The 72,089-nt window shown below is 35.4% G+C and overlaps 3 protein-coding genes and 1 non-coding gene across 8 annotated transcripts; 1 reads left to right on the top strand and 3 right to left on the bottom strand.

Annotated features, from left to right (window-relative positions):
- Positions 1-29,593: 29,593 nt before the first annotated feature.
- Positions 29,594-32,531, top strand: LOC130969779 (ras-related protein Rab5-like). 5 transcript variants are annotated; one of them, XM_057895666.1, is made up of 8 exons: positions 29,594-29,672; positions 29,940-30,013; positions 30,376-30,428; positions 30,516-30,683; positions 31,673-31,721; positions 31,802-31,875; positions 31,978-32,071; positions 32,159-32,531. In XM_057895666.1, exons 1-8 carry the CDS (start codon positions 29,665-29,667, stop codon positions 32,257-32,259), a joined length of 621 nt encoding a protein of 206 aa, XP_057751649.1. In that variant the 5' UTR covers positions 29,594-29,664; the 3' UTR covers positions 32,260-32,531. The 5 variants fall into 5 exon arrangements, with proteins under 5 accessions (XP_057751649.1, XP_057751648.1, XP_057751650.1 ...); XM_057895665.1 differs by having other exon boundaries at positions 29,940-29,991; positions 30,351-30,428; positions 32,159-32,529; XM_057895667.1 differs by having other exon boundaries at positions 29,940-29,987; positions 30,351-30,428; positions 32,159-32,528.
- Positions 32,532-33,097: 566 nt separating this feature from the next.
- LOC130965950 (uncharacterized) lies at positions 33,098-33,925 on the bottom strand. Its single transcript, XM_057890707.1, has one exon. It carries the CDS (start codon positions 33,923-33,925, stop codon positions 33,098-33,100), a length of 828 nt encoding a protein of 275 aa, XP_057746690.1.
- A 523-nt stretch (positions 33,926-34,448) lies between these two features.
- LOC130967380 (uncharacterized) lies at positions 34,449-38,154 on the bottom strand. Its single transcript, XM_057892204.1, has 6 exons — positions 37,993-38,154; positions 37,711-37,843; positions 37,413-37,516; positions 36,676-36,820; positions 36,426-36,566; positions 34,449-36,302 (listed from the first exon to the last, which is right to left on the bottom strand). The coding sequence occupies exons 1-6, from the start codon at positions 38,031-38,033 to the stop codon at positions 34,764-34,766; spliced, it is 2,103 nt and encodes a 700-aa protein (XP_057748187.1). The 5' UTR covers positions 38,034-38,154; the 3' UTR covers positions 34,449-34,763.
- Positions 38,155-65,285: 27,131 nt separating this feature from the next.
- LOC130971832 (small nucleolar RNA R71) lies at positions 65,286-65,393 on the bottom strand. The gene has a single exon (XR_009083039.1). It is a non-coding gene; the product is annotated as a small nucleolar RNA R71 (small nucleolar RNA).
- Positions 65,394-72,089: the final 6,696 nt, after the last annotated feature.

Here is a 72,089-nt window from a genome sequence, read left to right as displayed (position 1 = left end):
CCAACATCTTCAAGGCTAATTTTTCAAAAGTTCCTTGTCTGAATTGTCCACAATCAGCTTTCAAACTAACAACAACACACTCTTCCATGAAACCAACAAATGCTTCAGTTTCTTCATCAGTCCACATGCGTTTGTCCATTGTCATCTAAGAAGAAATATAACATGCAATAAGTTGTACAATCCATTAAAATCAAACATCACCTATGATAATAGAAATCTAACAACGCAATAATTAGTCATATTAATAATTATGAATATTACAAACAAGGCTTACAATAACCATTTAAAAATTTCAATGACAAAAAGTCCAACAAAACAATGGAAAGTCTTTCGCACACAAATTTAGCTATTACATCACAAGTTTCATGCCAAATTAAACAAAGAGATTCAAGTTGGGCCTATAAGCTTCCCTATTCCGTACGACTAGTTCGTCACTCTTCGTACATCTCAATTGCAATGTTATTACGCCATTGTGTTCACTCATTCGTATTTTCAACCACATCGATCAACTCATCTGGTGCTTCCTCTCCGACGGGCAGAAATTCATCTAAGAAGCTAGTTTGCTCTTCCGGATCCATATCCATGTTCTTTCGAATAAAATTTTGCAACAGAGAACAAGCAATATGATCTGATTTTGTGTTTTTATAGGGTAAAAGCTAGGACTTCTTAAAATTGACCATCTCTTCTTAAGTAATCCAAAGCATCGCTCTATGACATTCCTAGCAGAAGAATGCTTTCTATTAAAATACTCCTGGTAGTTGCAAGGTGCACGTGTTCCTTGAGCCCACTCTCTAACATGATAGCGAGTGCCTCTATATGGTGCTAGGAACCTAGGACCATTTGTGTAACCCGCATCCATTAAATAGTAATTACCTATAAATATTACATACAAACAAAATAAGCTCTACAACTGTGCAGTCAAGCTTAATGTCAAAATCTAACTTATGACTTATAAATTAGATATTACCATGAGGTATCTTGAGACTATTACCACGAGTGATTGCATCTCGAAGTATTATTGAATCAGATTCCGATCCCTCCCATCCATTAAGTACATAAACAAAGCTCATATCTCGGTTACACACTCCTAGGACATTAGTACATATTTTACTCTTCCTTGTTCGATATCTTGACTTATTAGACTTGGGGACTGTCACCTCTATATAAGTGCCATCTAATGCTCCCAAGCAACCCTATAATTCACAAAAACTTACAACTTTTAGATAGACAATCCTTCCAGGCTTAAAACAAATTACATACATAATCTATTTAGGTTTACCTCAAACTTTCTCCATGTTGGGTCTATGCAATCCTCTTCAACTAGTGAGGCCTTGGCGAATAACAAGTTTTGCATACATATAATAGCCTTTAAAACCTTATTGAAATACTTACTAATTGTTTCCCCAGACCTACAAAATCTAACTTGTAGACTACGATTTTTCTTGTGATGAGCTAAGATAATTAAAAAAGTTGCAACTTGTTCCGGCAAGCTTACTTGACCATCATCACAAAGTCCTCCTTGGACTTGAAGCAACTCGCACAAATTAGCAAAGGCATTTGTGTTCATTCTTAACTCCCAAATACAATTTCTATCACCCTCACCAATAATACGTTCTAAAGTATCACGTCTAATTCTACTATTCATTCTTCCGCCTAATGACACTTCCCCACTACTTCTATTCCTAAAGTACATAAATAATGTAAGAACAAAGTTCAACATCAAATTATCATGCTTTGATCTCATCATTTCATAAAAAGAAACACATCGTTTAATAATCTCCGACCGCTCCATTCCTTACTAACAAAATTATTTCATACAAAATAAGCATAAACATTTAATTTACTCAAATCAAAATCTAAATTAGATATAAGTAGGATAAGAGAACAAAAAATTGCCAGGCTATATGTATAAATCATGTGTAAACTTAGGCATGGTTAAGGAAAAGTGTAAGCCATCAAAGTACAATCACACGCTTAATCTTTTTCAGCATTTCAAATTCTAATTCCTATGTAACAACTATGGCCCTAAATAGCCCAAAGTAGTACAATTTATAGCAATGGAATTAGTTACTGAAGGAATTAGTATAAATAGGATAATAGAAAGTGCATTAGAGGATAGTTGAACTCTCTTCTCCTGGTTAATCTTCTTTCAATTTGCATAATTCTCCCCCAAATTCCCCAATCATCTTACCTTAAATCTTATTACTCATTACTATGGTGCTCCCCTTGAGCATCAAAACATTGTCCCCCGCAAAAAAAAGCCAGCTTTATTAGCAAAAAGGGTCAAAAGGGGAAAAATAAAAATAAAAAAAAAACAAAATCAGAAGCAACACAGCTTAGAAAAATTCATGCATTTGTAGTTTGCATAGACCATGAATTAATTAGATACTCTGTGCATTGCAATTCTAGATCTGAAATAAAAAAGTTAGCTTAAAAAATTTTCGTTGGTTATTACAAAAAAGTTTTCAACTTGCAAATAAATGCAGAATAATTTGTGAGATGTAAATCGAGTACCATACGAGCTAGATATTAAAAATTGAAAAAATAAGAACGAAACTGTGGGCAGAGACGAATGGTAGGTGTGAAGATGAACTCATCGGAAGGGAGCTAGGGATTCGTCTCAGAAAAGTGCATAACAAAAACACGACAACAATTTCCACGCAAGCAATTCCGAGTACAAATTTAAATTATGCAAGAAACAAAAATAGAAAATACCGAAATAGAAGATAATCTGCAGAAGGCGCTAAAATTTACCAAAAATTTCAACAAGCAGAGCAGTAGAAATTTTGAATAAAAAATCATATAACTCCATACAATTTCTATAAAACTACAATAAAAAGCAACACAAATGCGAAAGAAACACGAAGAGACGACAAGCAAAATGCAAATATGGAGGAGAAAAGAAGAGAACTAGAAGCTTCACGAGGATACCATGAATTGAAAAATATGCCTACGAAGATGAAGGTGTAACGGCGATTAACCTTGCTCACGGTGGTTCAACGATTTCGATGACGAGGTAGTGGTCTTGCAGGCGGCGATGGGCAGTGGCAGCAGCTTCAGGGTTAGCTCCAAGGTCTGATTGACATTATATTAGAAGAACTCAACCCTGATTATTTGATTTGGTCAAAAGTGCAAATTAGGAATTAGATAATTAGAATGAGGGTATTTTGGACATAAATTGTTATTTAAATTTCTGTCTCCGTCTCAGTCTCTGTGTCCCTACTTTTTGAAAGTACTAAAATACTAAAATTTTTAAGACAGAGACTGAAATTTTAGTACTAGTCTCTAAGCCAACAAACATAATACTGAGACGGAGTCCCCCAGTCTCTGTCTCAATACCTCAAAACAAACGCTACCTTATTTTATATGAGTATTGGTGAGTTTGAGAGATAAAAAATATGATAGCATCATTTATATGAATGAGTGATCCTAGGGCCAAGTAAGTTGTGGGTATTATACTTTCATTTGGTATCAGAGCTGGTTAATCCAGCGCCTGGTGTGTGAGAGTTTGTGAGGTGTGGGAGAGTTCTCACATAGTTGTTGATTCATAGAGTCGGTATGGCAAACACTTTTAATATTGTGTGGTCCGGTCCCAAGTTAGATGGGAAACTCGATTATAGTTATTGGGAGACTTTGATGTCTACCCATTTGAAGGCCCAGAACTTGTGAAATTTCATTGAACCAGGTTTGCAAGAAGGAGCAGATGCTGCCCAACAGAGGAGAGATCAATTGGCGCTATCTCAAATTTATCAAGGAGTAGATTATACGGTGTTTGGCAAAATAGCAAATGCCAAAAGTGCAAAAGAAGCATTAAGCACGTTGAAGCTGTCATACAAAGGCGTAGATAAAGCTCAGAAAGAAAAGCTACAGTCTTTGAGAAGAGAATATGAAAGGTACGAGATGTCTAGCTCAGAAACTGTTGAGAAATATTTTACTCGTGTTACAGACCTTGTCAATAAGATGAGAGTCTTTGGAGAAGATATGTGATGCATTTGCATCTTTGCTATATTAGCTAGTTAGTTTAATTAGTTTTAGCTTAATTTCATTCATTATCTTTGAAATAAACAAACACTTTGATGAGTTTTACCTCCATGCATTAAAACACCAAGAACTAGGTAAATGTTGGCCAAATTCATGCAAATGATTCAAGGAGCTTATAAATGAGTTAATGTGGATGAATCTCTTGAAATTGATTGCATAGAATGGTAAGACTTTGAGAAAGTTTCTTTGGTTAATGATAGGTAATGAAGCAAGAAGGCATTGGAGCAAGAATTGGAGCAAGAATTGGAGCAAGAAAGCTTGGGAATACAGCAAGCTTGGCAACTTAGGAAGCCCTGGATGGTAAGATTGAAGCTATTTGCACGTTGCCAACTCAAGGTATCATTGGCGTGTTTGGCAACAACGCCAAGAAGCCGTGGATGGTAAGAATGAAGCCATTTGCACGTTGCCAACTCAAGGTATCATTGGCGTGTTCAGCAATAATGCTAGGAAGCTTTGGATGATGAAGAATGAAGGTGACGTTGCCCACTTGAAAGAGCATAGGCGTGTTCATTAGCAATGCCAGCAAGCTAGGAGCTACGAAGCAGAGGAAGCACGTTGCCAACTTAGACTTTCAAGGGCGTGTTCATTAGCAACGCCAGCAATCTTGGAGCTAGGAAGCAGAGGGAGCACATTGCCAACTTAGACTTGCAAGGGCGTGTCCACCAACAACGCCAGCAAGCTAGGCAACCCTGGAGAGCAACCCACGTTGCCAATGTGAGGGAACGAAGGCGTGTGAGCCAGCAATGCCTGCGACAGAAGTTCTAGCCCTGGAAGGAAGCAATCAACGTTGCCAACTTGGAAGAACAAAGGCGTGTTTGTCAATAACGCCGGCAACCCTGGCAGCCTGACCTTGCCCTCTTCCATGGAGTATATCTTGAGTTGTAGAGCTTCAAATGATTCACTCTCAATGGCATTGGAAAGTAGACATTCATAGCTTTCTAACCATATATCATAGTATGGGGTTGACATTAATTTAAAATTTCAAAAGCTGGCTTCATTTAGAGCTTCAAAATCTGAAGGCGTTGGCAACTTGGAAGAACAAATGCGTGTTTGCCAACAACACCCGCGATTTTGGCAGCCTGACCTTGCTCTCTTCAATGGAGAATAACTTGAGCTACAGAGATTCAATTGAGGTGATTTTAGTTGCGTTAGAAAGTTGACATTCAGAGCTTTCCAACCATGTATAATACTCTATAGTGGAGCACAAAAGTAAAGCTCAAACCATAGGAAACTTTAAGCTCCAAAAACAAGCACAAGAATTGAATCCAAGGAGCAGGAAGCACATTGGCAACTTGGAAACCAAGTTGGCAACGCCCTCACCAAGCTACAGCCCAGGAAACTTACATGCACGTTGCTAACTTGCAATTGCATAGGCGTGTTTTCCAGCAACGTGTTCAATGGGCCAGAATTGATGTGAACAAGCTCCTGTTTTCTCTGTTTTCTTTAAGGGGCAGCAACTCCACTCATGAGCTAGCTAATCCAACAAGAACAAAGCCCAATTGCTAACCCAACAAACATGATTGAGGGCCTCTCAAAGAGCTTAAGGACTAATATAAATAGGAGAAAGCTTTGTACTTAAGGGGACTTTTAGACATTTTTTACTTTTACATTACACTTTTACCTTTACTTTTGTACTGCATTTTTGGGAGGAATATCCGTCGGCTATTTTGTTTTCTTCGAGCTTGAATTTTAAGAACTCTTCCTCTTCACTCTTTGCTCCACTCTACACTTAGTTTAATTTCCATTTGTAATTGTAGTTAATTTTGGAGCCATGATTCACTAAACCCCAATTTCACTAGGGGGAGGAGCTCTATTTGTTCAAATGAATTGGTAGCTTTTCTTTTTTTCTCAATTTAAGTGGTTGCTTCAAGAGGAAACTCTTGCTCTTCACAGATTCAATCACTACCGAGAGGGGGATTGGATCTACTTAAATTTTGTGATGAACTTGAGAAAGAAGTCATAGAATTCAAATTAGAGTTCATCCTTTCACAATTCTCTTGATTAATATAGTTTGGGTTGGTATGTGAGATGTAACCACCCTTGGTTGAGATCCTGAGAGTTGTGTGGTATGAAGGATTAGCTATTGAGCTCCATCTCTTCTCATGAACAATTAGTTCACGAGTATAGCAATTGATTGTGTTGAGAGAAATTGAGTCACCAAGAGATTGGGACTCAATTATTCACAATCCGCCATGGATCTATCCCCATGATTGAGAAGGAATTGATCACCATCAATTCATGAGAATTTACACCTCTGATCCCTAGTGATCTCCTCCATCAATTCTCATTTCTATTGATCAGTAGTTATTTTGAATACCCACTATCCAATTCCCTTTTATCTTTTAGCAATTTAACATTCTTGCCATTTACATTTTGCTCTCAATTACTTGTAATTTACTTTTCTGCACTTTATAATTCTGCACTTCTACCTTCTTGCAATTTACTTTTGATGTCATTTACGTTTCTTGCCATTTAAGCTTCAAGCAATTTACATTCAGTCATTTAATTTGTTTTTCCTACTTTAATTCTTTAAATTCCTTGTCATTAAATTCTCTGCAATTGTTTTCAAGAATTGAAATCTCATGAAATCAAAAACAATGTTTGCCTAACTAAAATACCATTTAACTAAAGTTGCTTAATCTACCAATCTCCGTGGGATCGACCTCACTCCGGTGAGTTTTACTACTTGATACGATCGATATACTTGCCAGTTTCACGTGAAATTTTGATTTTTATGTATCAATATGTTCGATAGCAAAATGGTGGAGAAAATTCTTCGCACCATACCGATGAAGTATGACCATGTGGTGACTACGATACTAGAGTCCCACGATATGGATACCATGACGATTGCAGAGTTGCAAGGAACCATAGAAAGTCACATCAGTAGAATACTGGAGAAATCAGAAAAATCAACCGAGAAAGCCCTGAAAAGCCGAGTGAATTTAAACAATGTTGCAGCATCAAGTCATACAAAAGAAGGACGAGGTCGTGGTTTTAATTTTCAAAGTAGAGGTAGAGGAAGCTTCAGAGGTAGAGGTCGTGGCAATTACAACCAAGGAAGTTACAATAATTTTACACCACCTAATCAAGGAAGAGGTGGAACGAATTTCAGGCCTGTCAATCGAGGAAGAGGTTGAGGCAATTTTTATCAAGAAAGAACCAATTTCAATTGCTTTCATTGTGGAAAGTATGGACACAAAGCAGCAGATTGCAGATTCAAAATGGTGAATAACAATCAAGCACACGTTGTAGAAAATCAGCATCGAAATACTGATGATAATCCGGGTACTCAAACTTTATTTTTTACAAGTAATTCATGTGCTGAAGATGCAAATATATGGTACTTGGATAATACTTGCAGTAATCATATGTCTGGTAGAAAGGAGTTATTTTCTTCTCTAAATGATTCAGTTAAACCATTATTAAAGTTTGGTAATAGTACAAAGATCCCTATTGAAGGAAAAGGGCACATACCAATTAGATTGAAAGATGGTTCTCTGAGTTATATTTCTGATGTTTTCTATGCTCCTGAACTTGATTACAATTTACTGTGTATGGGGCAATTATCTGAGAAAGGATATAAGATGATAACTTATCATGGATATTGCACTATGTTTGACAACAACGGAAGGTTCATAGATAAAGCAAAGATGACTTCAAACAGAATATTTCCTTTAAAAATTCAACATGTTAATCCCTCTTGCATGAGTTCTGTGATACTTGATGATAATTGGTTGTGGCATATGCGGTTTGAGCATTTTCATTTTTTTTGGCCTAAACTACCTGTCAAGAAAAAGGATTTGTTTCTGGCCTACCACGGATTCATATTCCCAATTGTGTTTGTGAGATTTGTCAACTGGAAAAGAAGCACAGAGATCCATTCCCTACAGAAAAGTCATGAAAAGCCAGAAGATTACCTGAAATTGTGCATTCAGATCTCTTTTTTGTAGAAGTTTCAAGTAATGGTGGTAGCAGGTACTTTATCACTTTTATTGATGATTTTAGTAGATATACATGGGTATACTTTTTGAAGCAGAAATCAGAAGCATGTGATGTCTTTAAGACATTCAAGGCGTTTGTCGAAAAATAAAGTGGCTATAAAATCAAAATTCTCAGAACAGACAGAGGAACAAAATATCTTGTATGTTCAGAATACTTTAAGCAACACGGAATTCAACATCAACTAACAACTAGATATACTCCTCAACAAAATGGAGTCGCTGAAAGAAAGAATAGAACCATCATGGATATGGTCAGATGCATGCTCAAGTCAAAACAAATGCATAACGAGTTTTGGGCAGAAGCAGTTGCAACAGCAATTCATATTTTAAACAGATGTCCAACAAAGAGTGTTCGTGATAAAATACCAGAGGAAGCTTGGAGTGGAAAGCGGCCTTCCATCCATTATTTCAGAGTCTTTGGGTGTATTGCTTATGCCCACGTATCAGATCAATTAAGGAAGAAGTTAGATGACAAAGGTGAGAAGTGTATCTTTATTGGCTATAGCACAGACTCAAAAGCATACAAGTTGTACAATCCAGTATCAAAGAAAGTGATCATCAGCAGAGATGTGACGTTCGACGAGAAAGATATGTGGGACTGGAACACAAAGACAGAAAAGCAGCTGATCATAATTCCAAATACATGTGATGAAGTAGAAGAAAGGCAACCTGACACAACTGAACAACCAGAATCATCTAGAAGATCACAAAGAGAACAGAGACTACCTGCTAGATTAGCAGATTATGAAGTTGGCAATAACAACGATCCGTCCGATAAATAAATCATAAACTTTGCTCTATTTTCAGATTGTGAGCCATTGAACTTTGAAGAAGCCTCTAAAAATAACAATTGAAAGAAAGCAATGGATGAGGAGATTCATGCCATTGAAAAGAATGACACATGGGAGCTGACAGATTTACCAGGAGATAAGAAGCCGATTGGAGTAAAGTGGGTTTACAAGACTAAGTACAAACCCAATGGTGAAGTTGATCGTTTCAAAGCAATATTAGTTGCTAAGGGATACAAACAAAAGCCGGGTATCGATTATTTTGAAGTATTTGCTCCTGTTGCTAGTTTATACATTATTCGTATGATTATTTCACTCTCGGCCCAAAATAAGTGGAAGATACATCAAATGGATGTTAAGTCTACATTTCTAAATGGCACTTTAGAAGAAGAAATGTATGTTGAGAAACCTGCAGGATATGAAGTTCTTGGAAAAGAAGATAAAGTTTACAAATTGAAGAAAGCTTTGTACGGGTTAAATCAAGCACTAAGAGCGTGGTACAAGAAGATTGATTCTTATTTCATTGAGAATGGTTTCAAAAGATGTCTGTTTGAACATACTCTTTATATCAAGTTCGTTGAACCTGGAGATATCTTGATCGTGTGTCTTTATATTGACGATTTGATCTTTACTGGCAACAATTTGAAGATAATTACAAAATTCAGGGAGACTGATAAAGCACTTTGAAATGACAAATATGGGCTCTATGTCTTACTTTCTTGGCATTGAAGTGGTTCAAAAAGATGATAGAATTTTCATTTCTTAGAAGAAATATGCAAATGATATTTTGAAGAAATTTCAGATAGAGCATTCAAAGCCAGTTTCTACTCCAATCGAAGAGAAGTTCAAATTGCTGAGAGAAGATAAAGGAAGAACAGTAAATCTTACATATTACAAAAGCTTGATTGGAAGTCTAAGGTACTTGACTGCGACTAGACTAGATATTGTATTTGGAGTTGGTTTGCTTAGCAGATTTATGAAGGAGCCTTGTACAAACCATTTGCAAGCGACAAAAAGAATTCTTTGATATATTAAAGGTACTTTAAATGATGGAATTTATTATGCAAATACTAATGAAATAAACCTTGTTGGTTACATTGATAGTGATTGGGCTGGAGATATAGAAACAAGAAAAAGTACTTCAGGATTTATATTTCATCTTGGTTCTGGTGCAATTTCATGGTCATAAAAAAAGCAACCAGTAGTAGCACTCTCTACAGCAGAAGCAGAATATATAGCAGCAGCAAGTTGTACAACACAAGCAGTTTGGCTAAGAAGAATTCTTGAGGAAATGAACGAGAAACAAAGTACTCCAACAACAATATTTTGCGATAACAAGTCAGCTATTGCACTTTGCAAAAAACCAGTATTCCATGGAAGATCGAACCATATTGATATTCGATTTCACAAAATCAGAGAGTTGGTAAATGAGAAAGAAGTTGTGATCGAGTATTGTCCAACTGAAGAACAAGTTGCAGATATATTTACAAAGCCATTGAAGACTGAGTTATTTTACAAGTTGAAGAAGATGCTTGGAATGATAAACTCTACAAGCTTGATTTAAGGGAGGGAATGTTAGAAAATTAAATAAAGAATATTCAAGAAAGTAGTACAACTACAATATACTAGAACATTGAAGAAGTTCAAAATCAAATTGAATTGGAATTGAATGGAAGTTGCACTCATCACCTCCATACTAAAAGAATCATGAAGTGCATTGGAAGCTTCAAGATTGATGACTAAGCTTAATAAAGAATTTTCAAGATGTGCTAGAAATTACAAGAAGTTACTTATTTGAATAGTCAAAGTAAGAAGTAAAGTTGGATAATTATGTGTATTAAGAAGCTAGTAGAATCATGAACTTTTAGTATGAAACTTTGCCTATATAAAGGCACATATGCCTTATGTATTTTGTATGTTCCATGTAATGAAAAAAGATATGATTATATGAAGTCCTTCTTTGTTCTATTATTTCATATGAGTATTGGTGAGTTTGAGAGATGAAAAATATGATAGCGTCATTTATATGAATGAGTGATCCTAGGGCCAAGTAAGTTGTGAGTATTATATTTTCAGACCTTGATCTTAAATCTAAAGATGATGGTAAATTCAATTAAAAGTAAGAAATTTTTGATAATGGAAAGTAGGCATGAAATAAAATTTTATTTACAAAGCATAAGAGTTTTTAATAACGATGAGAAGGAATGATCTAGTGGAATTTAAATAGGGTGAGTGAAAAACTAAACTACACAAGCGCTAGAAACAACGTTGGCGGTCGAGAAGACAAATAATAACAGGAGACATTGTTTTGTCGCCGAACTTGTTCACCGTCAGTCTAATCGGAGTCCGAGGAAATAGGATCCGGGTTCATAGACATCCGCAAGTTAGTGTAGCTCTCTTTGGTATCCCGATAGTTTTTCCGCAGGTCTATCTTGAATTGGAGTTCGTACATCATAGCTCTGCACATCCTCTAGCTGATTGTAGTTGTAGTCACCCATTTCTTTCTTGATAACTCAAGCACCATCGTAATCATGCTTTCTGCGGCATCCTCGCGTGCCAGGTGTTCATCGATGATTATCTTCCAAGCTTCCAGCCATACTGAGGGCAGCAGACTCGATTCCTGCTGGGATGGTGACAAGAAATCTGTGCACCACATCCATAGAGATGCGCTCTCCTTAGTCTTTTTGTGGTACACTCGAGCGGGGTATTGAATGACATTACACAGTTGTCGAAGGGAGGACTAGCAGCTTTTCCAGAAGACCACCTTGGATCAGACATGGTTTAGTATGAAAGTTATCCCTGCAATGATAATTAGACACGAAAGGCACATTAGTGTAACTTTTTAGGAGGCTTAAAAGATTTTTTGGTTCTCATAGCACAAAAGAGTAAAAGAATAGAGGTAGAAGTGATGAACAATGGCGTAACCAGTGTACTTTCGACCCGCCTATCTCCAAGGGTTACGGAAGAGGTCTTATGGGTCGTGACAAAACAAGATGGGAGTTTTCGCCGGCATCGACATGGGCCAGAGACATTTATGATCTTGAACAAATGTCTTCATACTCCACTTCTCTCTCTGTTTGTCTAAGAAAATAACAAACTTTGCATTGCATTTGGTCCTAGTCTTTACCTTATACGCCTCCTTCCTATATGCCCTCTTATAATGCTTCTTCTCCCGCAAAACTTATCGATTATAGTAGAAAAATTTCCTCACAACACTGCCTTCATCGTCTTTAATAGAATCCCCTTTTCAAACAGCAAAACCAGTGGCCTTTGCATACTCTGTGTATCTTGCCTAAGTCTTTTCAACGACATCAAATTCAACTTCAGCCAACGCAGCCGCAGTTGACGGCATAGAACCATCCACATCATCACTTGTAGGATTGTCTGAACCAGCTGGCGACTCTAATGAAAGCACCGTGCCACCCTCCTCCCTTCACCAGATACATTCACTCTCTCTGCTACCTCACTCTCCCTGCCCATTTCTGACAGTGACTTTGACCCCATAGAGACCTCTTCCTCACCAGAACTACTATTCCATCCATAAGTCCGTTGACCGAAAAATTCCAAGCTCCCTTCGTTGCCAGTATCCATTCCAAGGAGTTTTCAAGTACCTGCAATACAAACCATTTACGACCTGAAATATCAACACCAAAGATAACACAAAACCCCAACATCTGGTTCACAATATTAATGCCAATTCAAGCACCCATACAACTCTTTATTAACACATCAAACTTCTTGGAAACGTCTCCTACCATCACTTCTACACTACAAACCTCCTATACATTCATAATCATATTTCATAATACACCAAGTAAATTCGCTTTTTAATCGATACAGTTACCATTACACTTTAATTCAATTAATTCTTACCATATCATTTAGGGGGAGGGTGGGGAAAAATGTACCATACTTATCGAAGATACTAACAACCAAAAGAGAGATCTCAACAACAATGACGAGGACAAAAAAAGGAGTCATGATAATATGTTGGTGAATGTAGCACTTGTCAACGTCGCTGATGATATACCCCTTCCTCAAAACGACTTCTGACACCTTGATAGTCGAATCCACGTGCACTACCTTCTTCGATCCACGCCCAACTAGTGTGCCGCCAATGACTGACGACACTTGTCTCCGGTTTCACCTCCAACGACGGTCCCCAAGAACAACGTGAAATCAAGATCCTTCAACAACCACTCGATCTGACTCACTACACCACCATTCGACTTAATTCCTTGTTCGAGCCCTAATTGTATTTTTTGAATTTCTCTTATTTTTTCTAATAAAATTTTCTCCAAATCCAAATTTCAATTCCCTGATCTTGTCGTCCACTAATGTTATCAACGGTTATTACTTTTATCCTAATTAGTGAATCCAGTGTGTCATAATAAAAGGTCAACTACAAGATTTCACTGCAGGTGTCCACAAGTCATGCTTGATATCTCACGTGGTCACCTTAGCCATCTTAAACCCTTGGCCACCAAAAATGTTCCCAAATTAGTAAACATGGTTGAGTAATAATGTAGGATTCAAATTCTAGGATTAAATTAGTTTCTTACTATTTATTTATTTATTATCCTTAAAGGAAAAAACTTTATCAAGTCTAATAGAATACAATATAGAAACAAGACTGAAAATAGTATAAGACATCAAGAAAATATAATGACATAAAAAAAGAATCTATGAACTATTACATCTTTATCCATCACAAGCTATTGCAATTTTTTTTTCAAACTCATTCTTGATATAGTTCACAAAAAGTGTCACATATTTCAGAATTCATTGTTATTATTCCCTCTTTTTATTTCACAAATCATAAAATCCATTTACTTATTTAATATCATTTGAGAAAATCTTAGAAACTAACTCTTTATGTGGCCAAGAAATTAACTTTACAAAAAAACCTAATTTTTTAAAAAGTCTAAAAAACTAGTTTTATGCTAAAAAAATACGCATCCTCCCACTCCAGTTTATCTCTCTTCTTCTCAACACACCTCCGTGTCTCTTATTCTTCTTCTTTTTCTTTCCTTCTGCACCTCTCCCTCTGCGTCTCTCTTTCCACGTCTCTTTCACCTCTCCATAATCAAGAAGTGAGAGGATTCTTTTTAATATTGTTAGATGTTTCTTGTTTTCAGGTCTTGGATAATTCTTTTTAATAATTTTAAATGTTTCTTTTTCTTGAATTTCGAATGTGTCTTTTTTATAGGTTTTAGATGTTTCTTTTTCTAGGAATTTGAAAAATAATATCTAAAACTTAACAAAAAAAACATATAAATTCATAGAAAAAAATATCAAAAATTAGACAAACATAAACATCAAAAATCAATTGAAAAAATCCAAAATCTAACAAAACAAAACATCCAAAATCATAAAAAAAAGAAACATCTGAAACATCTAACATTTAAACATCCAAAATCCAAAGATATTATTTATTTTCATTTATTTTTTAATGTACATTCACAGAAAAAAGTATGAAACCTCTGAAATTTAAATATCTAAAACCTAGGTATAAAATATATCTAAAATGATGCCTTTGTTTTTAATACTTAGAAAAATATCCAAAATTTCTAAAATTTAAACATCTGAAATATAGGAATAAGAAACATTCAAAATTATATATTTTTTAAAGTTTGTTTTTATTTACTTTTAATTGTACATTTCTAAAAAATCATTCGAAACTTCTAAAATTTAAACGTTCAAAATTTAAGTATAAGAAACATTAAAAATTAATGCGTTTTTTTTACCATAATTAAGAGAATTTTTAAATTGTGTTCAAATTTTGAATATTTTTTTGGTTAGGTTTTGAAAGTTGTTGTATAATGATTTTAAATGTTTCTTTTTATTATGTTTCGAATGTTTTTTTTGTTAAGTTTTAGATATTCTTTTTACAATGATTTTGGATATTTTTTATTTAGTTTTAGAATTTTTTGGTTATATTTTAGATTTTCTTTTTTTATTTTGATTTTTTTAGATTTTAAATATTTTTTTAATTGATTTTAGATGATTTTTTTATTTGTTTGTAGCTCATATTCCAATTTGTTATCTAGCACGATTGTTATTATTTATCTCTCAATTCTGAGACCAACTTTTGGCATTGCAATAAGACCATCTCTAATATGAAACTCATTTCAGTTTCTATTTATGGCCTACTTGTCATAAAATGTAATGTGTTAGAATTGAAAACATCTCTTTTTTCTCCATTAGAAGGAACTAACTTTAGTTCCTATTATGATCTCACTTAATTAATTAATTAAAATTAATATAGTTACCATTTTTTAAATAATATTATTAAAATTTATAAATTCAAAAATAATTCACTATTAAAAATATTAATATTACAAAAAATTAATAACTTCATATATAACAATAGTGCACAATATATAATTCAAGATTAAACTAATTTGTAAAATACGCAATATAAAAAACAAACATAGTAAAATTCTATAGTTAACAACAAGTATCATAACATTGCCATATGTATTTAGTTAAGTCTTCTTCAACTGTCAATGTTGCCGCATATTCTATAGTTAGGCATTTTTTTTAAGAAAAATTGATAGTATAGTACAAAATTTTTCTTTTCTAATTGAGATAATTTACATGAATTATTAATAAGTTAAATACAATTTAATTATTTAATATATTTAATTAATTATTATTTAAATAATTTTATTAGATAATTAAAATAAATTAATTAAATAAAAATATAATTATTTATTAATTATAAATTTATATAATTATTTATTTTTATAATAACTTAGCACATGATAAATTATTATTGGATGATAAAAATTTTTGCTCAAAAAAACTCTCTTCTCTTGAAAAGCACACTCCAACTTTTTTTTTTTCTAATGGTTGACCTCTACTTTTTTCAGAGGGAAACAGAACTCATATTTTGGCTATTAGAATTGCTCTAAGTTGATCTGGGAACCATTCAACACCCTCAACCAATCAATCCAATGCCAATATTTCAGCCTCAACAATATTTCAGTCTCAGAGGTAATCTGTTCTCAACTTTTCTTTTTTTTTTTTATAATTTCGAGGTAAAGCTTTAGTTGGTAATATTTTCCATCATATTTTTTTCAATTGAATTATTAGATGTGAATTATCTAAAAGTAATCTAAAATATGTGTTATACATTATTCTAGGTCTTTATAGTTCAATTTTTTTTTTTTTATCAAAACGTCAATAATATTATAATTTTTATAGTTAAATTTTTCATTACAAAACATCGGTAATATTTTGTATTATTATCACCATAACAATATAAAATACAAAATATTGATATATATATTCTCATAGTTTATACTAAAATCATTCATATGAAAAATTTAGCCTTCCCTTGTCTGTTTACTTTGCAACATCTGCACTGACGAATTAATAAAAAAAAATACCAGATTTTGTCTTATTTTCATATTAATTTATCATTACTGTCACATCCCAAGTTCTTAGGTAATCCATTCCAATACCCACATTCCGCTATAAGAGAATTTTTTATTTATTTGAAATCTAGAACAATCTAGAAAACAGATAAATTAAACGATCATTTTGAAGCCACAAGTCTTTTCAGAATTCTGTTCTTCTTTCATCTCCTGCTTGCCTCCATCATCGTTTCATTTTTCATATTCTCCTTAAAAACTTTATCTTGGAACTTCAAATTACATATAGTAGCCAATAGAATTAATCCCTTTGGACGCTCTTGGAAAGTTATCATCTCATTCGATTTCATCTCATTCGATTTCATTTTATTGCAGGAGCACACTATTTTGAGTATTTTGTTCCATAAAGGACACTAATTTATGACTAAATTGAATGTCAAAATTAGTTTATACGGAGTGTAAATATTTTAAAACAAGTACTAGCTACTATGTAGAGCTCCAAAACAGAACCAAACACCAAAATGTAGCTCTTGTGAAAGCTGCTGTGTTCTGCGACTGCATGGTGAAAATGCAGAAAATTAATAATGAATGTGTAGGTTCAAGCATTATAAATCAGAATATGAAGCTATAGCCAGTGACCCGGATCCAGAAAATTTTGATAGTGGGACAAAAATATATATATATATATATATATATATTTTTATAATAAAAATATTATGTGTATATAAAAATTAATTATCAAATTATTTATTAATCATTATGTATTCGTATATAAATATATGTATTTATTTAATTTATTTTTAATGTGTATTTTTTATTTCAATATATATATATATATATATATATATATATATATAGAGGTAGTTATTTTCGACGTAAATATAACATGATTAGTTTTTATAATATCTAATTTTACAAATTAAAACACTAAAATAATAATTTATAAATAGGATAAAGTATATTTTTTATCCTTAAAGTTTGACAAAAATTTTAAAAAATATCCCTAAATTTTATTTTGTTTCAATTTCATCCCAAAATTTTTTGATTTGCATCAAATATACCCCTGACGGCTAATTTTTCAAAAAATTTAAGATCAATTAAACAATAATTTTATAAGAACAACCCCTCAACACAAGCAAATCAAGCATAATTTTCACGCATTATTGTTATATTGATCTTAAATTTTTTGAAAATTTAACCCATGAAGGTATATCTGATGCAAATAAAAAACTTCTGGGACAAAATTGAAATAAAATAAAACTTACGGGTACTTTTAAAACTTTTGCTAAACTTTGGGGATAAAAATATACATTATCCTTATAAATATCTGTCTTTTTATATAGGATAATGCTACATATTCTTATTGTTTTGTTAACAAAGTCCAATCAAATTTATCTAAGATAACAAAAATTAGTTATGATTAATATTATTTTAAGTTTTATTGTTTAACTTGGTTAGATTTAGTTCATAAAAAGACTTGGATGTGTAGTATTTCTTTTACATATATATAAGTAAATACTTATTTAGAAATTTACTTCTTATACAATTAGAAGTCAATTCTTATTCATATTCATAGTTAAAAAAGTTCTTTTAATTAATGTAGTTGTTACAAATAAAACTAATATAAAAAAAGATAAATAACACTCTTTCGAGTTGATTTCTAAGAAAAAAACACAAATTTCATTTAAATTGAGAATTGATCGTTCTAATGACATCTAATATGAAATTTTTAAATTAACTATGGAGTACCAAAAGTTGAGTAAAAAATTATTGTGGGGTCAAATTTAATAATTTAGTGGGGGCAAATAAATATTATTATCATATACTACTAAAAAAAATTTCAAATCGTAGTGGGGGCGATTGCTCCCACACTCATATGCATACATCCGCCCTTGGCTATAGTAATTAGAGGGTATCTCTTATTTTTAAATTGAAATGATGAATTTGTTTTAGGGGTGGCAACGGGGCGGGTAGGGGCGAGTTTTTGCTCTACCCGACTCTGTCCTGTCGTACAACAACTTGCATAGAACCCGCTCCACTTTTACTTGCGAATAGTAAAACGTTGAACCCTAACCCATCCCTGCGGGTATCCGCCTCGCTCCTATCCGTCTCTATAATTATTAAAATCTAATAAATAAAATAAAATTTTAAAATTTATATAACTATCATCACATACATGATATAAATTAAAGTAAAAATTTAAATATAATAAAATATTATTAATCATTTACTAATTATTTTACATATATTATACATATTATATATTAAACTATATATATTATATATACAGTGAGGCAGGTATTACCTAAATTCGATTTCGCCCCACTCCTTCCAAGAACCCATCCCATTAAAAATTCGCTTCGAATGAGTAAGGAATAAAATAAATACCCACAAATTCGAACGATATTACTATCCTAGTTAGTTTATCCGATAATATGAGTAATAGGAATAGGATAAATGAAAACAAAGAAAGTACATACAAAGGAAAGTACATACAAAGAACAAGACACTCACATTGGATATTAGTTGATTTGTGATCTGCGAAGCACCAATATTATTTTGTTGTCATGTGCGTGTTTAATACGCGTAAACTTTTGTGTCCAAAGTATATCATAACAAAATATAATATTTCTCTTAACACATCTAAATGAAAAATATTGAAAAGTCAATAGAATTTATTATTTTTTGTTATTATTTTTAAATATTAACTTAATTTTTTTAATTTAATAAATTTACTAATATATTTTTATTTTATATTTTTAAATATTGATGACTAATTATAAACAAAAAATAATAAATTCTATTAGTCTTTTAACAATTCTCTACCTAAATAGTATTACATATTAACTTGTCCAACATATTCTAAATACTTTATGTAATTAAAAATATTAAAGACACTTAAAAAATATTAGTTTGTATTTTAGGGTAATTTAAATAAATAAATTAAAAGAGAAAAAATTACACTCATATCCTAAATTGAATTTAATTACATGCATGTTTCGTTTGACTTTATGTAAATTAAATTAAATAAAATCGATTTATACTTTTTCAATGTAAATCGAATCAATTGGATTCGATTTAACATGAGACATAATAAATTGATACAACTAAATTCGATTTACTAGCCATAAACTTTTGATAACACGCAATAATAGTAGATCAAAGCAATTAAGTTCGATTTATAGGAAAAGGAATGCAGTAGTAAATCGATACGACATGTTTTGATTTACTACACATGTTGATCCAAGGTAAATCAAATCTAATTGATTTGAATTACAAGCTAGGATTTAGAAATCAGTATTTCAAATTTATTTAATTCGATTTAGCTATGAGTATGTCCCATATAAATACAACCAGAAAGTTTGCTCTTTCTTAGAGTGCCACTTACAAGAGCTAGTGATGATAGATTTTTAGTTATTGTGCACTATAGAGAAACGATTAAGAAAAAATACCAGAGAAAATAAAATTTAATGATAAGGATCCATTGAGTGTCTTTATCAATTCTTCTATGAGTTTTGCTCAGTTTTAGAATACTATAATCAAGAAATTGGAAGTTGATATCATGAAACAGGTGGAGAAATTATTTTATAGGATTCCGATTTCTGTTGTTCGAGATGGTGATAAAAATTTACAAATTTTGTTTCACTATTTTCACCAATTTTCTGAGGTTAGAACCCATGAACTATCGGCCAAGTTTGGAGATATGGTCTCTAGTTCAAGAGGATTGAATCGAAATTCTAAATCTATAACAATGACAGGAGCCTCTAGTTCAATGTCGATTATTGCCTATTTATCTATTCCTATATTTTTACCCAAAACAGTTTTAATAGCATCTCCATCCTTCGCAGTTGACCTAAACTGTGTTAATGATGAAGAATTTGGTGATAATAGATCTTTAGGTGAGCTTGCGATTGCGATGACAAATATTCCTATTATGATCCTAGTTCTAGGAAAAGGTAGAGAACCGACCATCTGCAAGTATGGTATGATTCGATCATCCAAGGGCATACATGCTACCTTCTCATGCTGGTAATACATGGAGTCGGCTGTATAGTGATAAAAAAATTTACTAAGAACCATAATAAACTTTAAGTAATTAAAAAAACCTACATTAAAGGAATTTTAAATTATGCATATCCTTTTCAAAAAAATACCAATAGTCAAAATTATAATCCTGCATTATACTAACCTTATTCATAAAAATCAAATCCCCGCTAAATCTAAATTCATCTAATACGAGCATTTTAAAAAAAAAACTCTAATATAAAATAATTTTAAATTACTGTTATCACTGACATTTCTAATTTAACAATTCTAACAACACGTTTAATACTACTCTAACTAATATTTATAATTTAAAAATTCTAACAAAACTTCTAATCACTACTACTTTAACTAACATTTCTAATCAAATATTCTCACAACTAGAAAATGGATTAATACAGACAGATTTACAGATGGATTTAGTCTTTATTACAGACGGATTTTTGGTTACCGACGAAATTACCGACGGATTTTGTCCCTCTGTAAAAGCCCCGTCGGAAATTATTTACCGACGAATTTTTTTTCCGTCGAAAAATTACAGACGGATTTTTAGCAGTTACCGACGGATTTTCCCTCTGTAAATTTTCTATCCATTTCCCAAAGGCGATGAACTTTCCGACGGATTTTCCGTCTATAATTACAGACGGATTTTCTGACGGATTTTCTGTCTGTAATTACAGATGGATTTTCAAACGGATTTTTTGTCTGTAATTACAGACGAATTTTTCGACAGATTTTCCGTCTGTAATTACAGACAAATTTTCCGACAGATTTTCCGTCTGTAATTTGAACTTTGGAAAATCATCCCACATTCTGATTACAGACAGAAAATCCGTCTGTAAATCTGTCAGTAAGATAAAATAGATTTTTTTTTTAGATTTTTCCATTGCAAAATGAATACTTTAGATTTGTTTTCTAATTTTACTCCATCAAACACTGTAAATTGAAAAAAGAATGCCAAAAATCACATAAATAAACATAATATTCATTACATGATACCTATAAAATTGGATGTTATTTTTCAACATCATTGGCCAATATCTCATTGTCTTAATAAAAAGATACCAAAAAAAAATAAGATGACCATCCCAATGTTACATGAATGTCACAAATTACACTTAACACTTAAAGATAGGATAATCTAAAATATTAATAGATAACTAAGTTGCATTGGCAGCATCAAGCTCCATATTGAAAGTTAATTTTGACATCTCCTGACTGAAATAGAATTAAAATCCAAATTAGAATTGGAGTGAATTGGAATGCTTGAATAAAAATAAAGCATATTATTTAAAGCATTTTGCACTCAGGAAGTAGTCTCTTTTGCATGAACAAATTTCTATAAAAGAATCGGTACATAAAGAATCACATCTCTTCTTAGAAAGCAAGAACCATGAGCTTCTTAAAGGAGGGTAAAAGAGGAACTGTAGTAAAATTTGGAGACATAATACCTCCACATAGTAGCTGAATGCTTGCTAAGTAGTAGCATTATCCAAAATAAAGTATACCTGCCATAACAAAGTACAATCATATACTTTAATACCAAAATATACGAAGAGCTAAACAAAAACTCTCAATTGAACCATTATCAAATAGTGGTTGTATACTTTAATGCCCCATTATCACTGCCAACTTCACTTCTCTATATTAAATGTACACATGACAAATTTTGCTTCACTCATAAAGGTACCTCTAGAACAATCTATGCCAAAGAATCAAAACAGAAAAAAACAGAGAGAACAACAAAAATAAACAGAGATCAAAACAACTTAATTGGTACCTCTCTCCTTTCCATTCCCAGTTTCAATTGGTACTGCATAAGCCAAAATAATTGAAACATTTAAAGGGTTCTTAACAGAGTGAGGAATGAAAAAGAACATTTGAAAGAACTCACATGGACCAGGCAAAGTCAAACCAGCAGGAAGCCTAGGCACAACAATAGCAGGATGATTCTACACATGCGCCAGAAAACCCTCAGATGGTTCAGAAAATACAATCTCATCGTAAGATTCAACTAGGAACATCTAAATAACTAATATTCAACCAGTCACCATGATAACACAAAAGCACCAAAAGACAACAATTAAAACTCACAGGTGGTAGGAGCTGCTCATTTAATCACCTCAATTGGTGACTGGATATGGTACAAGTCTCATGCCTTTACACCCATGTCAGATTAACAAGGTCTTGCATTGTAGGTGCATTTTCATTCCATGAATACATTTTTAATAAGGATCGTTAGCCTCAAACTAGTTGTGCTTGTACCTGAAAAAGAATTTGAATGAGATATTGAAAGCAAGTATAAATCAGGATGCAAAAAAACTACCAACGTTAGAAAGAAGTTAATACTTTATGTTGCTTATCTCATCCCTCTCTCAATACAACATATAAATAAGAGTCTTTTTATCGGTATATTGATACCAAAACTAAAGTCTGAGATAAGAAGGGAGTCTTTTATCGGTATATTGAATAGACAAACATGGCTCTTTCATTTGACAAAATGCAATCAATTGAAAAAGAAAATACCGAAGGGAGTGCCAATCTAATATTTTAAAACTTCAAATCTATAAAAAAAATTCTCTCCCGTTTTAACAAAAGAAGCAACATTAAAACACAAACTTATGGATACAGCATGGAGATACAGTTAGCTCATTGTATAGTAACAGAGCAAGAGAAGAATTACAGAAAAATTTAATGATTCAAACCAAATCTTTTTTTTTTCAAAAAAAAAAAAGGTTTAATACATTCCTATAAAATATTAAACTTTAATTATGATAGAATAAGATATATGACTGAATATGTTTAGTGTACTATCACGATTTCGCTTGAAAATGTAGAAGTGTACTTATTCCTATTGCAGTATATATATATAGTGCTCAATGCTAAAAGGCTTCTATCCTAAAGCAAGTATTGAAGCTAAGTTCTAAGCAATGTGTCTCATAGATATAGTTTCTCCGAGATTATATTCTTCCAATGAATTCAGTATATGACAATAGTAAATCCTACACCTCAAATTGCCTAGATGATTTTGCTACCCTAATAAAGCAGAAATTAATAGATATAAACTTAGATGTATCAGTTTGGTAAAAAAGAACATACCAATCCAATTCCTATACCATAAACAAATCTCCCTATCACCAATATAGGAAGATTTGGAGCTAGTGCTATTACGAGTGCTCCGACAAGATATAACAATGCTGAAACCAGCTCCCTTCTTCTACCTAAAATTGAAGTTTGTCATAAACTTCCCCAGGAAAGGGGATATATAAAATGATAACCAGTTAGAGGGATAATTACCTAAGTAGTCAGCAACATTGAAGGCCAAAACAGAACCAATTAAGGCACCATATAATGATCCACTAGTCTGCAAAAGACATCAAAATCAAATACCTAACGTTATGTTCAAGATAAATAATAATAAAAATGTACCAAAAACAAGGATCAAATTATAATTATAATAGAAACAAATTGTAGCCATAACCTAAGAAACAAGTTAAAGAGTTAGCCTAAACAAGCAATAATAGATACTATCTTTAATTTCTTCTATAAAATGACAAATTACACCAACAGTTGATAGCTTGATTTAGTTGCAATTTAATTTCTACCAGAAATAATGTATACATATAACAAAATTAGATCAAGCTAGCCATATACATTTTAGGCCCTAGTTAAGCTAATAATTGGTTTCAATTAGCTTTATGGTTTCAGAAAGGTTCATCAACTCATTGCACATGCAATCAATATTCCTTTTAACCACCCTACTAATTTGGATTGCTAGCAAAAACAACAACTAGTATTGGCAACGTAAGTGACTTGTAGCCATGTGTTAAAATTTGAAAAGAAGTAAATAAAGAGGTAATCTTGTCTTTATCTGCATCAAAATTGACTAAGTTCTTTGAAGCACGGTGGCATCCATCAAAATTGATTTGTTCATGCTGTTCAAAGATTTGGAGGACAAGAGAGTAAGTTACTTTATTCATTAACATAGATCTATTTTCTTTTCCAATTTTATTTAATCTTGCTCGGGTAATGATTAATTAAATTCATAGTTTAGTTAATTTATATGTTATTATTACATATATTTGTTTCACTAGTATTTCTAAAAAAGCATATTAGACAGTAAGGTAAGAAAACAAAAATGTCGAAAGACTGAAAATAGTCACGAAGCTAAGCACATAGAACTAAATAACAGATGCAGTTATATAGCACAAAGAATTTCTTTGAAGCATACTTACATGGACTATAAGAACAGGACAATTAACTAGTGGAATTTTGTCGATATTCTGCAGAACACAACTCAAAGAGCTCAAATTAGATCAAGGAGTATGAATGAGAAAATGATTAGAAATAGAAAAATATATACTACCTTATATATGTCGAACCAGTATGTGTGCTTGACCGGATACATGACCCTTAAGCCAGAAAGTATGGGACTATGCAGAACAACGGCTCTTAATTGAGGCAACCTAGCTGCAAACTCTGACAAGCTTTATTTTCAATGTATGTTTCAAATTATCCAGTATCACTAGAAAGAGTTTTATCCAACTAATATCATTAACTAAAGTTTGTCTGGACAATTCATAGAAATAAAAAATAAAAAGATAATATTAATAGTTAAAAGAAGCAGAGATGAATGAAAGAGTTAGAAGTACCTTCCAACATCACCAGGCTTGACCAAACCAGAATTAACCCTAAGACATGGAACAGAAGCAGCAGTCTTGATCAAAAGTCTTAATCTTTACTTTATTTATAATTGGAACACATTAAAAGGGAAAAATAATAATCCAATATTTTAGAGAAATCTAGTGCAAGGTTGTTCTAACTTACAGGGAGGATCCCAATAGTATGATGTATAAATAAATGATAAGAGAAATATCTGAGAAATTCAAATTATAACCATATTCTCATGTTACTGTCTTGACTGAAAAAGATTCTTAAAGAACAGTTGTAACACTGTCATGACATAAACATATTTAACTACCTGGGTTCTTGAAGGAACTAAATAATCCCGGGCACCTTCTGGCGTGGATTTAGACAGTATTGGAGTTTCAATCTACCTTATGACCAGAAAAGGGTAAAGATCAACACTGGAATACCAACCGCCAAGTATCAACAACCGAAGTAAAGTAGCAAGGGAAGGTGGAAACATGATAAATCATTAAAGAGAGAAAATAGCCGAAATGATGAACTAACAATCAGAGAACAGTACCTCAACAAAACCATGGATGTCTTCTAGATATCTCCGAATGAGTTTAACAACTTTATGTCGCAGCAATATGTTGAAACTCATTTGTTGCCGCCGTAGATCAAGGCATCGATACCTTCCAACAAGTAATCATAAACAATAGATCTCCAACAAGTAATTAGAAAAATACAAAATACGAACGAATAGAAAAGTTAGGGTTTGCGATCTACCAGCTGGCGAAGGGAATCTGACAAAGAAATCGCTGATCTGGAATGAAAAGAAGCTCAGAATCCGACGGCGACAGATCTTCTACGGTGGCGGTGGAGGCTGTGTCTGTGTAGGGGCTGCGGTGGCTGCGCCGCTTAGGGGCTGCGAGGCTGTGGGGGTTGCGGGGAGCTGCGAGGGCTGATGCGGGGGCTGCGTGGCTGCCGTGGCGGCAGAGACTGCGGTAGCTGTTGGCGGCGGGGTGCAGGGCGAAGAGTTGGAGGGATGAGCCTTCTACAGCATTTGAAAACTAGGTGTGAATGGAGCGTGATAAAACTAGGGTTTTCAATATTTCCGACGGATTTCATTTAAATTAGAGACAGATTTTCTGTCTGTAATAATTTAATAAAATGCGCGTTTTGTCTACTTAATTACAGACGGAAAATCCGTCTGTAATCATTCTACGAAAGAAAAAATTAATTTTTTCGACGGAATTATCGACAGATTCTCTTTTCCGTCTGTAATTTATGCTAATTCATTTTTTTTGTTTTCCGACAAAAAATCCCTCTGAAATTCCCTCTGTATTTCCGTGGGATAAAATCCGTCGGAAATATCCGTCTGTAATAACTAGTTTTCTAGTAGTGTCTATGTCACTCAGTATTGCTAACATTTCTACTCTAACTTGAAGAACAGAAATTTTATCTAATAACCTCTTTATTGATTTTACCAGCAATATGGACAATTCCATCCAACCGATAGATATGATTTGAGTCATCATCCATATCTGCAATTTTGAACCTTATCTGCAATTTTGAACCTTATCATTTTGTGGTTTGAGAATTCTCTCTCGTATAGGATATGGTGGAAGGGATATCTGCAGTTTTGAACCTTATCATTTTGTGGTCTGAGAATTCTCTCTCGCATGGGATATGGTGGAAGGGATGAAATGTAGCTATAAATCGTATCAACTTAATTCAAATTCTTATATAGAAAATACCAACACTAAATCAAATCAATTGATTTTGATTTATATTGATGGCGTCTCCTTGTAATTCGAATATATTTGATTCGATTTACTTTGCATGTCTTTCTTATAAATCGAATTCAATATATTCGATTTACTATGGGTTATATATCTAGGGTAAATCGAATTACCATGTGCTACCACCAATATCGTATAAATCGAGTTTAATGATTTTGATTTATCATGTACTTCCAACATAGTGTAAATCGAATCTAATTGATTTGATTTATATTGAAAAAGAATATAAATCGAATTTATTTGATTCAATTTACATAAAAAGTCAAATAAAATATGCATGTAATTAAATTTAGTTTAAGATATTTGTGTAATTTTAATCTTTATTTAAATTATATGCGTAAATTATCCTATATTTTAATATTAACTTTAGATCCTAGCCCGTGGGTACAATGCACGACTCGTGGAGAACTTAAGACTTTTTGCAGGTAGACTCTTCTCTTTCTTGGAATCTCTAGTGAATGGCAGTGACTTGTGGAGTCTTCTAGAAAAAGAAAAAAGGGAAGAAGAGACTAGGAGAGAAGGGAGGGTCTTGGGTGGTAACAGGAGAATAAAAGGGGAGTGAAATTGAACTGTATAGAAATAAAATTCAGGAAGAGATCAGAAAATTTTAATGAAGTGAAAAGGGTAGGATGATCTAAGAAGAAGTGATTTGGGTGGCGGAACTTGAAATTTGAGAATAGAGAAGTGAAGTTGATGGAAAAGAATGAGTGGAGATGAAAGAGACAGGAAAAAGTAGGAGACAGAAAATGTATGTGAATTTGAATCGAAGAACAAAACTTGCAAAATAATTTAGCGAAAAAAAAAAAAAAGAGACAAAGCGCCTTGGCTTCAATCGAGTGAATATGCGCACATTACTTTAATCTTTGTTATAAAGGGCTAATCAGACTTTGTATATTAGCGTATATGTACGTATCGTAGTTGGCAGTTGACAAACTGCGTATTTTGTTGATGAATTGACTTTTCTCTAAATGATAACTAATAAAATCATCATCATCATCCTCATTAAGACTATTTTTATTCCTAGTTCGATAACATTAGAATTCCGAAAGAATATATGCTTTTTTACTTCATATGGTGATGTTACCATTGAAATATACACTTATATATTAATTTTAGCATTGAAGGACCTTTTACAAAAATCTGCACCTCTATATTTTTTTATTACCAAAATATACATCATCCGCTAAGAAAGAAGCAAATTTGACTTCGTCCAGAACAAGTTATACAATAACGAAGAATTTATCATCACAAGAACAAGTTGTATTTATTATGTCATCTTAAAATTTAAAATTTGAAAGACTTAACAATTAAGGCCCAGTTTGGGTAAATAACTTAAATAAGTTCTTTTGGAAAAGGAGTTTAAAATATAAGGACTTTTATTAATAACAGCTTATAAATAAGTTATTTTGTGTTTGAATTTTTAGTTATAAAAGTACTTATTTTAAAGTTGTAGCGTTTGGATAAATAACTCAAAAGATAAATTTTTTTTTACAAAAGAGAATGAATATTAAAATAACGATGATAACAAATACTTTTCAATATTAAATGTTGATTTTACATAACCTAATCACTAATATTGTGTATGATATGGTAGGTGAAAATAAAAAATAAATATAAAATGTATGTCAATGTATATTTTATTGCTGTTTTTTATTTTTTATTTTTATTCCTATTAGAACTCTCTTTTCCTTTATTGATGTCAAGAACTTGTTATAATTAACTATGAAAATAATAATAAGCTATAAAATTACATATGAAAAAAATAAAATTAAAACTGAAATTTCATACCACACTTGAATACAAATTTAATAATAAAAAATAGTGATAAAATGATAAAAAAATATTTAGAAGGAATATATGCAGTAAGTTGTTCAGATGTAATATTATCTGAAAATGTGGTGGAGGATTAATACTTCCATCAGATGTTTCATTACGTAAAAATGGTGAGACGAAATATTGTATGAGAATGATGGTGGAAGGCCAGTGCTTCTAGCAGACCTTGTGTGAAAATGGTGATGAAGAGTCAGTATTTTTCATAGAGTCAAGAAGAAAAGTAAATTTTTTTGTTTTAAAATTAATTTTTTTTAAGTAAGTGGTAGAATGACTTCTCAAGAAGGAAGAAGTCATATATTTCTACTTCTTCAAAAAGTTGCAAATTAATTTTTCGAAAAGTTAAAAGCTTTTTTTAAAACAGTGTCAAACATATAGATTATGACTTTTCATAATCTAAAAGTTAAAATAAGTAGCTTCTGCTACTTCCCAAACGGGCTCTAAGTAATTAACCTATAGTAGCTAATTAGACTTGTGATTAATGTGATTCTAGTTAAGAAGAAAAAAAAGTTATATCGTTCCTAGATTATAATCTTGGGCCTAATAGTAAAGATATTCTTGGTAGTGGTCTAATAATAAAGACTTAATTTGATCCAACATGGTACTAATTTGCCGAGTCTTATTTAGAGTTGCCCCAAAGAGCTTAAAAAATTCATAAGATTCTAAGAGAAAAACTCAAGAATTAGCAAATTTAGGATTTTTGATCAACACTTTTAACCCTTAGTCCAATTTTTTAGTTTTGCAATCGAGTAACATACTTTTAAATATTGGTGATTAACTTTTGAGTAATAAATTCTACTGGCTCTTTAGCATTTCTAATTCTAAAATACCATAATCCTAAATTCATAATGCAAGTACGATATACTCGCTAGATGCTTTTTTCGCTCTAGTGAATCCAGGCAGCACTAACCTTTATTAATTATTGACAAACATATGTCCTTAAAATATTTTCTTATGTGTGCTAAGCTTAAAGACGAAAATCCTAATTTTCAAACCTCTTTGCTCTCAAGTATTTTTTTGATCACTTATGTGTGTGTGGTTGAATAATATTATGGAGGAGAAAAGACGATGATAGTTGCCAAAAGTAATAATTTGAATGGATTATGACTCATGAAGAAAAGGGATTGCATTTTGGTGTGTTGATAAGATGTCAAGGTAATGGAACAACTCATTAGTGAGTCATACATTTCTCATTACATAAATAGAGAAGAAATCAGCATAACAACCAGTCCAACTAAATCTACCATTCTTTTCAATTTGTCTTTGCTTCGGTTGCCCCTTTATTTGTTTCTCTTTGGCATTAGCACTAATCATCCTCTCTTATTCTTCCCTAGCTCTTTTTCTGGAACATATCATTGCCTTTTTCTAGGTTCGCTTTTCAATAATCTGTGGAAATTTTGTCCACCTTTTTTCATTGATTAGCTCTAAGCCATGGCAAGGACTGGAAACAAGCGTTTACAAGCCAAACTGGTGGGTATGTCTTCAATTAAATAAGGGTAACTCCTTTCAATAAATAGATCTATATTTGTTTTGCATATTATTATTAATTAAGTAATTATAGTGGATTGATAGAAGCAGATAGCTTGTAATATAAATAATTTGAATTCCACTAATTCCTTGTGCAAAATCTATCACAAGTTTTGATGTGCAACCATAGTAATATTTGATCATGTGACACACGTTGGCTTTGATCTATTCATTTGCAATGTCCTCTAGTAGCTCCTTGTATACATATATCTTGGACCATTTATGTTATATACTTTCATCAATATCATTAGAAAAAGAGGCAAGCCTGAATAATCAGGCGATGAATAATGATTAATGATCTGGCAGGTACTTCTTGGGGACATGGGAGCAGGGAAGACAAGTTTGGTTCTTAGATTTGTGAAAGGCCAATTTTCTGAGTACCAGGTTACTCTTAGTTATTGTATTTTCTTATATTTATATGGCTATTAGTGTTGGGAATGGATTAACCTTATTCTATGTGGAAGGGTGCAGGAATCAACAATTGGGGCAGCGTTCTTCACTCAGGTTTTGTCTTTGAACGAAGCCACTGTCAAATTTGATATATGGGACACAGCAGGGCAGGAACGTTACCATAGTTTGGCCCCTATGTACTATCGTGGTGCTGCTGCTGCCATTGTTGTCTATGACATTACAAGCATGGTACTAACTACTAACTTTATTAATCATCTCATCACTAATCACTTGTTTCAATATTCGCTTATATCATTTCATTGTTTCTTACCCAAATGATCCTTAAATGAACCTCTTGAATTCATATCTATATAAGTAAACTTCACAGTTGTTTCAAGGATAAAAGCCTATAAGGCTATAAGTCTCAAAATTTTTTTTTGGATCAGAAATTCTCATAATTTCCAAGTGTTTTTATATGTTAGAATAAAAATAAAACATTTTTGTAGAAAACTAGTCTTCACATGTAAAAGCTGAGGTCCATACATGAGGAGCAGTGCACGAAAAATAAAACAAACATGATGATGCAGTCGATGGCAACTTTGTTTACCTCACATATAGGGATAGCAACATCACCCGAATCCGCGGGTACCCACCCCGTCTCTATCCGCTCGGGGCGGAGTCGGGTTTAGGTACTATCCGCCCTTACCCGCCCCGGTACATATATAATATATAATTTTAATATATAATATGTATAATATATATGAAATAATTAGTAAAATGATTGATAATATTGTATCATATATAAAATTTTATTTTAATTTATGTTATGTATGTGATGACGGTTATATAAATTTTAAAGTTTAATTTTATTTATTAGATTTTAATAATTATAGGGGCGGGACGGGTACGCGCGGAAACGGGTTAGGGTTTAACTTTTTACTACCCGTGGGTAAGAGCGGGACGGGTTTTATGCGGGTTACTGTGGCACGGGGCGAGGTCGGGTAGAGCAAAAACCCTCCCCTACCCGCCTCATTGCCACCCCTACTCACATAGAGCTGCACCGGGTTCAAATCCTCTTGGAGGAATATAGAACCATGCTAATAGTGTGTACTCATATAGTGTGTGTGAGTGTGTAGTACATAGGTGTAATGCCTAAGATTGGGACTCTCTAATCCCCTTGACCAAAAAAAAAAAGAAAAAAGAAGTGATGATTTGTAAGTGATGCATTGTGTAACCAGGAATCTTTTGCGCGAGCAAAGAAGTGGGTTCAACAAGTACAACGACATGGTAAGTTTGTCTATATCTAATAAATGAGTAGCGAGTAACTAGGATTCTAACTCAATTTATCTGATAAACCATGTGATCAGCAAATCCGAGTTTGATAATGTTTTTGGTGGCTAACAAGGCTGATTTGGAAGCGGAGAGAAAGGTTGCAAATGAGGTATTTCTTTTTTATCTATATGCTTACATTACATGTGCAAATTTAATGAAAGAATTAGGTTTTTGGTGGTGAAACGGTGATGTTTGTTTCATGTCTATGCAGGAGGGTGAAGAATATGCGAAAGAAAATGGATTGTCTTTTCTTGAAACTTCAGCAAAAACTGCACAGAATGTGAACGAGCTCTTCTATGAAATAGGTAGGCGGTGTTAATCTCTAACTCTACCATCAAATAAACCTGAATGAGTGATCGAATGTGTGTGTTTCTTTCCTTTTCTTTTTGCAGCAAAGAGATTGGCAAAAGCAAACCCTTCACGCCAAACCGGAATCAAGCTGCATAGCATACCTCAAGAAACCAGAAGAAGAAGTTTGTTTTGCTGTGTTTAGTTAATGCTATTATCAATATAAGTTGAATCTGCATTTCATTTGTATTCCAGAAGCTTCTAACTTGGTATTTTCCTACTTTTAAGATGGATGAATAAAGAAACAAACCTACAAAGTAACGCCCAAACCGCATGCAATAATTTATTTTTCTTTATCTAAAGCACATAGGATAGCTGATTAACTGTGTTTAATAATAAGACCGTGAGGCTGTTAAATGAAACTTCTTGCCTAATGGAGTTCCAGCACCAACAAGCATTCTTGTCCTTATTGCACAGGAGTAAGAACTAAGGCTGTCCCTGCGTTGTCCCTGTTTATTCTAATTATTTATTTGTCCATGCCCACAAAATTGCCAAACTCATTTATCATATCAAAAAGCAAGAAACAGTACTTTTTTTCTCCAAATAAAAAAGAGGAAATTATGGTTTTCTCCTTTTGTTGTAGTAAATTGCCAAAACAGTTCTTATAAGTGGACTTTAATAGTCCTAAACTCCTAATATATAGTAGCACTCTTTTCCATTAGCATTTATTTAGCGGAGTCAGTCTAATTTTACAAAGTATAAAAATATGGAATGAAATATTAACTAAGAATGCAAAAGTAGGAGGAGTAATAATGGGAAAGCAACAAACCGTCCATTTCCAATGGTAAGAAGCAAGAAAGCAATCAATTATGAGTGGCAGTTATGAAACAAAATTACTCGTAGCTTCTTCTCTCACTCGCTAATTAGGACAAAAGACCCTGCCTGCCTGCTCAGTGCTCACTAATAACATTAATTAATATACATGCATTCACAACATTAACAAGAGAATGAAGCTTTCTACGGCATTGATGGAGGAGAGTTGATTACCAAGATGGGGAAGTGCAAGGGGAAGCGGAGGATGACGAAGAGGGATCATTGTTAATGCTGCGAGAATCGCTGCCTGAAGTGTCCAATGACCTTGCATCTCTCAGAGATAGAGATACAGAAGCAGACCCAGCTTCAGCAGGAGGGAGCTTCTTCATTGGGGTCAAAGGTGGTGTATATGGAGGAGCTGCTTCATCGTCTTCCTCAGAAGAACCGGTTCCATTTCTCTCTAAATGCGATGGTGAGCTCTCTGGTGTCTCAAATGGGGTGTCTGCCCCGCTTGTCTCATAAATGGGATTTGAAATGTACACAAGGTGGTGTTCCCCATCTTCAAGTGGGTCTTCTTGGTTTGCCTTTTGTGGTGGTTTCGATATGAATGAAGAAGATGAAGAGAGAGCTCCAACTTGAGGAGGGCTCGCATTGGGTTCTTGGGTTTGGATTTGAAGCACAGAATGAAGCTTCTTTGGTCCAACTATGTCTTGATCATCGCAACCAACAACAACTGCTGGTAAAAGGAAGCTACTTGGGGCTTGGAGAACTCCCTGAGCATAAATGCTCCTGAAATGAGGAGCTGGAGGCGGAGGTGGAGGTGGTGGAGGAAGGTGGTGTTGTGGGTGTGAAGCTGAAGCAGCATTGTCTGTGGTGGTGGTTGTTTGGGTGGCGGCGATGGGGATGGCGTTGGAGTCGGTTTTTCTGTGGTGGCGCCGGCGGAGTAAGAGAGAACAATAGAGCTCAGCAAGGAGGACAAGTATAAGGGCAAGCACAACGGCGAGGATAACAACCATAACCAAGGTTGCACCCATTATCATTTTGGATGTGCCCTTCATCTCTTTGGGTTCTGTCTCTTTGCTTAGAATGCGGCGGCAAAGGAGGGCACGCTAATAAGGACAAGGTAAAGGTTGGGAAGAAGCAAGCACCTTTGTTTTGGCGGGAAACAGTACTTTACCCACCTTGACATAGAGATGAATAGAGATTGGACATGGACATGCGCAAGCGAATCTTAGAAAGGGTAAATGGTCCCTAGGGAACACAACAGCTTGGGTAAGAGAGTTCTGAGTTGGGTTCTGAGTTCTGACACTCAACAAGGTCAGATTTGTCCGTCGTCAATTTGCTGTTAACTCCTCTAACAGCTATGCTATAAAGTTAACACCTTTGCATAGTTGCATTCATCCAGAGTGAACACCATCCCTCGTTCAGTCGTTCTCAACTCTCGAGAGAAATTCAGCATTTTTGCAAAGGTATTCCTTATTAGAATTGATAAAATAAATTTGACCTTTGTAAGATTCAATAGCATTTTATGGTCTGAGGTGTGGGGAAAAAGAGTAAAGAGATGTAAGAGCCCTCTGCCAATGCATCATATTCAACTTCTTTTATTGTACCAGATGTCAACCCGAAGAAAATAGGAAGACCATCAATTTTTGTTAGACACTAATACAATCATAAATGGCAAAACTTGAAGTAACGTCGCGTGCAACCTATACAATATTACGTCAACCGATACAAATGGGACCATCAGTAGACAATTCTAAGGAAGATATTAAAGCGCGACCGTGCAATCTTGAATCATGCCAAGTACAAACACTATGAGATTAAAGCGTGACGATCTCCAATTAGTTTAGGAAAGATGGAGCATTCATTCATTGATCGTTACTATAATTTCATTCTTCATCTTCCTCTCAAGGCTGCAAACCTAGCTGATAAATCATCATAGTCCGGTAACTTGGGATGTACATGCCGAGTTCCTTCAGATCTATCTGGCTGAAATGTAGCAGCTCGAGTATATACTTTCTTAATTTCCACCTCTCTAGTTTGTTCACGAGGAAGGGAAACTGATCGTGGAGGATAAGTAGCCATCTCTTGTGACTTATTAGATCCATCCTGCCTTTCATTCTGTAGAAATTCCCTGGTTGTGTGATCCATTTCGGGCGGATGACTGTTTTTAGAATTTCTTCTTAGTTTCTCAGGTACAATGATCGATGGTTTTTTGCTATAATGGATCAATAATTTGTCTATTAACCTTTCCTCTTCAGCATTTTGATATCGCTCATCATCCAACAAAGTTTGCAGGCCATGCCTTGATTCACCTCGTCTCCTGCTTCTGCTCCTCGATTTTCTCCTTGGTCCAGTATCTTCATTTTTAGCATCAGTGTGACTGGATCGAGATCTTAAGTGCTTCCGCCTCGTGGATTTTGGTTTCAACACAGAGGCTTCATTAGCATCTTCACAAACATAATACCCTTCTTCATGACTCTGTTTACTTGGTCTCTTGTGCCTATTGGCCTGCCAATGCTGGTCAGGATCATCATCCTCCCAACCTATTTGAATCCTCTCTGATGTAGAGGCAGTGTCAGGCCTATCATGCGCTGAAAGATATATAGAGGTACCATCACTGTCAATATTTGAAGACATATTTACTCCAAATATGCTGTTCTGCTGTTTGGATTTAGGTTTGACATATGGTGGTGGAATGGCATTACTGTAGTAGCGCTTCTGCTTAGGAGTTTCATCCTTTTGAACTTCTCTGTACAAGTTATCAGTATCAGGCATGGTAACATCATTAGCAGCAAATGGCTCATCCGCATTACTCTTAAATCGCATTCCTAGACGACTAGGTGATTTTCTAGCAGTTGTAGAGTCATGGTTTTCTCTAAGATGGGTGGTATCCCCACAACTGTCATGCAGCTTAGAAGCATCTTCAAATTGTCTCACTGTTTTCTCTTGTAATGAATCCCCAATAGATTTTGGCATGCTACCCTCCTTCCGATAACCTCCTCTATCACTTCTCTTAGTAGTATCCTGTCTTGTGGCGAATGAATTGTCTTGCAGCATGGAACCGCCTTCAAATTGTTCCACTGTTTTCTTCTGTGATGAATGCTGATTTGGTTTTAGCATACTATTCTCCTTCCAATTATTATTATGCCTTCCTGTTAATGGATTATCATGGACGTCCCTTTTTTGAATTACTTCAACAGCATTTAGTGGCTTGAATCCATTTTCAGGGTGTGTGGATCTGAACTGAAGACCACCATCATCTCTGTTTAGGACAACAGCTTCCTTACCATTCTGAAATCTGTACGCCTTGTTTGGATGGTCAGGACTTTTGTCGAACAGAGTATCACGCTTGACTCCTGTTGTGGTAGCACACTTGGCATGTGATGGTATATTGTTATCAGTCAAAGGGTTAGACGTACGAGTATCATGACCCTGTGCAAGTAATTTATATAAGAAAAATATAAGAATTTTAGAGACATTCTAAAAAATTTAAGAATTCGCAAAGCATTCAATTTGATAATGAGGCTATGATGAAGGAAATTTTGAAGACAGCACCTGCTGAAAAGCAGACGACTTTGACATCCTCTGCTCAAAATCCTTGGAGTCCCACTTTATTGAAAACTCAGATGCAATCCGTTGCATCAAGCAGACCTTCTTCTCCAATGTTGAAGACTTAAAATTCAAATTTGCAGCAAACTAATAATGAGAAATTTAGTGAGTCAGTGCAGACTGCAGAAAACTAGGAACGACTGAATGAGTCATTCATAAATAATGTTCTAATAAGGATAAAATTATGAATGGTCACCTCCTGATTGACATAACATTCTATGGAATTCCCATATCTCTCCTGAAACATTTGCCTAAGGTCCCGTAACTCTGGTAAATCGGAAAATCTAGCAGCAGCAAACATCAGAGATGCTACCGCATCCCTACATTCCTCAGGGCACCCACTGAAAGAAATGGAAGCAGTTATCTAGACTATCAAGTTCTGAAGTTAATGATAATTTTGAAACACCTACTGAACCATAAGAATTCAGGGATATATGTGGCACTGTAACTATCCAAGCAATTCATCTCAGTCGGTAACTATAATAGATAGACAAATAAAAGAAAACATTAAATTCAACATCAGCATTGCCGAGAAACTATTTCCAACAACACCACCTTCCCAAGGCAATAATGCGTAAGTTGATTGTAATCAGTATTCACCACATGTATTGTTAAGCAACACACCAACTTATATGATTACATTCGTGTCCAACACAGAAAAACTGCATGCACAAAGGCCAGAGTTATATTCGGTTGATGCAGTCACAGATACTTATGGTTTAGAGTCGAGTTTTTTGTGTTGATGACAATTAAAGCGACTTTTTTCTTTTCAGAATGGCATGGACAGAACTTGAAATATTTCCATAAAAATAATGCAATTCCTACATTTATGTTTGTTGAGATATGATGAAGCAAAGAGAAATCATTGATGCAGCTGAAATCCGATGAATCAACATTAACAGCGAGAAGAAATCATTAAGAGAAAGATCATACCTCAGTTTGTGCATGACTGAGAGGTGCTTCAATACAAACTCGCAGGATTGCTCAACAAAATCATAACAAGATGACAGTGTTAGCTCAACCAACAGTCCCTCAGCCTGTAACCACCTCGCAAGCGAGACAATACTTAAATTGAGAAAACTTCATGATGATGCAAGAGAACAAAACAAAGGCCATCCTTGACACAATTGCAAACAGGTTATCACATCGATCCACAGGATAACCTACTCAAAGAATCCAAAATAAACGAGACCTAAGATTGCTCTAAAATACAGAACAAAGGAAGCATTACTCTTCCATAGGCATTGATATCGAGACCGTTCGTGAGCAGATCAGCCATATCTTTCTTCAGAAACTTCTCGGTCGCTCTTCTCTTCCTTCGTATCACATCGATCCGACTCTTGGTGAGTTTGATCAGCGATTTGCTGAAAACGCAAAGAGAATAAGAGAAACCGCGCATTACATTCAGTAAATCCGCATTGTCAAATCCTTCAACACTTTCTTGATCAGATAACAACAATCAACCGGAAAATGAAATATACATAGGCACAAATCAAAGAAAAGAAGTGCGAACCATTTAGCGGCAAAGCCTCTGCCAAGTAGACCGTCCAACATGCTGCTAGATCTCCACTCGGTGGTTTGACTCGGTGAGTTTGTCTGCTGGACTCGGTAGCTCAAAATGCGAGATTCACCATTGACTAAGAGTAAAAACACAGAGCACTATGCTGAAGTGGAAGAAGAGGACGATGACTCGATGAGACAGAAAAAGAAATATTATATTTCATTTAAAAATGAGGATATGAATTTCCAAATTAAGCCCATAATGGCCTCTGGTTTTTGCGATTATGACGAAGCAAAATGTGAACGTTGCAAGGGTAGTTTCGGTCATTCAGATTTGGATAAAAAGAAACATCAGGTGGGAAAGCGATGAACGATGAGGATGCAAAGTGAGTTGGGAGTGTATGCTGAGCTGGATGGCATAAGAATAATTCATGAAGGAAGCGCCATTGAGTGGGGACAGAAAGGGACTTAGTGGCTTAAGAGCCGTTGTGATTATGGTTTCAAGTTTCAACAATTAACGGCATATTTACTGTAGCCTAATCCGGGGGTAAGCAAAAGCTGAAGTTTCTTGCATATTAAACATTAAATTACCCTTTTGACCTCTAAAATTAACAATAAAATAAAAATAATATTAAAAGAAATGAAATATGTATTAAAGTTATATTTTACATGATACAAGAATTAAGTTATATAGAGAGATAGTACAAACTAATCTCATAAATATTTATTTACTAACTATTAATCACTACTAATCTAATTTTCAACTACTAACAACTCTAATAATATTTTAATATGAGCTGATCAGAATTGTTTGTATTACATTGTTTTAGACTAATTGTTGTTTATGCTTCAATATGTTTTCGTAAGCCGATAGATGAAATGTGTCAATAATCTCCAACTTGGATAAATTCTGATGAAATGGTTGAGGAGATAAGAGTTTAATAAGTATATTTCCATTGACGAGAAAAATTGATGAGAAGAAGTTTCATGACACCGTGTTAGGCTTTTTGACGTACTATATGACAATCAACCTTTAAGTTTGTTCATGAAAGACTGGATTATCTGCCATATGAAGTACGTTGCAATTATCACAATAAAGAATTAGAGGACACTCACAAATAGTGTGAAGAGTAATCCATTGCAGCTCACATGTAGTGCTGGCCAAAGCACGATACTCTGCTTCAGTAGAAGAACGTGTCACAATATTTTGTTTCTTGACTTTTCAACTAACCAACAAATCTCCCATGACGAAACAATGACTAGTTAGAGAACGATGAGTGTTCAAACAAACAACCAACCCAATCAGAATTGCTGAACCCAAAAATCTGAAGAAAAGTACTTTTGGAGAAGACAAGGCCCTTTCCAGAACTACCCTTGAGGTATCTAAGAACCCGATTGGTAGCATCATAATGATTCTTAGTAGGGGAGGCTATGAACTGGCTAAATTGTTGTGTGGCATACATAATGTCAGGACGAGTTGTGGTCAGATAAATGATGACGATAAATAAAAGGATAATACATAAGAGGGTTGTTGTCTTGATATAATTTAGTAGCACTATCCATTAGCACAAAAACAAATTTCGCACCTAACAAACTAGAATTAGATATTAAATCGAAACAATATTTTTGCTGAGATAAAGAGATTCTTTTACAGAGTATGCAACTTCAATTCCTAAAAAATATTTTAATGTACCCAAATCTTTAATCCAAAAATTCTTATTTAAAATATGTTTGATGTTGCCTATTTTAGATAACGAATTTTTGATAATTACAATATCGTCCACATAAACTAACAATATACATACTTCAGTTCCCAGAAACTTAATAAACATGTTATAATCAAATATTGTTTGTTGGTACCCATAAGAAAGTAGAAGAATGAATGATTCTTTGTGCCACTTTCAACTTGATTAGTGAAGACTATATAGGAATTTTAACAACTTGCGACATTAATTGGGCCGCGAAGAAGGCACTCCAGGAGACAACAATATGTAAACATCCTCAAATAAATCACCATAAAGAAAGGCGTTGTTGACGTCAAGCTGTTGGATTGGTCATTGTTTGAAGGAAGCTAGTGCCAAGACAATTCTGATGGTTGCTGGCTTAACAACGAGAGAAAATATTTTCAGAAAATCTACACCCTCAATTTGTAAAAATTTCTTTGCCACAAAACTAGCCTTGTAATGTTTAATAGATCTATCTGGACACCACTTTATTCGTATACCTATTTACAACCAAAAGACAATCCACCAGAGACTAAATTTGGTTTAAATTCAGAGCAGCTAGTTTCTCCCACATAGCATCACGCCAATGGGAATGTGTATTGTCTTCCTTAAATGTCTTGGGCTCAATATTATTATGCAATAAAAAAAATTTTCTAATAGAAAGAAGAAAGAGATGAAAGTGAGAAAAGAAGAAAGAGGATAATGACACTATGAAGAAGAAGATCTTGAAGAGGTGAAAGTTGACCATATATAATCGGAGAAATGAGAGGGAGGGTGTTGTGGACGAGTGTTGCGGTGAGGTGGAAAAGTTTGAGGTGGTGTTGATTCTGAGATTGGGTGAATTGGCGTTAATGAGAATTATGAGGTAGGTGGCGTTGTTAAAGATGTAGAGGGAGTATGTATTGTGAGAGAAGAAATGATTCTGGAGCTAATTGTTGTAAATATGAAAATGGGAAAAGGGAGTGTGGCATAGAGGTGGAGGATGATAGTGTGGGTCAATTGGGAGGGGAGATGGTCTAATTGGAAGTGAGATGGTTATTTATTCTTGTGGGTCATGAAGAAGGGAAAAGGACTGTTGTGTCGAGTGTGTATTAAGCTCATAATGTTGTTGGGTTTGTTTGACTAGAAAAAATATAGACTCATAAAATAACATATTTTTAGAGGTACCAAAACTTTTATATTAAAAAAAAATAATGAAAACCCTTTTACTCCATTTTTTGTAGCGGAGAAAACTAGCTTTGCGAGTCCTAGAGTCAAATTTTAAACGTTAGGCCATCAAAATAGAAATATAACAAAGACATCTAAAACTTTTAAGATTCTCATAGTCGGGGTAATTTTAAATAAAATTTCAAATGGTAAATGGTGATTTAAAATTCAAAATGGAAGATGGAACTTTATTAATTAAATAAACAGCATGATCAATAGTATATGAGCAAAAAGTAAGAGGAAGATGTGATTGAAATATAAAAGCACAAGAACATTTAAAATATGTTGATGCTTACATTTGACTTGACCATTTTGTTGGGGCATTTCGACGCAACTACATTGGTGAATAATACTTTTGGATGAATAAAAGTTATTTAACATAAATTCAGGTCCATTATCCGAACATATGCTCTTGACTTTGTAATTGAATTAAGTTTCAACTAATTGATAAATTCATATTTGATGATAATTTTTTTGCTTGAAATGAGTAGAAATTATCAATTTAACTTGCACTTATTCATTTAAAATGCAAGCTTTTGTGAGTTGATTCCTAATTAAGCTTAATTGTTAAAATATACTTTTTATGCTTTAGATTGTGAAACTTAATTCACTTTTATCCCATTTAATACCTTGATATGTTTGTTGAGTGATCTAAGATTTAAGAGGCAAGAATGCCTTGAAAAAGTGGAGAGAAAGCATGCAAAAGTGGAGAATTCATAAAAAAATGAGTTTTGAAAATTTGTCAGGTTGTGCATACGTATGGGTCATACATATGCATCTCTTCCAATTCATACATACGCACCATATATGCGTATGCACGACTCGCAGCACAGGACTCACTTAAAAGAACACGTGGCTTGCGATTGCAAGCCCATTTTTGACCCAATCCAACTCATTTCGGAAGCATTTGAAGCATGGATCAAGTGGGGTCAACAAAAGAGTATAGTAGTAGTGTAGTATCATATTTTAGGCCAAATTCTAGAGAGAAAAGTTAGAGCTTCTCTCTAGAATTTTAGAATTTTTAGGGTTTCTTAGTTTAATTTCTCTCTAGTTTTAGGTTTTGACCTTGTTTTAGTTTAGTTTTTTATATTTTCTTATTCTACCATCTTAGTTTACTTAGTTTTTATTGTTAGTTTATTGTTTTTGCTATTTTTAGTTTATGAACACTTGTTGAATTTTCAATTTTCTTTAATGCAATTTGATGTTTTTCATGTTTATTGATGTTTATTTGAATTGTTATTATTACTTTCTTGCCTTGTTTAGTTATATATTTTATTATTATTTCAATTTGCTTACTATGCCTTCTACGTATTTGATAAAATGTCTTCCTTAGTTATAGAGTAGATTTTTCTTCTTGAATTGGGATTGAGGACTTAAGTGACCTTGAGTTATTGATGATTGGTGATTTAGGATTGTTAGTTGATTTTGTTTTGACCAACGCTATTTTTCACTAAGCCTAATTAGTGAGTTGGTTAGGATTTGTGGATTAAGATCAATTATTTCTATTTGACCTTTTTCAATGTTTAGATTAACTCGTTATAATTGTCATGTTTGTGGTCAATGACAAGGATAGCGATTCTTGACTCCCAACTCTTGCCAAGATTTTTTTTAACATTTGAATTTTCTTTCCTTTGGTTTAATTGCTTTTAGTTTAATTTTCTTTGATGTTTAGTTATTGCTTGCTCCTTTAGTTTCTTGCCATTCACATTCCTTGTTTATTGTGATCAATCTCCCCTCCCCCTCATATTTTTCCATAGCCAATGATAAGTACTCAATTGTAATTCCTAGGAGAATGACCTAGGATTAAAACTCCCAGTTATTTGATTTGAATTGTGACAATATATAAAACTTTGATAGAGTTGTTTGCCAGTTTAGGACTATACTTACAACGAATTCAAGTTTTAAACTTGTGAAATTCTAAATCAGTATCTAGCCCTCTTCACTAATGTAATAAAAAAATTTTATTTTTTGTTGAACATCTCTCTTTGACTATAATAAAATGATCCAAGTAAAATAGATAAAGTTATCAACAATTATTAAAAAATATTTATGATTGTGATTAGAATTTTGTTTAAAGGCCCCGAATATCTAAATGTAATAAGTCAAAAATGTCATTTGCTTTACTAAAGCTTTGTGAAAAAGGTAATTTTCTTTGCTTTAAAAAATGATATACATCACAAGCTTTATCATTATGAAATGGAATAAAGAAAAAAATTTTATGCAAGATGTTGAGTCTTTGTCTTGAAAGGTGCCCCATCAAAAATGCCAAAGGTTGAAATTGGTGATTTTTGTTGTATGATCGAGAGGAATTTATGTTACGTAAAAATGAGGGTGAAGCTTGGTTGGTGGCTCCTTCAAAAATATATAACCCATCTTTCACTCTACCCAAAACAATCATCTACTTCAAGTTGGTGATTTTCTGTATAGTGCAAATTGAATGAGAAAAGGTTGGTTTGCAAGGAAGCATTTGTGTGACTTTAGATATAGAAACTAAATTAAAATACAAATGAGGTAGGTAAAGGACATCATGAAAAATTAATGAAACTAAGAATAAAATTTAACAATTCCTTCATAATGAGCTATGACTTGTGAACCATTATGCATATAAACAGTGGTTGGTTTAATAGAAAAATAAGAAACAAACCAACATAAATAAGATCCAACATAATCTATTGCTCCCGAATCGATGATCCAAGAGTTATGAAAATTGGAATTTAGAGATGTATTATTTAAAAAAGAAAAAGTGTAAGAAGAAGATGGTGTGTATCCAAATTTGGGATCTAAAGAAGTTCAATTTGGGAAGAACTAGAAATACTATTTTTGTCAATGCATGTTGAATTTTTGGGCCTCAGTTTGTGTAAGGTATGTTAGGAGAGAGCCTTTCTGGGCTGGAGTTAAATCCAAGTTGAGACCTGATAGAGCACTGTGTTGTGCTCCTTGATGAATGGATTTTTGACGGTTTAGAATTTCACAAATGAAATTTCATTGCAAGTATAGTTTCTAAACCAACAATCATTCTTTCATACAAAAGATTGTTTGTCACAAGTATAAACCCCTAAAATTAATAACCGAAGTATTCAAACATCAGGTCGTTCTCCCTAGGAATTGCAATAAAGTGTCTTGTTATTGGTTATGGAGTATATTTTGGGGTTTTGATTAGGGGCATGAAAGATAAATGGCAAGGAAGTAAACTAATGGCGAAAAAGGTCTTGGCAAGGGTTGGTGGTCAAGGATCTCTATCCTAATCACTAACCACAACATGAGAATTAGCAAGGATCAATCTCATTAAGTCATCCTCTAACTAGTAACTAGTAAAGGAAAGTCAAATGAGCTATATCAATCCAAGTCCATAAGTCCTAGCTCTCCACCAAATTAATTAGTGAGAATTAGCGTCAATGGCTCCTAATGATCAATTACTTGGATATTAGTAACTCAACAGTTCCTAAGTTACCTCTTCAAGCCAAGAGCATAAAATTCTACTCTAAAATCCAACCAAGCATTTTAGCAAACACTTGGAAGGCACAAAAGATAAGCATAGTAAAATTGCAACAAGAATAGAATCTAACAACAATATTGCAAAGAATTAACAACAACAATCAAAAGGAACACAATTATTATGAATTACCTCAAATTGAATTGAAAGAAAAGAGAAGGAACAAGAGTAGATCTACAACAAAGCATAGAAACAACATAAAAGAAATTACAACAAAAGAATAGAAGAATGATGATTGTAACAACAAGGAATTGAGAAGTCGAAGTAGAAGAAAACATGAATCAAAACCTAGATCTAAGATTATTGACCTAAACCTAATCATAATTCTAGAGAGAAGTGAGAGCTTCTCTCCCTAGAAACTAACTCTAACTACTTCTAAAACTAAACTATGACTAATGATCAAAAGTATGTTGATTCCCCTTCAATCCTTGGCTTAAATAGCATCAGAAATGAGTTGGATTGGACCCACAAGGCTTCTAAAATCGCTGGCCATGAGTTGCATTTTAGAAAGTCACGTGCAGCATCGACGCGTACACGTACAGTGCACGTACGCGTCCCTATACGTGATGCAACTATAGCAAATCTTATATCATTTTGAATCCCCGAATGTTAGCTTTCTAATGCAACTGGAACCGCCTCATTTGGACCTCTGTAGCTCAAGTTATGATCGAATAAGTACGAAGAGGTCAGCTTGACAGCTTTTGCGATTCCTTCATTTCTTCATGAGTTCTCCATTTTTACATGCTTTTTCTTCATTCCCTCAATCTGATCTTTGCCTCCTAAACCTGAAACCACATAGCAAACACATCAAGGCATCTAATGGAATCAAGATGAATTAATTTTAGCTATTTTAAGACCTAAAAAGCATGTTTTAACTCTTAAGCACAATTAAAAGAAAATTTACAAAACCATGCTATTTCATTGGATAAGTGTGAGAAAAGGTTGAAAAAATACTCTAAATTCAACACAAGATAAACCCTAAAAATGGGGTTTATCACTCCTTCTCCAATGTTCTTAGCACGATAGGGTTGCGGCACAATGACAACATTAGTAAAGGTAGAACCACGACCAAGAGGATGCAGCCGGCCGGGATATCGTGGATGCCCCAGAGGATAGCCGTGTTTGCCGTAGCAAACCTCTATAGTGTGACCAAAGTGGCCACAATGGGTACAAATCTTCAAGGACTGTTGTGACTAGACTTGGAAGAAGAGGATGCACGACCAGGCCCGGTGTTGGGGAATCAACGAGTATCCACGGCGGCGGTGAGAGAGTGCTGGTCATCAAGGATGCCAGAAACCAGTTGCAGTTGGCATTCATGTTGGATGACAAGGGAAAATACACAATTTACGGGAGGAAGAGGATCGAGAAGAAGGACTAGTGAACGAACCACTGCAAATCGTTCATCCTAATCTTTAAAAAATCAAATTATGAAGCCCTCTGATCTATGCTTCTTGGCTGGAAATGAGCTAGTGGGTAGAGGACAGGAGTTCTCAATTTTCTCCTATATTGACTTCAGAGATGTGAAAAACTCAATGACAGAGTGAGTACCTTGCCTCAGAGACTTCTTCCTAGAGTTTAGCAATTTGCAATAAATCAAATTAAGAGAATCATTCCCAGAGGTCTAACTAAATTGAGGATTCATTCAATAAGTATATCACATTTTGAGATATGGAAGGAGATAGAGAGTGGAATAGCCAAGAGAAAACCAGATTGTTGCAACATTCCCAAATTGGGAACAGAGCATCATCTGTTGGGGGAGAAAGGATAGGGCCAATATGAAAACCAATCTTGTTTTTAGATATTACTGTCATTGAGAATGACCTACTCCATGGTGAATTTTAGGAAGTGCCCGTTCAAATGAGGCACCTTAAGCACCTCTGTGACTCTGACACAAGGTGGCATCAAAAAGCAACGGTTATGGGAATTTTTTGTTGGTTTTTGATTTGACCTCCGTTGGTAATATTAACATGAAAAGTGACCACATGGCTAAGATTTATTATGGAAACAGGTTTTAGAATTTACAATTCTTAACTAGTGGATTTTAGGCTCTATTGATGTAGGCCGGCCCAGTAGAAAGAGAAAAATAAAAAATTTCAAAGCTAATAATAAAAAAGCCCTAATTCCCTTTGCTTCCCTCACCCTCCGCTCTAGCCTTCGTGGCCTGTATCAAGTCTGGCAGACCAGAACGTTGCTTCAAACGCGGTAGAGAAGTAGTTGCAATCTCCACCTCGTCGTCGGTGTTAAACCTGTCTAGCCACGATAACTGTTGCCTCTGATCTGTGGGCATTCAATCTGCTTTAGCATTCTCGAAACGCCTCTGTTCCACCGTCATTCGCCATGTGTTTTGCGAGTTTCCCCTTTGTTTGAGACTCGGTGCCAGTGCGTGTTCGAGCACCCGTTCAGCCGGTGATCCGGTGCTGTTCATTTTGAATCTAGTCAGCAAACTTTGATTGAGGTAATTATTTTTGTTTGTCTGGTCCCCATTGTTGTTGATGCTTCTGTGAAACTTTGGGTACGCAAAAAAGGCAAAGTAGGTTCTTAAACAGAGATCTGCATAGTGAGGTGAAGTTGGCATAGATTATGTTGAAGTTTGTTACCATTATAGATGTTGAAGAAGTTTTACGACAGAGGTTACGTAATTAAGTGTTGGACTTTCTACCTATTTTTGTGTATGAGTAGCCATTCGAGCAAGTTTTGAGTCCGCCAATTTTCGATGGTTAGTGTTTTTTATATTTTTGTTGGTTTGTTATGTTATTTAAAATGTCATTGTTATAAAAGAAAGAAAATTTTTGGTGAAGTTGAGTTTATTTGGTTGTAGAGGTTGGAAGTGAAAGAATCGGAGTACTATTCAAAAGAGGTTGTAGAGTTTATTTGGTTTGTGCCCTCGATCCAGTTGAAGGTCTCCATGTTGATGGTGAAGGAAGCGATGTACGCGAGGAAGGGAGTGAGGGATTTAAAAGTCATGAAGGTTTTGAAGCAGAGTCAGAGATACATGATGAATTTGGGGATGGGTTCTATGACAACTGGGAAGAAAAGGCAATTAATTAAATTGCTGATCTAGATTGTATGAATCCAAAGAAAATCATAGTGAAAGTGATTAAAAGTGTCCATCTTTCAGATCGGGAAATAGCATTTTTATTCTACAACTTATACACAAAAATGAATGGGTTTGCTGCTCAAAGGTATAGGTCTTGGCGTAATCTAAATAATGAGTTGACACAACAATCTTTTGTATGCTTCAGGTAGGGCTTTCAGAAGGAAAGAATGTGTGATGGAGTTGAAGTTGCTAATCAGAACGCGAGCCAAAGCCCGAGACTAGGTGTGGATGTGAGGCGAAAATGCATACCCATGTCGATAAGGATAGTGGCAGATAGATTGTAACATTCTTCCAGAAAGTTCATAATCACAAGATGCTTGAGGACACACTTACTTTCATGCTTCCAGGACCTAGAAAGATGAACTCGATGGCAATTGATCAAATGAATATGATGTTAAAAGTCGACATCAAGACCCGACAAATTTATGCATCATTTGTGCAGACAGCAGGCGGGTGTGAAAATGTTCTATTTTTGAAGAAAGACATGTACAACAGAATTGACAAGCAACTGAGGGTTATTAGTGGGGATGCAAGTGCGTGGCTTTAGTTGGTGTGATAACTGCAGTCAATTGGATTATGAAATATTTGGGGACGTATTAGCATTTGATGCGACATATCGCAAGAATAAGTACATATGTCCGCTGGTGGTTTTCTCGGGGGGTTGATCATCACAATCAAACAATCGTGTTTGCTGTTGCCCTTGTTGCAAATGAGACCAAAAAACCATATAAGTGGCTATTGCAGCAATTTTCGGAAGGCACTCGAACGTGTCATCACTGATGATCATGGAGCCATGAAAAAAGCAATTGAATCAATTTTTCCAAATTCATATCATCGTCTGCGTGCATGGCACTTACTCCAAAATGCGACCTCAAATATAAGCTATCCTGTGTTCACATATGAATTCAAGAAATACATGTTATTTGACTATGAAGTGGCAACGTTCGAAGAGCGATAGAATAATATGGTTTCCGAGCTAGGCCTATAGGATAATCCTTGGGTGTGTGATCTTTATGCTAGAAGACATATGTAGGCAACTGCACACATCTGTGGTAATTTCATTGGGGGCTTCCAAACCACGTCAAGATGTGAGGGGCTTTACTCTATGCTCGGCAAGTTTGTGCATTCCCGACACAACTTAAAAGACTTTGTTGAGCAATTCTTTCGATGTATTAGTCAAATGAGATCTCGGGAAGCATTCTCTGAGTTATAGTCCACTGTTGGCGAGATGGTACTGCAAAGCCCTCTACGATCACTTGAAAAGTCTATGGCAAGTGTACTAACAAGAGAGATATTTCTTATTTTTCGACCAATGCTTTCACGGGCTTGTACGTTAAAGGTACGCTCGTGTACATTCACAGCATATTCAAATATCTACACCCTATCCCAGTCTGGAGATTCTACCCGAGAGTGGCGCGTTTCGCATTATCGAAATGGATCATTCTTCAAGTGTTCATGCATGAGGATGGAGACCCTTGGGATTTCTTGTGACCACATTATTGTAGTATTTCTTCACCTTGATATCACTAAAATATCTGCGAGTGTAGTATTAGAGAGGTGGTCAAAAGAGGCCCGTTCAAGGATGAGAGCTTTCATGGAAAAATGACCATTTTGCTGGGATTCGATGGGATTTGATGGTTACCTACCGCAATTGGATATTGAATGACCTATGCAGGGAGTTGTGTGTCCTTGCTTCTGCACGAGTGGATGATTTTGTGGACGTGATTGCTAAATTGAGAAATGAAATTTTGCACTTGAAAGGTAAGAGACTTTCTCCAAGTGGAGAAGGAGCTGATCCTCTTGTGTTATCTACTCTTGAGGATTGCGTAAGGGATCCTCAGGTTTTACGTCACCACAAGCACCGTAAATTTGGTGTGGGTAGGCAGCCATCTACCAAGGGTGTAAAGAGATGTGGAATTTGTCCCGCGGTTGGCCATAACTGATTATCATGTTCACAAAGGCATATACACGGGCAAGAACATTCTGCTGATGGTAGTGGTTGATGCGCGAGGATCTTTCCTTCATTTTCTATTTAGTTTAAGTTAGAATTTATTGAGTTTTAATTAAATTTTAGTGTTTGAAACCTCTTTGGATGCTACTTTGAGTTGCTTTAGTGTTTTAATTATTTCAGGTGAAGTTTGGATCAGTTTGGCAGAGTTCATATGCAAAAAGGAGAGGAATTCGAATCTGCCAAGCGGGCGCTAAACGCGGACCTGGGCGTTTAGTACCAGCAACTCAGCCGTGCGAGGGAGCATTCTGCCTACTAGGGTGCTAAATGACAAGCCTGGCCTTTAGCGCCAGCAAGCCAGAGTTGAATGGAAGCTTTCTGTCCACAAGGGCGCTAAACGCTGAATTTGACATTTCACGCCAATGACCCGGATTCACACTTCACTAAAGGAGCATCTTTAGTTAGATTTAGCTTTTAGTTCTATATTATTTTATTTTAGTTATTTTTAATTACAAATAAAATCTTTTTGGTTTAGAATTTATTATTTTATTTTAGTTTCAAATCAAATTAGGTTAGATATAAAAGGGAAAAGATTCAGCCTTTCGGGGCGATCTTCTCTTTGATGCACTTTCGCACTTTCTGAACCCTAATTTTCTCTCTGAATCATGAGTCACTAAACCTCCTCGGTTAAGGTTAGGAGCTCTATTTATCTCTATGGATTAAGACTATTATTGTTCTATTTTAATTAATGTATTAATTTAGTTTCAAGGATTACTTTCGTTCTTCATTTTATGAATCTGGGTATATAAGAGGAACAACCCTGATTCTATATGCATTCTTGTGATTCTCGGAAGAGTTATCTCACTTGAATACCAGCTTGAAAGTAAATTCTTCCTAAATTGCTAATTACTTGGACTTAACGGGATACGTGACATATAATCCTTTTTTATTTGGGTAATTAGGATTTTTGTGGCTAATAAACTAGAATTGAACTTAACCCTCTAATCTATATTAAGTGACCAAGACATTGGTGGTTGATTAGGTTAGTGGAGATTAAATCACTAAAGGATTAAGGTTTAGTCAATTACAGTTTGCCATGATTTGGTAAGAACACTTAATCCGAATGAATAAATAACTCCAAAACCTTAAGTAATTTCTCACATATATTTCACACGAATTCCGCTGTTTGCTTCCTTACTCTCTGGAGTACTGTTTAATGCGATTTACAACCTTCAAAACACCACTTTCTGCTTGCCTGACTAAGTGATTCATTTGACATTGTTGCTCAGTCCATCAATTCTCGTGGGATCGACCCTCACTCACCGAAGGTATTACTTGGTATGACCCAGTGCACTTGTCAGTTCAGTTGTGGATATTAGAATTCCGCATCAGTGGTACCCAACGGAGGGCTATTTATAAAGAGGCTGATTATATTGAGTATCGAGATTTATGAGAAGAGGTTAGTGGAGTAGAATGTGTTACTTTTTCCTTTTAAGTAGTTCGTTTTTATGTCATTAATAGTATTTGATTTGTAGTTGATGCTGGATTTTATTCGTACGTCATTAATAGTATTTGATTTGTTGTTGATGATGCCTTTGGTTGGTTCCATTTTTGTGAAAGTTTGGTGTAGATCACTTTTGTTATATTTTGGTGTAGATTGATGAAACAGATTGGCAGAGAAGTCATTAGAGCGGTCACGATGCTTGTGAGAAACATGAAGACGAATCCTGCGAGGAAGACCATTACTTGGATGTATCTCTGTCCGAGCCATGAACATTTTCCATGACTTGTGGAAGCAAGTCTGTTTGAGCTGTGTTTTACTTTTCTAACAAATTAATGAATTAAGTCTAATGGTGTGGTTGTTGTGTTTTATTTTTGTTGGCTAAATTAATGACTTAATTGTGATGTGCACAATCCATAAACAACCAGGTTGCTAAATCGTGTGTAAGCTAAGGGATTGTGTATGTAGCTTTCATGGTTTATGATTAATGTAAGTTTCCATATCACATATTCTTACATTACAAATTTAAAGGTCAAAAATACAATCAAGGCATAGTTGAAGTTCTTAACAAAAGACTGCCATAGTTAAAATGCATTCATACTCCATAATCCTGGTGTCATGTTGGGATTGAATTTATTTTTTCTTATAAATTCTATCTTTTATTTTCTTTCTTATTGTCTCTTTAGTACTCAAATATTTTAAATATATAATTATATTTTTTTATAAAATTTTTATTTTTTATTTTGTATAAAAAAATTTTAATTTTTGTTTGGCTATATTAAAATTTGTAAGTGTAATTCTTGTATATTAGTTTATTATTATAATTTTGTTATAATATAAATTATTGATCCTATTAAAAAAACAAAGTAAATAAAAAACTAAAAACAAAGTAAATAAAAAACTAATTTAAACTAATAATAAAGTCATAAATAATTAAAATTTATAGTTTAAAATAGTATTAAATAAAAGAGTATTGAGAGTACTAAAAAACTTATGAGTAATATAATTTAATAAAGTATATTTTGATATATTATTCATATATTATTTTTGTTTTTACTATAAAATATATTTTATCCATTTTATATGTTATTTTTAATGTAATAATTAAATATTAATTTTTATTATAAAATGGGGTAAGTATTGTTTTGGTCCCTAACATTGAGGGTGAGAATCGAGACCGTTCCCCATCTAATTTTCGATTTAGAATCGTCCTTAATGTTTTTTTGCATTAAAATCGTCCTTTTAATTTTTTTGGACAAAAATACCCTTCCCTACTACTGGCACCTTTACCTCCACTACCAACACCAACACCAACAATAACACCAACATCACCAAGAATAACAACATGATCAACACAAATTCAACAATCAAGAAATCAGGAATTCAACAAATCAACACAAATTCAACAAATTCAATAACTAAATCAACACAAGCAGAAACAGAAAGCAGAAAATTCGACAAGAGAAGCAGAAGCACAAATTCAATGATGGAGAAGCAGAAACTCAAGCACAAAGCAAAAAATTCAACAAAAAAGAAAGGCAGAAGCAAAAAATTCAAGCACAAAGCCAAATCAACAGAGAAGCACAAAGCCAAATAAAAAATTCAAAGCACAAAGAAGCATATGCATCCGGCGTTGCAGGACCACCGGCAGCTCGTGGGCGACGGAGCGACGGCGGCTGGGTAGATCGGCGGTGGCATGAGCATGCATGAACGGCGGTGACGCACTCGACTGCTAGGTAGATCGGCAGCTCGGGCTCCCATTCCCGGCGATGCACTCCACGGTGGTGGCAGAAGCGGCTGGGTAGATCGGCAGTGGCAGGAGCATGCATGAACGGCGGTGACTTACTCGACGACTGTGTAGATCGACAGCTCAGGCTCCCCTTCCCGACGACGTACTCCATGGTGACGGCAAAAGCGGCTGGGTAGATCGGCGGTGGCAGGAGCATGCATGAACGGTGGCGACGCACTCCACGGCTGGTTAGATCGGCAACTCGGGCTCTCCTTTCCAGTGACGCACTCTGTTCGTGGTTCTGGCGGTGGCTCGTGGGCGGATGGTGGCGGCGGCTATGGTGATGGCCTCCTCCCCTCCCTCCCGCATTCCCTTCCCCCCTAACCCCAAACAAAACGCGTTTTCTTTGCCCCCCCAAAACGCGTTCTTTTTTTATTTTTTTAATTATATATTTTTATTAAAATAAGGGTAGTTTAGGAATAAAATTAAAAATTTTATTAAAAAGGACGATTTTAATACAAATAAAAACGTTAAGGACGATTCAAAATCGAAAATTAGATGAGGGATGGTTTCGATTCTCACCTTCAACATTAGGGACCAAAACAATACTTACCCCTTATAAAATTGGTTCGTAAAATTTATTTAAATCTTTAAATTAAACTAATAAAATAATTATTAAAATTCATGTTCTTTTTAGTAAATTTTCACTTAAAAGTGATTTTGAACCCTATAATCCAAAGACAGAGTTTGTAGAGACACAAAACATAATAAAGCATGACATAGCTGAAGCGCATCCATACTCCTAAATAACAACATTAAAATATAATAACACAGTGACAACACAACATAACAAAGTATGACATACTTGACGAGAAACTGTAATCTTAGTAGCAGTAAGGTCCCAATAGATACTTTGTAAATAAAACTAAAAATCCTAGCTCTAAGCTAAGACGTAGAAGCATGGTTGGTTATTCATTGTGTTCGCTCGTTGAATGGAGCCATTAACAAAGCAACATCAGTGTGCAATCTGATACCATTTTCCTCCATCTGCATTTTGTAAGCAAAGGAGGTTTCAGTAATATAAATAATGATCATTAGAAATGTAAAAGCAACATACTTGAGGCATCAGATTGCGCTAGAAGGCGCCACACATGGCCATCCAGTTGAGGACCCAAATGGCGGAGGTCTTACTGCAGCGATATATACCAGCATTAAGTCATGAAAAAAACACCACAGTTCTCGAGAATTAAAGTAATTGGTTATAGCTAACACATATACCATGTCTGAGCAAAAGGAAGGCCGTTGCGGCGGCAACTCCAGAACATCTAATATATCCCACCTTGGTGGAGAAGTCCTCTTCATATGTGGACTCTGCAATGATTGCGGCAACATTATCTCCCTGATTGTTTGAATCGATTATTAGATTTTTAATTTGTCAAAATAGACTTGAGTTAATTCCCGGGTAGTTGATGAGCGGATAATTTATACGCTTTTTGGCATTGTTTTTAGTATGTTTTTAGTATATTTTAGTTAGTTTTTATTATATTTTTATTAGTTTTTAGTTAAAATTTACTTTTCTGGGCTTTACTATGAGTTTGTGTTTTTTTCTATGATTTCAGGTATTTTCTGGCTGAAATTGAGGGACCTGAGCAAAAATCTAATTCAGAGGCTGAAAAGGACTGCAGATGCTGTTGGATTCTGACCTCCCTGCACTCGAAATAGATTTTCTGGAGCTACAAAAGCCCAATTGGCGTGCTCTCAATTGCGTTGGAAAGTAGACATCCTGGGCTTTCCAGCAATGTTTAATAGTCTATACTTTGCCCGAGATTTGATGGCCCAAACTGGCGTTGCAAATCAGCTTTAGAATTCCCGCTGTTTAACGCCGGAACTGGCACAAAAATTGGAGTTAAACGCCTAAACTGGTATAAAAGCTGGCGTTTAACTCCAGAAAAAGTCTCTACACATGAAAGCTTCAATGCTCAGCCCAAGCACACACCAAGTGGACCCCGGAAGTGGATTTTTACGTCATTTACTCATTTCTGTATACCCTAGGTTACTAGTTCACTATTAATAGGATCTTTTGACATTGTATCTTTACCTCATGACACTTTACATGTTTCTCATTGTATCTTCTACAGCATGAGTCTCTAAACCCCATGGTTGGGGGTGAGGAGCTCTGCTGTGTCTTGATGGATTAATGCAATTACTACTGTTTTTCATTCAATCATGCTTGCTTCTATTCTAAGATATCACTTGTTTCTAAACTTGATGAATGTGATGATCCGTGACACTCATCATCATTCTCACCTATGAACGTGTGCCTGACAACCACCTCCGTTCTACCTTAGATTGAGTAGATATCTCTTGGATTCCTTAATCAGAATCTTCGTGGTATAAGCTAGAATTGATGGCGGCATTCAAGAGAATCCGGAAGGTCTAAACCTTGTCTGTGGTATTCTGAGTAGGATTCAAGGATTGAATGACTGTGACGAGCTTCAAACTCCTGAAGGCTGGGCGTTAGTGAGAGACGCAAAAGAATCACTGGATTCTATTCCGACCTGATTGAGAACTGACAGATGATTAGCCATGCTGTGACAGAGCGCGTTGAACATTTTCACTGAGAGGATGGGAGGTAGCCATTGACAACGGTGAAACCCTACATACAGCTTGCCATGGAAGGAGTCTTGCGTGCTTGAAGAAGAAGACAGTAGGAAAGCAGAGATTCAAAAGATAGAGCATCTCCAAAACCTCAACTTGTTCCCCATTACTGCAAAACAAGTACTTATTTCATGTTCTTTTGCTTTTTACAATCAACCCTGATAATTATTGATATCCTGACTAAGAGTTACAAGATAACCATAGCTTGCTTCAAGCCGACAATCTCCGTGGGATCGACCCTTACTCACGTAAGGTATTACTTGGACGACCCAGTGCACTTGCTGGTTAGTTGTGCGGGATTGCAAAAGTGTGATTGCAATTTCGTGCACCAAGTTTTTGGCGCCGTTTCCGGGGATTGTTCGAGTTTGAACAATTGACGATTTATCTTGTTGCTTAGATTAGGACTGTTTTATTTTTGTTGGTTTAGAGTCTTTCATTTGATTTTAGTTTCATATTTTAAGTTTGGTGTCTTCCTTGTGTTTTCCTTTAAGTTTTCGAAAATTTGTGTTTGATTTTCTAAAAATTTTAAGTTTGGTGTCTTTTGTGCTTTTATTCACTTAAAATTTTTTCAAAAAAAGTGTTCTTGGTGTTCATCTTGACATTCAAAGTTTTCTTGTTTGTTCTCTTTGTTTTGATCTAAAATTTTTAAGTTTAGTGTCTTTTTGTTGTTTTTCTCTTCCCTCATTAAATTTTAAAAAATCAAAAAAATATCCTTTCCTTATTTTACTCATATTTTTCGAAATTTTGCATTAATTTAGTCAAAGATTTTCAAAATCATATCTTTTTTTTAGTCAAGTCAAAATTCTAATTTCAAAAATTGATCTTTTCAAATCTTTTTCAAAAATCAAATCTTTTTAATTTTTTTCAATCATCTCTTTTTAATTGATTAATTAATTTAGTTTTCAATTTGCTTTAATTTTATTTTCTTTTAGTTTTCGAAATCTTACTTTATTTTCTTTTCCATTTATTTTATTTCATTATTTTTGGTCACTTTTAATTAAAATTTTTTTTTTTACTTTACCTGTGAATCCATATCATTTCCCTTTCTCCATCATGGACCTAAGTGGAATTGAGCAGTCCAGAAGGACTCTGGGGTCATATGCTAACCCCATTACAGCTGCATATGGGAGTAGCATCTGTATACCTCCCATTAAAGCAAGTAGCTTTGAGCTAAATCCTCAACTCATTATCATGGTGTAGCAAAATTGCCAGTATTCCGGTCTTCCACAGGAAGAACCTACTGAGTTTCTGGCACAATTTTTACAAATTGCTGACACAGTACGTGATAAAGAGGTAGATCAGGATGTCTACAGATTATTACTGTTTCCATTTGCTGTAAAAGATCAAGCTAAGAGGTGGTTGAATAACCAACCCACAGCAAGCATAAAAACATGGAGACAGTTATCAGATAAATTCCTGAATCAATTTTACCCTCCAAAAAGGATGACACAGCTAAGGCTAGACATCCAAGGCTTTAAACAAGAGGATAATGAATCCCTTTATAATGCCTGGGAGAGGTATAGAGGTATGCTAAGAAAATGCCCCTCTAAAATGTTTTCAGAGTAGGTACAGTTAGACATCTTCTACTATGGGCTTACAGAAAAAGCTCAGATGTCTCTAGACCACTCAGCTGGTGGATCTATACATATGAGGAAGACGATTGAAGAGGCTCAAGAGCTTATAGATACTGTTGCTAAAAATCAACATTTGTACTCTAGCAATGAGTCCTCTACAAAAGAAGAAGTTATGGCAGTAGCCACTGATCCTAATCCTCAAGAACAAATGGTTAAGCTTCATCAGCAATTACACCTGATGACAAAACAGTTAGCAGAATTTAAAGAGATGCTCCAAAACACTAAAAATGCTAACAAAAATATGGAAGCACAATTGAATCAGACAAGACAGCAACTATCTAAACAAATAACAGAAGAATGCCAAGCTGTTAAATTAAGGAGTGGGAAGACATTGAATATATCAACTCAAAGCAGCAGAAAGCTAAGAAAGGAACAACTAACAGAGGAGGACCAACCAATTACCCAAAATCCCTCTGAGGACAGTAAGAGCCCAGAGAGGAATGATTCTGGCGTTCAAACGCCAGAAAAGGGTAAGAAAGTGGCGTTAAACGCCCAATAGGTAGCCACTTCTGGCGTTCAAACGCCAGAAAAGGGTTGCAATCTAGCGTTAAACGCCCAAAAAGCACCCAATCCTGGCGTTCAAATGCCACAAAGGGGTCAGACACTTGCAAGTGCTGATAACAACCCCCTTAAGCAGGCTTCTCCAACCACTTCTGTAGGAAATAAACCTGCAGCAACTGAGGTTGAAGAATATAAAGCCAAGATGCCTTATCCTCAGAAACTCCGCCAAGCGGAACAGGATAAGCAATTTTCCCGCTTTGCAGACTATCTAAGGACTCTTGAAATAAAGATTCCGTTTGTAGAGGCACTTGAGCAAATACCCTCTTATGCTAAGTTCATGAAAGAGATCTTAAGTCATAAGAAGGATTGGAGAGAAACTGAAAAAGTTTTTCTCACTGAAGAATGCAGTGCAGTCATTTTAAAGAGCTTACCAGAGAAGCTTAAAGATCCTGGAAGCTTTATGATACCATGCACATTAGAGGGTACTTGTACCAAGAAAGCTCTATGTGACCTTGGGGCAAGTATCAACCTAATACCTGCATCCACTATCAGAAAGCTTGGCTTGACTGAAGAGGTCAAACCAACCCGGATATGTCTTCAACTTGCTGATGGCTCCATTAAATACCCATCAGGCATAATTGAGGACATGATTGTCAAGGTTGGGCCATTTGCCTTTCCCACTGACTTTGTAGTGCTGGAAATGGAGGAGCACAAGAGTGCAACTCTCATTCTAGGAAGACCTTTCCTAGCAACTGGACGAACCCTCATTGACATCCAAAAAGGGGAATTAACCCTGAGAGTCAATGAGGATGAGTTCAAGTTGAATGTTGTCAAAGCTATGCAGCATCCAGACACATCAAATGACTGCATGAGCGCTGATATTATTGACTCTTTAGTGGAGGAGGTCAATATGACTGAAAGTCTTGAATCAGAGCTAGAGGACATCTTTAAAGATGTTCAGCCTGATCTGGAGGAACTAAAGAAAATAAAAGAAATTCTAAAAATTCCTCAAGAAGAAGATAAGCCTCCTAAACCCGAGCTCAAGCCACTACCACCATCCCTGAAATATGCATTTCTGGGAGAAGGTGACACTTTTTCAGTGATCATAAGCTCTGCTTTAAATCCACAGGAAGAGGAAGCACTAATTCAAGTGCTAAGGACACACAAGACAGCTCTTGGGTGGTCCATTAGTGATCTTAAGGGCATTAGCCCAGCAAGATACATGCACAAGATCCTATTGGAGGATGATGCTAAGCCAGTGGTTCAACCACAAAGGCGGCTAAATCCAGCCATGAAGGAGGTGGTGCAGAAAGAGGTCACTAAGTTACTAGAGGCTGGGATTATTTATCCTATTTCTGATAGCCCCTGGGTGAGCCCTGTCCACGTTGTCCCCAAGAAGGGAGGCATAACAGTGGTTCATAATGAAAAGAATGAACTGGTTCCTACAAGAACAGTTACAGGGTGGCGTATGTGTATTGACTACAGAAGGCTTAACACAGCCACCAGGAAGGATCATTTTCCTTTACCATTCATAGACCAGATGCTAGAGAGACTGGCAGGTCATGAATATTACTGCTTTTTGGATGGCTATTCAGGTTACAACCAAATTGCAGTAGATCCTCAAGACCAAGAGAAAACAGCATTTACATGTCCTTCTGGAGTATTTGCCTACAGAAGGATGCCTTTTGGTCTGTGCAATGCACCTGCAACCTTTCAGAGGTGCATGCTCTCTATCTTCTCAGATATGGTAGAGAAATTTCTGGAAGTCTTCATGGATGACTTTTCAGTATTTGGAGACTTATTCAGCTCCTGCCTTAACCATCTAGCACTTGTTCTGAAAAGATGCCAAGAGACCAACCTAGTTTTAAACTGGGAAAAATGTCACTTTATGGTGACTGAAGGGATTGTCCTTGGGCATAAAATTTCAAACAAGGGAATAGAGGTGGATCAAGCTAAAGTTGAAGTAATTGAAAAATTACCACCACCTACCAATGTTAAGGCAATCAGAAGCTTTCTGGGGCATGCAGGATTCTACAGAAGGTTTGATGAGCGGATAATTTATACGCTTTTTGGCATTGTTTTCATATAGTTTTTAGTAAGTTTGAGCTACTTTTAGGGATGTTTTCATTAGTTTTTATGTTAAATTCACATTTCTGGACTTTACTATGAGTTTGTGTGTTTTTCTGTGATTTCAGGTAAATTCCGACTGAAATTGAGGGATTTGAGCAAAACTCTGAAAATTGCTGACAAAAGGACTGCTGATGCTGTTGGATTCTGACCTCCCTGCACTCGAAATGGATTTTCTGGAGCTACAGAACTCCAATTGGCGCGCTCTCAACGGCGTTGGAAAGTAGACATCCAGGGCTTTCCAGAAATATATAATATTCCATACTTTATTCGAAGAATGACGACGTAACTTGGCGTTGAACGCCAAGTACACGCTGCTGTCTGGAGTTAAACGCCAGAAAAACGTCATTATCCGGAGTTGAACGCCCAAAACACGTCATAACTCAGAGTTCAACTCCAAAAGAAGCCTCTGCTCGTGTATTGATCAAGCTCAGCCCAAGCACACACCAAGTGGGTCCCGGAAGTGGATTTATGCATCAATTACTTATTCATGTAAACCCTAGGAGCTAGTTTATTATAAATAGGATGATTTACTAATGTATTAGACATCTTTGGTCTCAGTTTTGTTTTATTCTTCATCCTAAGAGACTATTGATCACGTTTTAGGGGGCTGGCCATTCGGCCATGCCTGGACCTCTTTCACTTATGTATTTTCAACGGTGGAGTTTCTGCACACCATAGATTAAGGGTGTGGAGCTCTACTGTACCTCAAAGATTAATGAAGTTCTATTTTCTTTTATTCGAATTCCTCTCTTATTCTTATTCCAAGATATTCATTCGTACCCAAGAACATGATGAATGTGATGATTAAATAACCATCATTCTCATTCTCACTTATGAACGCGCGTGATTGACAACCACTTCCGTTCTACATGCAACAGAGCTTGAATGTGTATCTCTTAGATTCTCCAACAGAATCTTCGTGGTATAAGCTAGATAGATGGCGGCATTTATGAGGATCCGGAAAGTCCAACCTTGTCTGTGGTGTTCCGAGTAGGATCCTGGGAATCCGGAAAGTCTAACCTTGTCTGTGGTGTTCCGAGTAGGATTCCGGTAATGAATGACTGTGACGTGCTTCAAACCTGTAACCTGCTGGGCGTTAGTGACAGACGCAAAAAAGGGATTCTATTCCAGTAGGGGAGGGAACCAACCGGTGATTGGCCGTACTGTGACAGAGTGCGTGAGCATTAGCTTTCACTGCAAGGATGGGATGTAGCTATCAACCATGGGTGATGCCTCCAGACTGGTTAGCTGTGCGAGTGACAGCCGCATAGGATATTTCCCCGTGAGGATGAAAGTAGACACAGTTGATGGTGAACCCCTATACAAAGCTTGCCATGGAAAGGAGTAAGAAGGATTGAGTGGAAGCAGTAGGAAAGCAGGCGTCCTTGAGCCATACAGCATCTGCATATACTTAACTGATACCTCTACTAATGAATCTACATAAGTACTTCTATCCTTTTTATTATTTATTTTCTTATTTCTATTTTCGAAACCCATAAATCAATATTTAATCTGCCTGACTGAGATTTATAAGGTGACCATAGCTTGCTTCATACCAACAATCTCTGTGGATTCGACCCTTACTCACGTAAGGTTATTATTTGGACGACCCAGTACACTTGCTGGTTAGTTGAACGGAGTTGTGAATTCCAATAAAGAAAATAAACAGTGCCCTAAGGGTATATTCATACTAAAGCTCAAAAGATAGAAGAACATAGTGATCACAATTTCGTCCACCAAGTTTTTTGGCGCCGTTGCCGGGGATTGTTCGAGTATGGACAACTGACGGTTCATCTTGTTGCTCAGATTAGGTAATTTTCTTTTCAAAAATCTTTTTCAAAATTTTCTTTTTCGTTTTTCAAACCATTATTTTCGAAAAAAAATTTAATAAAAATCCAAAAAAATTAGAAAATCATAAAAACTAAAAATATTTTGTGTTTCTTGTTTAAGTCTTGAGTCAATTTTTAAGTTTGGTGTCAATTGCATGCTTTAAAAATCTTTTCTAGCATTTTTCGAAAATTCCATTGATGAGCGGATAATTTGTACGCTTTTTGGCATTGTTTTTAGTATGTTTTTAGTAGTTTGAGTTGAGTTTTTAGTATATTTTTATTAGTTTTTAGTTAAAATTTACTTTTCTGGACTTTACTATGAGTTTGTGTGTTTTTCTGTGATTTCAGGTATTTTCTGGCTGAAATTGAGGGACCTGAGCAAAAATCTGATCCAGAGACTGAAAAGGACTGCAGATGTTGTTGGATTCTGACCTCCCTGCACTCGAAGTGGATTTTCTGGAGCTACAGAAGCCCAATTGGCGCGCTCTCAACGGCGTTGGAAAGTAGACATCCTGGGCTTTCCAGCAATATATGATAGTTTATACTTTGCCCAAGAATTGATGGCCCAAACCGGCGTTCAAAGTCACCCTCAGAAATTCCAGCGTTAAACGCCGGAACTGGCACCAAAATGGGAGTTAAACGCCCAAACTGGAATAAAAGTTGGCGTTTAACTCCAAGAAGAGTCTCTACACGAAAATGCTTCAATGCTCAGCCCAAGCACACACCAAGTGGGCCCGGAAGTGGATTTTTATGTCATTTACTCATCTTTGTAATTCTTAAGCTACTAGTTCCCTATAAATAGGACCTTTTACTATTGTATTTTCATCTTCGGACATCTAGTTCTTAGATCATTTGAGAGGCTGGCCTCACGGCCATGCCTAGACCTTGTTCTTATGTATTTTCAACGGTGGAGTTTCTACACACCATAGATTAAGGTGTGGAGCTCTGCTGTACCTCGAGTATTAATGCAATTACTATTGTTCTTCCATTCAATTCCGCTTATTCTTGTTCCAAGATATCACTTGTTCTTCAACTTGATGGATGTGATGATCTGTGACACTCATCATCATTCTCACTCATGAACAAGGTGACTGACAACCATTCTTGTTCTACAAGCATATGAGGCTTAGTGAATATCTTGGATTCTTAATCGGAGTCTTCGTGGTATAGGCGAGAACTGATGGCGGCATTCAAGAGAATCCGGAAGGTCTAAACCTTGTCTGTGGTATTCTGAGTAGGATTCAATGATTGAATGACTGTGACGTGCTTCAAACTCCTGAGGGCGGGGCGTTAGTGACAGACGCAAAAGAATCACTGGATTCTATTCCGGCCTGATTGAGAACCGACAGATAGATAGCCGATGCTGTGACAGAGCATCAGGAACGTATTTCCAATGAGAGGATGGGAGGTAGCCATTGACAACGGTGAAACCCTTGCATAAGCTTGCCATGGAAAGGAGTAAGAAGGATTGGATGAAGACATTAGGAAAGCAGAGAGACGGAAGGGAAGGCATCTTCATTCGCTTATCTGAAGCTCTCACCAATGATATGCATAAGTATCTCTATCTTTATCTTTATGCTTTATTCGTTTATCACTATACCCATTTGAGTCTGCCTGACTGAGATTTACAAGGTGACCATAGCTTGCTTCATACCAACAATCTCCGTGGGATCGACCCTTACTCACGTAAGGTATTACTTGGACGACCCAGTGCACTTGCTGGTTAGTTGTGCGAAGTTGTAGTGATCACAATTTCGTGCACCAAGTTTTTGGCGCCGTTGCCGGGGATTGTTTGTGTATGAACAACTGACGGTTCATCTTGTTGCTTAGATTAGGTATTATTTTTCTTCAGAGTTCTTAAGAATGAATTCTAGTGTTTCAAGGTGATGTTCTTATCATCACCAAAGCTGATTGATCATCATCAATTTAGCTCTTGAATGCAATGTCCTGCTGAAGCTTGGCTAGCTATGTCTAATTCCTTTAGACTAAAGCTTTAGACTAACATTGCATGATTCCTGGAATTCTCATTAAGAATTTTGATACCTTTATTTTCCTTTTCACTTAATTTTCGAAAAATCCAAAAAAATTACAAAATCATAAAAACCAAAAATATTTCTTGTTTAAGTCTAGTGTCTCATTTTAAGTTTGGTGTCAATTGCATGTTTCTGTTCTTCTTGCATTTTTCGAATTCATGCAAGTGTCTTCATTAATCTTCAAGTTGTTCTTGATGATTTCCTTGTTTTGATCTTTGAATTCTATTGACTTGAGTGTTTTGTTGTTTTCTCATATGCATTCTCATTTAGTTAGTGTCAGTAGTGTACAAACTGCTAAGTTTGGTGTCTTGTATGCATTGTTATTTGATTTTAGTTGCATTTTGATTATTCCTCATTATTAAAAATCCAAAAATATTTTTAATTTGTGTCTTTTCAAGTCAATAATACAGAGAATTGAAGATTCAGAACATACTGCAGAGGAATCACACAGAAAAAGCTGGGCATTCAAAAATGCCCAGTGAAGAAGACAGACTGGCGTTTAAACGCCAGCCAGGGTGCCTGGCTGGGCGTTTAACGCCCAAAAGGGTAGTAGTTTGGGCGTTAAACGCCAGAATGTGCACCATTCTGGGCGTTTAATGCCAGAATGGTGCTAGGGGGAAGATTTTGTTTTCAAATCAATTTTTTTTCAAGTTTTCAAAGTTTTTCAAAATCAAATCTTTTTCAAATCATATCTTTTCAATCAAATGTTTTCAAAATTAATTTCTTTCCTTTTTCAAAGATACTTACTAACAATTAATGATTTGATTGAACATTTTTTGCCTTTTCTGTTGAGGAAGGTTTTATGTTTGAATCATATCTTTTCTTGTTAGGCAAGTTATTTATTTTCAAATCAAATCTTTTTTAAAATTGTTTTCAAATCATATCTTTTCAATCACATCTTTTTAAAACCAATCATATCTTCTTAACTACATCTTTGTCAAAATAGTTTACAATCAAATCTTTTTGATTTCTAATTTAAAAATCTTTTTCAAAAATCACTTGATTTCTTTTCCACTTTTGTTTTCGAAAATCAATTAGTGTTTTTCAAAAATGTTTTCAAAATATTTTAATTAATTTTCGAAAAATTACTTCCCTCCTTCTCACATCCTTCTATTTATGGAGTACCACTCCTTCTTAATGCACAATTCGAACCTTATCTAAGTAAAGTTCGAATTCTTCTTCTCCTTCTTCTTTCTATTTCTTTTTTCCTCTGACACCTCAAGGAATCTCTATACTATGACATAGAGGACTCCACATTTTCTTGTTCTCTTCTCTTTCATATGAGCAGGAGCAGAGACAAAGGCATTCTTGTTGAAGCTGACCCTGAACCCGAAAAGACCTTGAAGAGAAAACTAAGAGAAGCCAAAGCACAACTCTCTTTAGAAGACCTGACCGAATTCTTCAAAGAAGAAGAAGACATGGCAGCCGAAAACAACAATAATGCAAACAATGCAAGGAAGGTGCTGGGTGACTTTACTGCACCTACTCCTGATTTTTATGGGAGAAGCATCTCTATCCCTGCCATTGGAGCAAACAACTTTGAGCTTAAACCTCAATTAGTTTCTCTAATGCAACAGAATTGCAAGTTCCATGGACTTCCAATGGAAGATCCTCATCAGTTCTTAGCTGAATTCTTGCAAATCTGTGACACAGTCAAGACTAATGGGGTAGACCCTGATGTCTATAGACTGATGCTATTCCCTTTTGCTGTAAGAGACAGAGCTAGGACATGGTTGGACTCTCAACCTAAAGAAAGCCTGGACTCTTGGGAAAAGCTAGTCAATGCCTTCTTGGCAAAGTTCTTTCCACCTCAAAGATGGAGCAAGCTTAGAGTGGAAGTCCAAACTTTCAGACAGAAGGATGGAGAATCCCTCTATGAAGCTTGGGAAAGATACAAACAATTAATCAGAAAATGTCCTTCTGACATGCTTTCTGAATGGAGCATCATAGGTATTTTCTATGATGGTCTCTCTGAACTATCCAAGATGTCTTTGGATAGCTCTGCTGGAGGATCTCTTCATCTGAAGAAGACGCCTACAGAGGCTCAAGAGCTCATTGAAATGGTTGCAAATAACCAATTCATGTACACTTCTGAAAGGAATCCTGTGAACAATGGGACAAGTCAGAAGAAAGGAGTTCTTGAGATTGATGCTCTGAATGCCATATTGGCTCAGAACAAGATATTGACTCAACAAGTCAATTTGATTTCTCAAAGTCTGTCTGGAATGCAAAATGCACCAAGCAGTACTAAGGAGGCTTCATCTGAGGAAGAAGCTTATGATTCTGAGAACCCTTCAATGGAAGAGGTGAATTACCTAGGAGAACCCTATGGAAACACCTATAATTCTTCATGGAGAAATCACCCAAATCTCTCATGGAAGAATCAAGAGAGACCTCAACAAGGTTTCAATAATAATGGTGGAAGAAACAGGTTTAACAATGGCAAACCTTTTCCATCATCTTCTCAGCAACAGACAGAGAATCCTAAGCAGAATCCCTCTGACTTAGCAACCATGGTCTCTGATCTAATCAAAACCACTCAAAGTTTCATGACTGAAACAAGGTCCTCCATTAGAAATTTGGAGGTACAAGTGGGACAGCTGAGTAAGAAAATTACTGAACTCCCTCCAAGTACTCTTCCAAGCAATACAGAAGAAAATCCAAAAGGAGAGTGCAAAGCCATAAACATGGCCGAATTAGGAGAGGATGGAGAGGAAGTGGACGCCACTGAGGAACACCTCAATGGGCGTGCACTGACCTCCAATAAGTTCCCTAATGAGGAACCATGGGAATCTGAGGCTCAAAATGAGACCATAGAGATTCCATTGGACTTACTTCTGCCTTTCATGAGCTCTGATGAGTATTCTTCCTCTGAAGAGGATGAGTATGTCACTGAAGAGCAAGTTGCTAAATACCTTGGAGCAATCATGAAGTTAAATGACAAGTTATTTGGAAATGAGACTTGGGAGAATGAACCTCCTTTGCTCACCAAAGAACTGGATGACTTGTCTAGGCAGAAATTACCTCAAAAGAGACAAGATCCTGGGAAGTTTTCAATACCTTGTACCATAGGCACCATGACCTTCAAGAAAGCTCTGTGTGACTTAGGGTCAAGTGTAAACCTCATGCCTCTCTCAGTAATGGAGAAGCTAAGGATCTTTGAGGTACAAGCTGCAAAAATCTCACTAGAGATGGCAGACAACTCAAGAAAACAAGCTTATGAACTTGTAGAGAATGTTTTGGTTAAGATTGAAGACCATTACATCCCTACTGATTTCATAGTCCTAGAGACTGGGAAGTGCATGGATGAAACCATCATCCTTGGCAGACCCTTCCTAGCCACAGCAAAGGCTGTGATTGATGTTGATGGAGGTGAACTGATCATTCAAGTGAATGGAGAATCCTTTGTGTTTAAGGCTCAAGGATATCCCTCTGTCACCATAGAGATGAAGCATGAAGAGCTTCTCTCAAATCAGAGTCAAGAAGAGCCCCACAGTCAAACTCTAAGTTTGGTGTTGGGAGGCCACAACCAAACTCTAAGTTTGGTGTTGAACCCCCACATTCAAACTCTAAGTTTGGTGTTGGGAGGTTCCAACATTGCTCTGAGTATCTGTGAGGCTCCATGAGAGCTCTCTGTCAAGCTACTGACATTAAAGAAGCGCTTGTTGGGAGGCAACCCAATGATTATAATTTATATAGTTTCTTTTGTTATTTTATGTTTTTTGTAGGTTGATGATCATAAGAAGTCACAAAATCCATTAAAAAAGCAAAAACAAAATGAAAAACAGGAAGAAAAACAGCACACCCTGGAGGAAGATGTTGCTGGCGTTCAAACGCCAGTAAACCTAGCAGTTGGGCGTTTAACGCCCAGTCTGGCACCATTCTGGGCGTTTAACGCCAGAAAGGGGCACCAGACTGGCGTTAAACGCCAGAAAAGGGTAAGAACCTGGCGTTAAACGCCAGGAATGGGCATCAGCCCGGCGTTTAACGCCAGAAATGGCTCAAAACGTGATTTTGAGTGCCATTTGGTGTAGGGATGACTTTTCCTTGACACCTCAGGATCCCCACCAACCCACCACACTCTCTCTTCTTCTTCACCCATTCACCAATCACCTCAATACCTCTTCCCCATAAACCCTTCTTCACTCCTTCATTTTCACACCACCTAAACACCACTTCTCCCCCTCTATGGCCGAAACACAAGCCACCTCCATCTCCTCCATTTCTTCTTCTTCTACTCTCTTCTTTCTTCTTTTGCTCGAGGACGAGCAAACCTTTTAAGTTTGGTGTGGTAAAAGCGTTGCTTTTCGTTTTTCCATAACCATTTATGGCATCCAAGGCTGGAGAAACCTCTAGAAAGAGGAAAGGGATGGCAAAAGCTTCCACCTCCGAGTCATGGGAGATGGAGAGATTCATCTCAAGGGATGCACTTTCCTCCACAAGACTATTGGGAGCAAATCAACACCTCCCTAGGAGAATTGAGTTCCAACATGGGACAACTAAGGGTGGAGCACCAAGAACACTCCATTCTCCTCCATGAAATTAGAGAAGATCAAAGAATCATGAGAGAGGAGCAACAAAGACAAGGAAGAGACATTGAGGAGCTCAAACACTCCATAAGGCCTTCAAGAGGAAGAACAAGCCGCCATCACTAAGGTGGACCCGTTCTTTAATCTCCTTGTTCTTTATTTTCTTGTTTTTCGAATTTTTATGCTTATGTTTATCTATGTTTGTGTCTTATGATCATTAGTGTCTTAGTGTCTATGCCTTAAAGCTATGAATATGAATCCATCACCTTTCTTAAATGAAAACTGTTTTTATCACAAAAGAACAAGAAGTACAGGATTTCAAATTCATCTTTAAAACTAGCTTAATTAGTTTGATGTGGTGACAATACTTTTTGTTTTCTGAATGTATGCTTGAACAGTGCATATGTCTTTTGAATTTGTTGTTCATGAATGTTAAAAATTGTTGGCTCTTGAAAGAATGAAAAAGGAGACATGTTACTGAGGATCTGAAAAATCATAAAAATGATTCTTGAAGCAAGAAAAAGCAGTGAATACAAAAAAAAAAAAAAGAAGAAAAAAAGGGAAGGAGAAAAACGAAAAAAAGAGAAAGAGAAAAGAAAGAAAAAAAGAAATAAAGTTGTGATCCAAGGCAATAAGAGTGTGCTTAAGAACCCTGGACACCTCTAATTGGGGACGTTAGCAAAGCTAAGTCACAATCTGAAAAGGTTCACCCATTATGTGTCTGTGCATGTATGTATCCGGTGGTAATACTGGAAGACAGAGTGCTTTGGGCCACGCCAAGACTCATAAGTAGCTGTGTTCAAGAATCATCATACTTAACTAAGAGAATCAATAACACTATCTGGATTCTGAGTTCCTAAAGAAGCCAATCATTCTGAACCTCAGAGGATAAAGTGAGATGCCAAAACTGTTTGGAGGCAAAAAGCTACTAGTCCCGCTCATCTAATTTGGAGCTAAGTTTCATTGATAATTTGGAGTCTATAGTATTCTCTTCTTTTTATCTTATTTGATTTTCAGTTGCTTGGGGACAAGCAACAATTTAAGTTTGGTGTTGTGATGAGCGGATATATTGTACGCTTTTTGGCATTGTTTTTAGTATGTTTTTAGTAGTTTGAGTTGAGTTTTTAGTATATTTTTATTAGTTTTTAGTTAAATTCACTTTTTCTGGACTTTACTATGAGTTTGTGTGTTTTTCTGTGATTTTAGGTATTTTCTGGCTGAAATTGAGGGACCTGAGCAAAAATCTGATCCAGAGACTGAAAAGGACTGCAGATGCTGTTGGATTCTGACCTCCCTGCACTCGAAGTGGATTTTCTGGAGCTACAGAAGCCCAATTGGCGCGCTCTCAACGGCGTTGGAAAGTAGACATCCTGGGCTTTCCAGCAATATATGATAGTCCATACTTTGCCCAAGATTTGATGGCCCAAACCGGCGTTCAAAGTCACCCTCAGAAATTCCAGCGTTAAACGCCGGAACTGGCACCAAAATGGGAGTTAAACGCCCAAACTGGAATAAAAGCTGGCGTTTAACTCCAAGAGTCTCTACACGAAATGCTTCAATGCTCAGCCCAAGCACACACCAAGTGGGCCCGGAAGTGGATTTTTATGTCATTTACTCATCTTTGTAATTCTTAAGCTACTAGTTCCCTATAAATAGGACCTTTTACTATTGTATTTTCATCTTCGGACATCTAGTTCTTAGATCATTTGAGAGGCTGGCCTCACGGCCATGCCTAGACCTTGTTCTTATGTATTTTCAACGGTGGAGTTTCTACACACCATAGATTAAGGTGTGGAGCTCTGCTGTACCTCGAGTATTAATGCAATTACTATTGTTCTTCCATTCAATTCCGCTTATTCTTGTTCCAAGATATCACTTGTTCTTCAACTTGATGGATGTGATGATCTGTGACACTCATCATCATTCTCACTCATGAACAAGGTGACTGACAACCATTCTTGTTCTACAAGCATATGAGGCTTAGTGAATATCTCTTGGATTCTTTAATCGGAGTCTTCGTGGTATAGGCGAGAACTGATGGCGGCATTCAAGAGAATCCGGAAGGTCTAAACCTTGTCTGTGGTATTCTGAGTAGGATTCAATGATTGAATGACTGTGACGTGCTTCAAACTCCTGAGGGCGGGGCGTTAGTGACAGACGCAAAAGAATCACTGGATTCTATTCCGGCCTGATTGAGAACCGACAGATGGATAGCCGATGCTGTGACAGAGCATCAGGAACGTATTTCCAATGAGAGGATGGGAGGTAGCCATTGACAACGGTGAAACCCTTGCATAAGCTTGCCATGGAAAGGAGTAAGAAGGATTGGATGAAGACATTAGGAAAGCAGAGAGACGGAAGGGAAGGCATCTTCATTCGCTTATCTGAAGCTCTCACCAATGATATGCATAAGTATCTCTATCTTTATCTTTATGCTTTATTCGTTTATCACTATACCCATTTGAGTCTGCCTGACTGAGATTTACAAGGTGACCATAGCTTGCTTCATACCAACAATCTCTGTGGGATCGACCCTTACTCACGTAAGGTATTACTTGGACGACCCAGTGCACTTGCTGGTTAGTTGTGCGAAGTTGTAGTGATCACAATTTCGTGCACCACCCATGCATTCATAGTGTTCTTCATGATCTTCAAGTTGTTCTTGATAAGTCCTCTTGTTTGATCTTGATTATTTCTTGTTTTGTGTCTTTTCTTGTTTTTCATGTGCATTTTTGCATTCATATCTTCCATGCATTAAAGATTTCTAAATTTGGTGTCTTGCATGTTTTCTTTGCATCAAAAATTTTTCAAAATTATGTTCTTGATGTTCATCATGATCTTCAAAGTGTTCTTGGTGTTCATCTTGACATTCATAGCATTCTTGCATGCACTCATGATTTTGATCTAAAAATTTCATGCATAAAGCATTTTTGTTGTTTTTCTCTCTCATAATTAAAAATTTAAAAATCAAAAAAATATCTTTTCCTTATTTCCCTCCAAATTTTCGAAATTTTGGGTTGACTTGGTCAAAAAATTTTCAAAATTAGTTATTTCTTACAAGTCAAGTCAAAATTTCAATTTTAAAAATCTTATCTCTTCAAAATCTTTTTCAAAATCATATCTTTTTCAAATTTTTTTATTATTTTTCGAAAATTTCAAAAATCTTTTTCAAATTATTTTCAAAATCTTTTTTATCTTTATATGTAATTTTCGAAAATTCACTAATAATTAATGTGATTGGTTCAAAAATTTGAAGTTTGTTACTTTCTTGTTAAGAAAGGTTCAATCTTTAAGTTCTAGAATCTTATCTTGTAGTTTCTTGTTAGTGAAGTAAATAATTTCAAAATTTTTAAATTAAATCTTTTTATCTTTTATTTTATCTTTTCCAAAAAAATTTTATCTTTTTCAAAATTTGATTTCAAAATATCTTATCTAACTTACTATCTTCTTATCTTTTTCAAATTTGATTTCAAATCTTTTTCAATTAACTAACTAACTTTTTGTTTGTTTCTTATCTTTTTCAAAACCACCTAACTACTTTTCCCTCTTCTATTTTCGAAAATATCTCTTTCTTTTTCAAAAATTCTTTTTAATTAATTAATTGTTTCATGTTTTAATTTTAATTACATTTTATCTCTAATTTTCGAAAATCACTAACCCCTTTTCAAAAATTATTTTCGAAATTTCTCTTCTCCTTTCTTCTTCTATTTAATTATTTAATTACTAACACTTCTCTTCACCTCTCTTCATCCATAAATCCGAATCCATTCCTCTATCTTCTACCCCTTCTTTTTCTACTAACATAAAGGAAGCTCTATACTGTGACATAGAGGATTCCTCTTTCTTTTCTTGTTTTCTTCTCTTTCATATGAGCAGGAACAAGGATAAAGGCACTCTTGTTGAGATTGATCCAGAACCTGAAAGGACTCTGAAGAGAAAATTAAAAGAAGCTAAATTACAACAATCCAGAAGAGCCCTTCTAGAAAATTTCGAACAAGAGAAGGAGATGGCCGAAAATAATAATAATAATGCAAGGAGAATGCTTGGTGACTTCACTAAGCCAACGTCCAAGTTTGATGGAAGAAGCATCTCCATTCC

Source organism: Arachis stenosperma, chromosome 3 (genome assembly GCF_014773155.1).
Source record: "Arachis stenosperma cultivar V10309 chromosome 3, arast.V10309.gnm1.PFL2, whole genome shotgun sequence".
Taxonomy (NCBI): domain Eukaryota; kingdom Viridiplantae; phylum Streptophyta; class Magnoliopsida; order Fabales; family Fabaceae; genus Arachis; species Arachis stenosperma.
The sequence above is the reverse complement of the archived record's forward strand: the minus strand, read 5'-3'. Positions and strand labels throughout refer to the sequence as shown.

What these genes read in the sequence shown, in the direction of transcription:
- LOC130965950 (XM_057890707.1), bottom strand. Translation starts at nt 33,925, where the DNA reads ATGAAGGGCACATCCAAAATGATAATGGGTGCAACCTTGGTTATGGTT.
- LOC130969779 (XM_057895665.1), top strand. An exon ending in TCTATGACATTACAAGCATG is followed by an intron (nt 30,684 to 31,672) that starts GTACTAACTACT and finishes TTGTGTAACCAG; the next exon opens with GAATCTTTTGCGCGAGCAAA. An exon ending in AGAGAAAGGTTGCAAATGAG is followed by an intron (nt 31,876 to 31,977) that starts GTATTTCTTTTT and finishes ATGTCTATGCAG; the next exon opens with GAGGGTGAAGAATATGCGAA.
- LOC130967380 (XM_057892204.1), bottom strand. Translation starts at nt 38,033, where the DNA reads ATGTTGGACGGTCTACTTGGCAGAGGCTTTGCCGCTAAATG. An exon ending in AGAGGCTTTGCCGCTAAATG is followed by an intron (nt 37,844 to 37,992) that starts GTTCGCACTTCT and finishes TTGCGTTTTCAG; the next exon opens with CAAATCGCTGATCAAACTCA. An exon ending in AGTCGTCTGCTTTTCAGCAG is followed by an intron (nt 36,303 to 36,425) that starts GTGCTGTCTTCA and finishes TTACTTGCACAG; the next exon opens with GGTCATGATACTCGTACGTC.